Raw genomic sequence first — 72089 nt, 5'->3', positions numbered from 1 at the left:
AAATTAATTACTCATATATACAACCAACAGGATTCTCTCTATATATGTTTGATACTTATTAAATGTGATTATATGGCAATACTAAATATAAAATAATGTTTCTTGGTAATAAACTATATAAAATAAATAACATGATGAATCTGTATTTGTATTAGTGTTAGCATGATAAAAAACAAAAGTGTAAGTATCTTTATCTTCAGTTTCCCTTACTACATGGTTTAGATTGGGATAATGTTTAGTAATACCAAAGCTTGTAACACAATATTGATATTACACTTTATAAGGGCTTTTTGTAATCATGCTTTAAAACTATTCTTACCTTTTGGGAGCCAAAGATACACATGAGTCTAAAATAAAATGTTTAAAATAGTTTATTAAAAATGAACTTTCAAAGCATTCACATTTTCTGTTCGTTTATTTTATCCTATACTGTCATTGACAAAGGATTTTTCCAACACAAAAACCCTAAGAAACATCTACCTAGGCCACCACATGTGTGCTCAGATACTTTCTTAATTTGCCATTTTTTTACTTTTTACTAATTCTTTTAATTATTGAAAAATATCATTTGTACCTGAGATGATGTTTTTAAATGGTAACAGTTTTAAATTCAATGGTTGTTCATGCTATTTTCTTTATATAAAGGGGAAAAAAGTTATTTTTAATGGCAATTGTGTATACATTTGGTGTTGGTGGAGTTGGTGGAAGCATAATTATATAAAAATAAAGAGTACCTGGTTGGGGTTTTAGAAAAGTTGTAATTTCATCTTTAGTTTCCCACTTACAATTTATAACTTCAACGACTTCAGTGGAAATTACAGCTTGAAGCCCACATAGTGCACTTTATTTTCTATTCTTAAAACTTGAGGGGGTAAGGGAGAGCTAAATTCATGGCAAGAAACCTACGGTTGTTAGAATGATGCTGGGAAATAAAATTTCTAGGTACACAGTTTAATAAAAGAACCTAATAAGATCCCTCCAATTGTTCTTTGCCTATTCAACTCTTTTTTTTCCTCTCTTTTTAAGTTTCTTTTTATCCATTTCCATCAATTTCAAGTTGAAATCAGAGTCTATTCGATATTTCAGGTATTGTGCATTAGAATAAAGAGTGAACTACAATGCATATTCTAATTTTTTAAAACAATAAATTGGACACCCTAAAACTTGTGCTGATTTTACAGGTTCTTGGAGCATATTTTTGAGTAAATTTAAAGAACAGTTACTTGTAAGGGGAAATAATGCTGGCTCTGTTTATACTAATATATGCAGTTGATACTGTTTTTTTGTTTGTATTATTGAAGACAGCCAAATTAACCCTGAGAAGTTCAAAACTCATGGTTCATATCTGTATCTATTAAAGGAATCAATGGAAGAACCACACTTAATCAAGCCCTCAATATTTTCACTAGGATCAGAAAATTCGTTGAAAAGAGAAGATGAAAGTTCCTACTCCTGTTATGCTCAACTTATGCTTCTCTCCTCTTGTCTCACACTCCCTTGGCTTTATCCTTGTCCTTCAGGGTTGGAGAAGAGAGGGTGAAGGGTCCTAAATAGCTGAGAAGTCTTTATTTTCAAAATGTAGTTGTACTCTTCAGAGAATATGCTCTGGATGCACAGAACCTCAAGTGCTGCATTTAGCCATATCCTGAGAATCATGTGTCCCTCTAATGATGGTTACACTGGGGATCTTCTACAGCTCCCTTCCCTGAAGAGAGTTAGGCCTCTTCTAAATTGCCACTCATGACCATCCTTCTTAGAAGCTGCTGCATTTAAATGTGCACTTCTGGCATCTGTATGCTGCAGACTTCTAGCCTCTGACACCAAGATCTTTACCTCTTCTAGAAGACAGAGCAAGCCTGGGTTACCTCCACCTGCCAAGATGAATCCCAAGAGATTTGTAGGGTGTCTATTTTTTCAGTGGAAGTACATCATGTTCCTCTTATACCACTTTTTGTTTGCTATTTGTTGTGTTCCAAATGTTTATATCCCTCTCTCCAAATTCAGACATTGAAAGCTGCACACACAAGGTGATATTAGGAGACAGGTCCTTTCAGAGATGATTAATCTGTAAGGAGGAAGCACACATAACAGAGACCAGTGCCCTTAAAAAAGAGGTCTGAGAGAGATGCTTCACTCCTTCTATCACCAGGCTGTTCAGTGTCATAAGATACTTACTAAGTCTTCTGATGCCTTGATCTTGGACTTCTCAAACTTTGAAACTGTGAAAAATAAGTTTCTGATTGTTCTAAGTCGTTCATTCTATGGTATTTTATTATAGCAGACTAAATGACTAATTCACCATACATGCAGGATGGTCCTGTCACCTGTCATCTCTACTTTGAAATTCTAGGGGAATTATGTTTTTTATGGTGCATCATTTTAGTTCCTGAGACAGTCTCTGAGAAATTTATGAGCAATAACACCTTGGAAAGTTTGACTGTTCTGTGAGGAGTGAGGAAACAACACTGAATACTGGAGTAGTCAACAGTCGAGAAGAATTGCTGAGGTAACACGGGAGCTGACCCAGGAGAACGTCCTCCATCTAAATATGGTGATGTATTCCAAAAATGTCATATGTGTGACTGACAGCTCCCTGCACTTCCCATAGATAAAGGAGATTTTCTTTCCTGAAGGAATACTGTCATGAAACTCCATGTGTGGCCCCCCAGGAAAGCAAAGGAGATCTTTAACATGGAGACCAATTTCACAAGATATTGTCTATCCAAATATTTCTCTTATTTTCTTTCATAAAAATTTTATTATTGCATTAAAATTTTATATAATAGTGGCATTCATTATATCATATTCATATATGTACATAACATAGTTTATCAACCTCATTTGCCAACACATTCCCTTTCCTTTCCCCTCTCCATCCCACTGATTCACTTGCTCTACTCTATTGATTTCCATTCTATTATCATTTTCTTACTATTTTGATTAGTATACTATCAAACTCCTAATTTTCCTCCTATGTAGCCAGAAGAATTTCTGATGGACTTAGATGGGGTGGAAGGTTTTGGAGTCAATGCTTAGTAAGGTCATCATGCATTATATCAAACTCTTCATAGAAACATGTGAGTATTTTTAGGTACCATTTCAACACTGAAGACTCAACCAAAATCCTGAAATAAAGGAAAAACTACTACTAAAGACAATTCTTAATTAATTCTGAGAAGTCTTTGACCTCTCCAGGAAATAGGATTTTTCAAACTTTGTGATTAGCAGTTCAGTTCATATTAAAGACCTCAAAGAGTAGCCTTTATTTAGCCAATCTATCATGTGGCCTTTCCTTTACTAAGTTCTTCAAAACTTTTTTCTTCCAGAAAGGGTCAGATTTCCAGTGCTGGCTCATGCTAACAAAGCTCAAAGGAATATAATGCTATAACTTAAAGCCACATTGGGTTAAGGAGATAATGTGAGAAATACTCACTTCACTTACTACCATCTACATTCACCGGTTTGCAATGACAGTAGTAGAGATGTATGAAAGTCTTTCCTAAATGTGAGGTTACACTTAGAAACCATACATATATTCATATGCACATATATGTACACACACATACACACATATATAGTGTGTGTCTGTATAAACAAACTCGGTAAATGTTCTTGTGGTTTTCAAGAGCATTGTTCTTCTAGGCATGGACCTGATCCTTGCCATGGTCTCTGCCTTGAGATCTGCAGCTCACTCTCAGAGCTTCTGTGCTGAATGGGGCCACCTGGTATTTAGAACAAACTCCCGGAGCCTTCCATGTACCTTTATAAAACCTGCCCTTTTTGACCTCCCCTGCAGCTTCAGTTCCAGATGTGAATTAGGACCCGTAACTTAGGAACACTGATGAAAACCGGACAGTTTAGAAAGAGGTGGAGGTCATCTTCCTGTTGCTCTCAGGGTTTTCATCTACCTACCAAGGTCATGGAGAGGTCTCTGGCAATATCACTCCATGGGTCTTGAGCAGCAGTTGCAAAAGGCAATTGAGCTGACCCAGAAAGGCTAGAAAGAGTTGCCACAAGAGTAGCTTCCCCATCTAGACTTCCATCTCTGCTTCAAAGCAGGGGTGTCAATGGGGTGGGGGCTGGAAGCCTCCTACTGCCACCGCTTCTATGGTGCTGCAGAAGTGGCCTTCTGAAGAGCCAGCTCTATTGTGCTCTCATAGTCCTTTCTTGGGATTGAGATTAGAATCCACTGTCCTTCCAATTATTTTATAGCCACCCAACTACAGTATTCCCTAACTACTTTTTAATGAAAATAACTACAGTGGTCTGGGGTTTTTGTTGTTGTTATTGTTTTGTTTTGTTTTGTTCCTTCTTCACTGCTTCTTAATGGCTCATCCTGAGATTTCTTTGGCACAAATACTTAGTCTCTTTAGAAAAATCCCAATGGGTTTGTTGTTCCTAGAATATCACCATATAAATAAGGAAATCAATATAAAGCATTATTATCCATCATTCAAAACCAAACTACCAGAACTTTTTCTCTTGTTTATTTGTATAAACCCCAGAATAGCAAAATTCATTTATGATAAAATTGAATAGTCAATGACCAGTTTGGGGGAAGTCATACTATCACTAGAGATTCACTCAATGCCATATCATCAAAACAAGAACAAGACAGACAAATTATTTAAAAATTTAGCAGCAAGGGTTAAGATTCCCTTATGCATCGCTTTTTGAAGAAAAAAGCAGCAGCAAATCTCCTTTTTATAAAAAAAAAAATTTCCCCTAACTTTAATTTCCTAGGGCTGCTGATTATGATATGAAGCAGACTTATTACCAGACACAAGGGAAATAGCCGATAATTGTACTCTGAATTAGCAAAATTTACCAAAGGAATGCAATGTTTTCTTTTTTATACAGTAAGACATGTAAGCACTCAAAACAAACATTATATTACTTCCCTTGACATTTAATTTTACTACTATTGGAAACTGTTGTGTTTTTATACTGATATTAATTAAAAATGAGGTTTAGGAGTGCCCCCTGGGCCCTTCTAATTTAAAGAAAGAGGACCTGAACAGCTTTCCAAGGCAGAAAACAAAACTGTCCTCGGGTCGGCGAGACAAGGTAGGTGTCATTTGAGGGTCACAAAACTCTGTTTCCTAAGTACTGCTGCTATTTCTTTCTTCTTATGACTCTTATTGTGATTTTTTTTTATTTTGGTTCACCTTATGTTTGCATTATTTTTATTTGTTTGACTGTCTAAAGGTGTATATTGATCTTTTACCCTATAACAATTTTGAAATTGTTTATTTGTTCTTGTGTTTTTTTTTATTCCTTAGAATTACCTGCATACAGGATCATCTCATCTGTGAACAAAAAGCATTTTTATTTAATTCTTTGCAAATTGGATGCCTTTACTTCTTTTCTAACTCCATTTCATTAGTTAGAATACTAAGTGAAACAGTGAATAGAATTAGTAACGGTGGTGGCCAGGGCTGTGGCTCAGTGGTGGAGCACACGCCTAGCACCTGTGAGGCACTGGGTTAGATCCTTAGCACCACATACAAAAGAAATAAGTAAATAAAATAAGGTTTAAAAAGTGCCTTAAAAAAAGAATTAGCCAGGTGAACATACTTGTCTTGATTCTGATCATCGGGGAAATACTTGGTTTTCACCATAGTTGTGATGTAACCCTACGTTTATGTAGATGCCTTTTATCGGGTTGAGAAAATTTCCCTCTATTCCTAGTTTGGTGAGGATTGCCATTATTTTAATGAATTAGCGTTGGATTAAACATGTAGTTTTGTCTTTTGTTTTATGTGTACTATGTTAACTGAGTTTTGCTTATTGAACCAAACTTGCATTACTTGGATAAAACTCCTTTGCATGTAAAGTATTTTTTTTATATATGTTGCAGGATGCAGATTGCTAATTGTTGTTGAGGATTCTTGTACAGACAGTCACATACTAAATTAATAATAAGACTTTGTTGAATAAAGGAAGGTAAAAGAAAAAGTGAACGCTACCTTAAGGTTTTAAATTACAGAACTGGGAAGTGATAGAGTGCACAGTACAGTGGAGAGCTCATGGTCTGGTGATTGCAGGTTCTAGCATTACCCTATCTGATGAAAGCCCACACACAAACCAATTTTACACTTTAAAACATTAGAAAAACAACATTTCACTGTCTCCAACATAGTCACTGACAACAGACCAAGCCATTGTGAAACATAAAATAATTATTTTCCTATTCTCCAAGGAAGCAATATTTTAATTGTGTAAGAACTCCTTTGTGAGTTTAATCATCTCACTTTATTCTATTTACATATTTTACTAGCATCAATCAAGACTTTCTCTCTATTGGAATCTCTCTTCCCAAGCTGGATTAAACCCAAAACAGAAAAACAAACCTTGCAAATAAGAGCTGTTAATTTTCCCATTCGACATACTCTTTGAAACTTTATTTGGCAATTTATTCCGGGGGGAGTTGAAAGTGAGAGGTGGAGTAGGCCCTGGGGAAGGCTGGAGAAGGACTACAGACGTGGTATAGGGATGAGGCTTTATCCCACACAACACTGATCCCTTAGAAAGGAAAAATGTTGCACACAAGTAAAGAAACCTGCAAGACACCAACGTAGTGAGATTAAGCATCACCAGAGGAAGAACAGGTCAACACTGTATCCCAGTGTAGGTACAGAGAAGCACATAACATATTTAGAGTTCTTTCTGTCAACTGTGAATAGTCCAGGAAATATGAGATTCTGGATGGGTGCAGATTGAGGGGCAGCTTGTAGAATGGAAGACCTTTTTTGTAAATTGTCAAAGTATAGAAAGATAGGGAAAAACGATGGAACCATTCAATTTAAGGAGATATCATGATAAGTGAATAAGTGCTATGTGTTGTTAGAATTTGGATCCTGAATCAATAAAAGGGAAATATTATTTTATTAATGTTGGCAAAATGTAAAGGGGCTCTGTATATCAGATGGTAATGTGGAGTGTTTTATCAGTGTTGATTTCCTGAATTGGGTGACTGTGTTTATGTTCTTATTATGGATAAATGACACAGGGAAGGTAGAGGCAAGGAGCATGTTTTGAAATCTAATATCTGTATTTATATTTATACTGAGAAAGAAAAAAGAAATAGAGACAAAAAAGGAGATAGTGACAGAGATAGAGGATGATGATATTGATAAATGGATCAATGGATTAATTGTAGTAAATGGTTGACACTGGAAAATCTGAATTCATGAAAATATTTTGTGCTGCTTTTTCTTCTGTCTGATAAGTTTGACATTATTTTAAAAGTGAAAAATAAACTAATAGGTTCAGGATATACAGAACATTTGCTACATGACAGTAAAGTAGTAAAGAGAGGAGTTTTAGGTGGAGACAGCCATGTGGTAAATGTGTTTCCTTATTGGGAACTTTTCTTTCACTCATCCAAGGACATCTTCTTCACTTTGTCCACACTTCACTTTGTTGGAAGGGATGACTTTGTTTTGCTGACTTTTTTCCTCCCTGATAATTTTTTTGTTTTTAAGTGTAAAGTAGGTCAGGGATGCTACAGAGGGAAACCTGGGGCCCCATGAGGCATGTATAATGCTTGCCTAGTTGAAATGTCCTCTGTACACAAATTAGCCTACTACTATTTTTTGCTATTTTAACAACATTAATGTGTATGTCTCTTCAAATACAAATACCTTACCTGAACAAAAAGGAAACATGTATAGCTAACAGCCTCTTAGGCTAATGACACCTAATTTTGATAGATTCCCATCTACCAAAAATTTGAAAAGCTGTCTCATTAAATCCAGATGAATGTATGAATATGTGTGTAAAGGTAAATGTAGATGACTAGAGATAATTTCACATATATATTTATCATCTGTAAGTACATATGTATTTTTCATATAAATTTTATATACATATATACACACATGAACATATACCCATACATATCTTCTTAGAATTTTAACAATAACAACAATTCTGGAACGTGACCGTAATGTAGGAATGGCATAGGCCACCTTCCTTGATGATTGAAGTGCCGTAGTGTGCAAAGTATTTTCTGTTTCTGTCTTCTGGGACATACTTCAACCATGCCATGCAGTGCTAAAGTTACCTCCACAAGATGCCCACAGCAGTCTGCACTTGCTCATCTGGGCTCTGTCAATCACTCGAAAGTAGAGATGAACTACAATAAAATATTTCTTCTGTAGTACTACAGGAAAGGCACATTTTGATTGAGAGGGGAAAGCTAATACTTAGAAAATGATCTATTCATTCAGTGGTTTATTAGAAAAATGGCAGACAGGCTGCCAGGGTGTTTTGGGACTCTGGGGTCAAGGTGAATATGGAAGATGAGCAGACAAAGAAGAAGAAGAAGAGAAGGAGGAGGAGGAGGAGGAATGGAAATATGGAAATAATGGGTAGTTCACTCTTCAGTTAGCATGTAAACGTGTTAAAGGTCCTTCTGGTTTTTATTTTCCAACTAGATGTATGGAAATTCTTATTGAAATCACCAGATGATTCCTATGACACATGACTGAGCTTTAATGAGTTTATGAAGCAAAAATTAATAGCTGGACTTGGCAACAAAAAAGAGAGATAGATACCAACACATGCATAATGTATATGTCTCTTTATATATACACATACAACATTTATATGTAATGTGATGATATATGACCTGATATATAAATATATTTATATGGCATATATATGTATATATGAACACTATATATTTAATATGATGGTATATTACTTTCATAATCACATACTCATATCAGGTTATATGGAAAAAGGACTCTCACATATATAATTATATATTGAAGGACCTCTATCACTTGTCTTTGAGTTCCTGAAAAGGGAAATTATTTCACTGAAGTATGATCTAACCTGTTAAGGTTTTATCACTCTAATACTTGCCTTAAAAAGAAAAAAAAATCATGCTGTGAGAGGGAGGGATCATGGGACAGAGATTTGATTCAAGAGTATTCCTTGGGGGAGATCCAATGAGAAAATAAGGACCTTAGTAACAAAGTCACAGAAGGTAAAGAAATAATTCTTTCAGAACCAGTGGTCTTGGAAGAGAATCCCAAGCCTCAAGCAACAGCACAGACTCACTGCCCCCTTGATACCAGGTTGCTATTAACTTCAGCAGGGGACATAGCTGATACTCTAGCTGCTTTTGTGCCTTTCTAATATGATAACCATGCCCTACATTTGTTGTGACTTGAAAAGCACAGTGTAAGAATTTTGGTGCCAGCTTAGGTAGCAAGGAAGGACAGCAAATGCTTCCCATAAGGAGAAAGTGTCCTGCCTCTGAAAGTGACCACTCTGCATTCCAGAAGCAGATATTTGGCTCTCCTGCATTGAAATACTATGTATTATCTATTAAAAAAGCAATTCAGACAATAGTCCTTTTTTAGAAATCAAGAAGCAGACAACACTTTTAACCTTAAACTGAGTTCTGAAGGAAGTTAATATCTTTCTGAGAAAATATAAAGAACTCCTTAGTCTATTTCCAATATACAGAAATCATGTTGAATATATGACCAATAAGGTCATGGGCTGAAATATGACTTTTCCATTTGCTCATTCATTTTCCTCTTCATAAATTTACAGAAAATATGACCTAATCTATTGTCATGATCGTTATAATACCATGCAAATGAAAGAGAGACATTTCAAGTGGAAATGATCCTCAGCAGAAATAATGAGACAGTGCAATCATCAGGTTATATGTCCCTGGATAAATAACATTTATGAAGCAAATGTTATGTGGCTTCCACAGGTAGAAAAATGAATTATGCTCACGTGGCTTCAACCCTACCTGTCTCTGTGACCTTTGCTGTATGACTTTGAAAATCTTTGTGTTAGTAGTGCAGTGTATGTTCCTACCATATGAATATGAGGTTTTATCATCAGACTTATTTGGACCTGTGAACTCTGGGTCCAAGTAACAATGTATCACTTTGAGCCTGTACTAAGCACATGATAGCTCATGCTTCCACTTTCACCAAAAGAAGACTGTGACCTGGGAAACTTGTTCTCAGGAAAATAGGAGATAAAAGAAGCAGAACTAACCTGGACGCCACTGCTGGGAGCCAAGTTCAGTCAAAACCAGACTTGACTGATCAAACCCCCAATGGCTCACGGAGCCACAGACTGAAGCAGGGTCACTTCACCTAATGTGCAAGCACAAGGATAAATACTTGTTTTAAACCGCTGTGGTTCGAGTTGGCTTGTTACGCAGCATTATTGTGGATTCTGCTGACTGATCCATCTAGCTGTCATCCTCAACTTATTGGTATGGGAAGTGATGTGGCCTGCTTACTTTGATATTGTCAAGAAACTTTATCCTTATAGAAAACTAAAATGTTATTAAAAAAAAAAAACTTTCTCAGTAGACTGAAAGACATAGAGCTCTAACTTGTTTTCTGACACAGCTTCAACTAAGAATATGCATCTACTCACTTGAAAATCAGCATATGTCCCCAGTTGTGACATATGATCCACTTCACCAATAGGTTAACAGAGTCCACAAATGTTCCTCCTATGGCTTTTTGAACCACCCTAACATAGACGTTGAAGGAGAAAGGTCAGAATGACTTAAAGTTCTTTTTCATACATGCATTTATCTCCCAGGTGAAATTGCAAATCAGTTGTTATTTTTTTGCCATCATAGATAATTAGAAAAGGATTTCAGCTAGGTCACTATAAACAAATAGCACAGGTGAAACAGAGATTTAGGGACATGAACAGAGTGGTGTTTCTTCCAAGAATTTTTGGTAGGTAACTATTAATTTCTCATGTATTATGGCTGAAATAAAATATGACTTATGTCATCTTATATTTCAAATCAGACATTTGTCAACTGATATTACATTGCATTTCACCATTTCCCATAAAGGTAAAATTCTCACTTTCCCTTTGAAATTCTAACTTTATTTGTGTCAATCCAATGTATTGATCTTCCCACATTGCTTCTACTCAGAAGGTTCTTGATTGCTTTTTTTGTCATATAATTTTTGACTGTGTTTTTATGTGTAAACACACAAATTAATAAATAAGTACCAGCACCCTGAGGTCCCCACAATATTTGACCCCACTGTATGACTTGATCTACTATCTCTCCCATTCTTTTAAATTTTTCTCATTACTTAAGTGATTCTGAAAAAAAAAAAATCAGGTGCCAGCATTTAAACAAAATCACTTTCTATAAAATGTATTTTATACAGGATCCTTTAAAAATGACCATGTCTCTTTTTTATGAGAAGCAGAGAAAACTTCATGTCCCACTTTCTACCTAGATATATTCTGTAATTTAAAAACTGGAATGTCAATCTTCTAGGCATGATTTAAATTAAATCCAATACAACAGTATGTGTACTCCTTTGTAGAACATGCAGAGCATCTTGAGTTTAGATTACACTAGACTACACTGTCTTCATACTGAAAAATGTTATCAAGTCAGGCTCAAGTATTTGTAGGGGGGGAAGTGGATTGACTTAGAAATGTCTTAGAACATTGACTTAGAAGTATCATGAGGAAAGATACTGGAATGAGACAGACCTCATTGCCCTATGTACATGTATGTCTACACGAATGGTATGAATCGACATTGTGTGAACTATAGAAATGAAGAGTTGTACCCCATTTGTGTAGAATGAATCAAAATGCAGTTTGTAAAAATAAAAATGAATAAAATTAGGATATAAAAAAGAAGAATCATGAGGAAAAGAAAGTTTTGAAATATACCCAATAATTCAATACCCCATATTGGTTTTAAAAGTCCTGGTTAATAGGAAAGAGTTTCAGTGATTTTTTAGGACATAAGTAATGATTAATGGGTTATTTCTCTTAAGTAGATAGGATATTTAAATAGAAACAGGCAGAGGAACCATATAAAAGTTGCTTCATAAAATAGTATTAGTTTAAATTAATTAGATATTTCCTCCAAAGTCCTTTCTAATCAGATACCCTCTTTCCTTTTTCAGCTTTATTGAAATATAATTCTGACATTTAGATAAATGGAATTATATATTTTGTGGCCTTTTGTGTCTGACTTTCTTCATTTAGCATGATTTTTAGGTTCTTTCATGTTACTAGTATAAATCAAAGTAGTTCATTTTTATTACCAAATACAAATCCAGAACATTGATGAATTGCATTTTGTATAACAATTCACCAGTTGTTGGCCTTTTGGGTTGTTTCAAAGTTTTACTATTATAAACAATGATCATATAGTAACTCTACTTTTAAATATTTGTGAAACTGTTTTCTGAAGCATTTTCACTATTTCACATTTTTACCATCAGTTTATGAGAGTACCAAATTCTCCAGATCTTCGCCAATACTTGCTGTGTTCTACCATCTTGATCATAGCCATCCTAGTGAGTGTGAAATGCTCTCATTGTGGTTCTTACCTGCACTTTCCTTATGACAAATGGTGCTGAGTATGTTCATATACCCATTCATATTTGTATGCCTTTTATAAATGCCTATCACAATCTTTTGCCAATTTCAAAATCAAGTTGTCATTTTGTTTCTTTATCGAGTTGTCCTTGTGTTACCAAATTGAAGAGTAGTTTATATAATCTAGATACAAATTGTTATCAGATATATGATTTACAAATATTTTCTACCACTGTCTTGGGTGTCCTTTCTCTTTGTTGATGGCATTGTTTTTAATTGAGTCTAATTTATCTTTTATTTATTTATTTTTTTGTCACTGGTACTTTTCTGCTTTAGCTTTATTCAAGAATGCATTACCTAATCCAAGCTCATGAAGATTTATTCCTAAGTTTTCACCTCTTAGTTTAGCTCTTATTTTTAGGTTTTAGGGTTGTTTTGAGATTATTTTGTTTATAAGGTATGGTAGCTGTCCTTCTTGGTGCCTCTGTGTATGAATACCCAACTGTTCCAGCATCCCTGGGAAAGCACTACTTCTTTCTTCTTTGGAATATTTTCTGACGTACTTTTTGGAAAAAAAATGACCATAATGTAGGCTATTGTATCTATTCTGTCAATTTTATTCCCTGGATCTATGTATTCAAACTTTTACAGATACCACATAGTACTGATTACTAAAATTTGTAGTAAGATTTGAAACAAAGTAGTATTAATCCTACAATTTTGTTTTTCTTTCCCAAGCTATTTATTTTGTTCCTGAATTTTACAAGTCCGTATGATTTTAAGATTAAATTAGCTTCTTCAGCAAAATAGAGCTGACTTCAGCTATATATTATATTGTATCTGTAAATCAATTTGGGGAAAAATGCTATTGTAACAATATAATCTTCATTAATCAAAAAACAACACTTCTTTCCTTTTATGTAGATCTTCCTCATTTTTCTCAGTTATGATTATTGTTAATATTATAGACACATGTTATAGATATTATAGATGTATTTATTTTATTAATTTATTCCTAAGTATTGTATGATTTTTATGAAATTTTAAATGTAATTATTTGTGTATATTTATTTTCAGACTTTTACTGCTAGTTATCAAAAATGCAACAGATATTTTTACATTAATCTTGCATCTTGCAACCTTACTGAATTTTTCAATCACCTCTAATACTTTTCTCTGCAGGAGTCTATATAAAGATAGTGCCATTTTGTGAATAGATACTATTTACTTCTCTCTTTCCACTTTGGAACTTTTTCATTTCATGTTTTCACCTTATCCTAGCTACAACTTGAAGTACAATATTGATTAGAATTGGCAAGAGTGGACATTCTCCTCTTGGTCCTGATTTTTATGAGGCAAACTTTCAGTCATTTATTAATAAGTAGGAAGTTAACTGAAAGTTGTATCAGGTTGAGGAAGTTCTCATCTAATTCTAGCTTGCTGAGTATTATGGTTTGGATCTGGAATGTTCCCCAAACAAATACTTATGTGCTAAAAACTTTGTCCCCAAGGCAGCAATGTTCAGAAGTAGAGCTTTTGGAACCAATTGCAATAACCTCATCCATGGATTAATTCATTAATGAATTTATAATACGAATGGGCTAGTGGGAAGTGGTGAAAACTATAGAGGTGGAGACTGGTTGGAGAGAGTGGGTCCTTGGGATGTGTCCTTGATGACTATATCCTTTCCCAGGTTCTCCTTTCCATTTGCTTCCACACTACCATAAGCTGAGAAGCTTTCCTCTGCCACACCTTTCAACCATGATGTTTCACCTCATGTTAGGCCTGAAGTAATGGAGCTAGTCAACCATGGACTGAACCTCTGAAACTGTGAGCCAAAATGAATCTTCCTCTCTGGTATTGTGGTCCCATCACACTGACAAAAACCTGACTAAAACACTAAGGTTGTTGCTTTTTTTTTTTTTTATCTCTCTTTCTTCTTTATTTCCTTTATTTATTTATTTTTTGTTATAAATCATGACAGGGTGTTAGGGTTTGTCAGATGCTTTTGCTGAAATAAACATGTATGCTTTCTTTCTCCTCTTTTTATTAATATTTATTTTTATATTTCTCATGTCCCTGAAATAAATTCTATATAGTCGTGGTAAATATGGTACTGGATCTGTTTTCCTAGCATTTTGCTGAGGATTTTTGTATTCATCTTCATAAGGTGGTAGTCTAGTTTTCTTTCTTGTGATGTCTTCATCTGAGTGTCAGAATAATATTGGCCTTGTATAACACACTAGGAAGTGGGTCTTCCTCTTTTGTTTTTAGAAATGTTTATGAAGGATTGGTTCTAATTTTTTAGCTATTTGGTAGGATTTGACAGTGAAATCTCCTGGCCCTCTCTTTCTCCTTACAGGAAGTTTTACTACTATTCAATAAAATATATTTCTTTCATAAATATTAAATTCCAATCAGATCAATGTCAGTGCTATTCAGATTTTCTATTTCTTCTTTAGTCAGTTTCAGATAGTTTTCTCTGTGGATTATCTGATTTGTTGGCATCAAATGTTCAGTATATTGCCTTATAATTCTGATAGGTCTATTATTATCTTCTTCATTTTACTTCTGATTTTATAATTTCAGTTGTTGGTTGCCTTTTTTGTCAGTCTATGTACTGATTTTTTAATTTGGGAATCTTTAAAAAACAACTTTTGATTTCATTGATTTTCTCTATTTTTTAGTATCAATTTTGCTTAACTCTGTCCTACATTTTAATATTTCCTTCCATCTGCTTGCTTTGGTTTTTGCTTACTTTTTTTCCCCACATTTTATTGAGAAATTAATCTATTTTAATGTATCTGTTTACAGCTAAAATTATTGTTCTGAGTATTGATTTTCCTGAAATCTATAAATTTGGGTATATCGTGTTTAAATTTGCTTTCTCATCTACTTATTTTCAAATTATTCTTGTGCATATCCAAATTGTCCTTTCAGTACTGGTTTCTAATTTGATGTCACTGGTAAAACATAGATTTAAATCATTTAAATCTTATTAAGGCTTGTTTAATGGTCTAATGTTTTTTATCTTGAAAAACATTCCTTGAATACTGTAAAGAATGTGTATCTTGCTGGTTTTAAGTAGTGTTCTGTAGTTATCTGTTAATTCTTGTTAGCTTATAGCATTGCTCAGGTCTTTCACTTAATTTTCCCATACAATACAAAAAGTGAGCTTTGAAGTCTGCAATTATTATTATTGAACAGTCATTTATACTTTCAAGTTTGTTGTTTTTGCTTCATGTGTTTTGGGTTGCTTTTAGGTGAATGTGTGTTTATGATTTTTATGTCTTCTTAATGGATTGATTCTTTTTAATTTGATGATGTTCATATTTTCTTTATTCAAACAGTTTCGCTTAGTTCTTGGAACCTGTGTGTAAGTAACTGTTTTGATGACTTTGCTGAGTTCTTCCTCTCATCCTTTCAAAGACTTTTCCTATTGCCTGTTTTATGTTGCTTTTACTCTTGTTCCTTTTCCCCTTTGTATGATCATATTTTCCTGGTTCTTCCAATGTCTCATAATTTTTGTTAAATTTGGAGACTGATCTCCAGCCCCCACCAGAGGGTGTTGTTGCTATTTGCTTGGTCATTTGTTTATCTGTCTAGTGACTTAGATGAATTCATTCTGTGAAATCATTTCCCCCAAAAGTGTGTGACCTCTAATGTCCTGGTGACATTTTCCACTCTTGTTTTTTGTCTTTTAAGTTAGCTACCTAGTTGTTGTACTGTGTTAGTACAGTTCACTTAAAGGTCAATTATCATGCTTAATCCCCTGTGGTCAGATAGATATTTACCGGTTGCTTTGGATATATGTGGGATTTGGAGGCTACTCTCATGCTTCAAGGCCTTGACCTGTTGGTTTGTGCTCACATTTTATTACTTGGGACTTTTGGTCTGGTTTCTCTCCAGGGTCTGCACTCTGAGGCATCACAGTCTTCTAGGATACTGGAAGGTGTGCAAGGTTATTTTTGAACCTTGTCTTCAAGAACATACTTTTGTTGTTGTTGTTGCTGCTGGGGGTATTTGAACCAAGGGCCTCATGCATGCCAGGCAAGCACTTTACCACAGAGCCACATCCTCAGACCCAGGACATACTTTTGAGTCAGAGAAATTTATTGTTTAGCTAGGGTTTGAGGAGAATTTCCTTTAAGCTCCTTTTGCCAATGAGGCTTCTTGCAAGGTCACTGTGCAATTGGTTAACACCATGGAATCTGCCCACTTCCTGCTATGATTGCTCCTGAGTGGGTGCAGCCAGGACAAGTGCTTAGCCATCCGGCCTCAAGTGATGATTCTTTTCATGGTTCACTGCTGTAAACTTTTCTGCCATTTTTCTGGTATCATGAAGTTACTCTTTTCATTCTTCTTTTCCAAGATCTCCATTTTTCTTTATCAGTGCCTTTAAGCATAACTTTCTCCACACATTGTTTGAATAAAGTCAGTCCCTTCAAGCAGAGTTCTGGAGGTCTTTACTTCTCAGGAGGGTGTTTCACCCTGGGTTACTACTTGCAACTGGGGACTGGAAACTGCTTTTCCTGAAGTGAAACCTTTGTTCCATGAGGGACACTGGAGGGGACCCTCTATCTCACCACATGGAACCTATATCTCACAGTCAGTTGGGGTGTTGGTTTTCAGAGTCTCAGTGTTATTGGTCTACTGCTCCTGGAACAAAGTTTCCACCGTGTCCTTGGAGTACGATGAAGGTGGAGGAGATGAAGTACAATAGCCTGATGCTCCTGGTGTGAAATTGTAAGTCTTTGAGTTAGGAGAATAAAGACACCCCACACTGTTCTCTTCTTGGTTATAGGTGTCCTAGGTAGAACTTCTAAATACAAAGTCGGTCTAGGAAGCAGTTATTTTGTTGCAATTATTAAGATTTAGTAGAGTCTTTGAGTCTTTTGAATGAATATTTCTTCATTTAGTCAATTTGAACTCTCAATGATGGTTTTATAAAACAAACAACCAATCAAAGAAACGTTGCTACTTAAATTTTTATTATTGTGAAGCAAAAATAAAGTCTCATATTTCTTCATTCCACCACAGATTTTTATTTCGTGTTCTGCCAATTTCCTTTTTCAGAAACCTCACATCCTGGATTTGCTTTTTTTTTTTTTTTCTTTTCTTTTTTTTAATAAAAGCAAACCAACCAAAAAACAGTGTTGATAAAGAGACTAATGGTCTGACCAATTCAGGTTTCTCCATTGCTGTCCCAAATGTACCTGCTCACACACACTGTTAGTCAGAATACCATCATTATGATAAATTGCTTGAGGTAACTTTAAAGGAATAAAGATTAATTTTGGCTCATGATTTCAGAAGTTCAGTTCACAGTCATTTGACTCCACTGATTTGGGGCCTGTGATGAAGCAGAACTTCATGGTGGGAAGAGTGTAGCAGAGAGCAAATCTGCTCATTTCATGTTAGTCAATAAGCAGTGTGAAAGAGAAGAGAAGAGGGGAAGGAAAGAGAAGAGAAGAGGGGAAGGAAAGAGAAGAGAAGAGAAGAGAAAAGAAGAGAAGAGAAGGGATGTGAGGGGAGGGAAGAGAAAGAAGAGAGGGAAGGGATGGAAAGGGGTGAGACTAGAGATAGGATATAGCCATCAAGGGAATGCCCCCAGAGACCTACCTCCTCCAACTAGGCCCCCACATCCTAAAGGTTTCACTGCCTCCCAATAGTATCATCAGTTGAGGAACAAACTCCTAACACATGAGCTTTGGTAAGATACTTAAGACACAATCCATAATGGACACCAACCACCATTTTGCTGTAGTTGGCCATGCACGCACTCTCTCCATAGCCCATCCTGGACAAGTGAATGTCTCCTCACACAGGACATCCTAAGCTGTTGTCTGAGCCCATCACTTGGGATGCACTGGAGTGTCCCCCCTTCTACTGGGCTTTACTGCTCTCTGCATTAACCAGCAGACCATCACTATGTGGTTGCATGGATCCCACCATGCTGCTAAGGACCCTCTACTTTGGGAAGAGCAGTGGAAGCAAGTACATTGAAGATTCCAATGGTGAGCTCTTTGTTCAAGTCTCCACTCTCCCCAAATGGTCTCACCTGAAAAAAAAAAAAAAAAAAACAAGTGCAGCTATTCAAAGACTTCAAGTTCCTCCCTCCATCTGCTTTCTCCCCTACTTAAGCTGCCACTACACTCTGAATTGCTCACTTAAAATAAACCTTTCACATATTGCCTTTTTCTTCTGTCTGTCAGCTATTTAGAAATCTAATGGCATTTTTTTTTCTCCTTGGAGAACATCATTACTCACACTCCCCACAAATCCCTCCAGGTGTAGCTGCATTTGGCTATACTCATTTCAGCAGCCTCTTCAGGGTATATTCATATCTCTGTAAGTGGCTGAGCATATTTTCTATATTTACTCTCCTTAATTTTTGTATTGTAATTTAAAAATCTTTCTTTCCTTAAGACTTAACACTCCAGGAGTATGATTACATCTATGCATTCTTGGGTCTATCGCATATTTAGCAGTATTATAATATATGCTAAGTTGATTGTTTAATATTAGTAGACTAGGTAGGACACACTGGAAAAAAATGGAAAATCAGGTTGTGCTATTTCTCAAAGGTAGTTATGCTTTTAATCTCTGAAAACATCATTATGTAAAAGAAAAAGGGTATACTATTGGTAAACCTCTAGTCTCTGCATAGCTTATTTCAAACTCAAATGAACAATAATTTATGGAAGACTCATACCAATATTGCATCAACTTGTCTGACTTTGGGAAGATTAGTTAATATCTTTAGCCTATATTACTACATGTACAAATTTAAAACAAAAATCAGACACAATATTGTAAAGGCTCCTGCTTTCTTTACTGGAGAAAGTTGCCCATTGTTAATGGTCAAAATTGAATTGATGATGTCAGAATCTGGTTTAATTGTTGGTGGAAAGGTCATCACCACTGAGTTCCATCCCTAAAGCAAAGGATCCTTAAGAACAGGCCATATTTGGAAACTATGAATATAGCTTGCTAACAAGTTGCTATCCCATTTCTTATAGCAAATGGGATCTTACTTAGGATATCAAGCATTCCTTTTTTTCCTATTATGTAAACTCATTCTGTGGTTGAAAATTAAAAATAGTTCAGAACAAGAATATTCTATACTATTCATATTTTTTATACTTTTAATACATAACAATTTTATTATCTTATTCCAACTACCCACTATTTCCATCACACCATTTTTTCAAAATATTCAAGACTTATATTACCCATCTGGAAATCAGGAGGAGAGGAGTAGAGGTGGTGGTCAAAAAGTCTGAAGCCAAAAACAACAAGGAAAGTAATAAGGAATCTCAATTTGTCAAGTCAGTGTGACCGTTTGCCAAACAATGTCTTAAATGATTTAAATAGTCCAGTGAGTATCATAGACCAGTTCTTAAGTTATGTTAACCTACATGAACACAATTTATGTGGATTTTCACATACTCATTTACAAACTCACTAAAGAGGACTAAAGAGTATCTGTATCTATTCATTCTTTACAAGCAAGTTATAGAATTCTCTTCCTGACTGGGTAGCCACACCAAGCCAAAACCTATCTACTGTATAGATATCCCTATAAGGTTATGCAAAAAACATTCTCATAACACTCAATAAACAGTCTCATGTGTTCTCCATAAAATTTCATTATATGTGCCTTGCTGAGAAAAAGCAGAGGAGCTCTGTGAAGGTCTTTCAGACCCAAGTCATTGGCTCACAATTCAGTCGGAGGATGAGAGGGGGATTAATGAGCTCGATGATGTTATTTGCCCAGAAGACCCACAGTGTTCTATGCCATTTTGAGCAACAAGGTGAAGACCAGAAATCACAACTGGTAGTCACTTTCAAGCAAGGCAAGAGTGAACTGTGAATGGTTCATTACTCACACTCATGGGGAATTGTTATAATGCATAAGTTGCTTCACTAGGAGTCAATCTTATAGAGCTGAAAGACACATTAGTTAAAGAATGTTTTATTTGGATTCATCCTGGAATTACTAACAAACAGTGAGAATTACCATTTAGCTTGGGAAAGAAACCTCTGTTTGATTATGGAAGGGTTATGGCTATAGAGGTTGAATTACCAGAGACTGAGATTTTCTAGAACACTTTGGCACACTAAATAGGGATAGGTAGAAGTGGAGAGAAGAGATGCTTGGATGTCTTTGACATGGAATAATACCACCTCAGCTATTTCTTGTTTTTATTTATATTATTGTTAATGACCTGGTCTATCCTCATTCATCAAATATTTTTGTACAATTATCTATTTGTTATTCTCCTTGCTAGGAATTAGGGATGATTTTGATATTAAGAACCTCTATAATTTGGAGGGTCTATTATAGGCAAAGAGCTTTTATTCAGTACTTAGAAGTATGATTTATTATCAATCCTATGAAGAAAAACTTGATGGCATTTTCTTTTACAGAGAAGGCAATTTAGACAGATTTAACTGATGTGTTTTTCATCATGCAGCTAATATATGATGGCAAACTGATATTATGTCTCCAGAAATATATGCATTATACATATTTTATGTATGATAATATATACTACATATCATAACAATGCATAGATCATGATACTGTATATTATATATTCATACATAATTACATATTCAATTTTGTATATATAATCATGATGTAAGAACCATCTTAAATATATAATATATAAGATATTACATCTGTGATTGATGCAAAAATATACAAAGAAATATAACATTGGAATATACAAAAATATGAATTTGTATTTCAGTGCATGTATGTACATGTCTGAGTATGTGTTTGTATGTACAAATGAATATATACACATAGAGTTCATTCATGGAGACAAATAATCACATTTGGAAGCATAAAGTTGGGATAACTGTGAAGACACAGTAAAAATAAGAAGAGAAAATTTCAGATAGAACCAGGTGGTAAGGAAAATAAACTAAGAGTAACAAGATAGTAGAGGACCAGAAGTGCCTCAAGCCAGGAGAGCCAGTGGTACCTCAAATATGTTATTGAGTTTTCCAGGCTCCTAGAAGTATATAATGGCCCTGAAAATTTTCTCAAGTCTATCAAACACTCAATAAAGAAGGTTGGATTACATTTTCTTCTCCAACTTAGAATGAAGAAACTCGTTATATGTGTCATGAGCATCCAGTCTTCAGTATCTCCAAGGACATAAGTGATTGATCCAACTCTTTTGTGAGTATCATTGTAGGGAATATGAAAGTAATGTTCTTGTTTATATCTTAAGGTAATTATATTTACACAAAGAATATGACAAATGCCATAAAGAGTTCAGATAATGTCGATTAGGAGTCCAGAATGCAGCATGAATTACAATAGTATCTGAATCACACGCCCACAGCCTACAAGATGTTAAACCACAGGGAAGGCAGTGTAAAAGACAGGAAGACTGGAGAGTTGAAGTTCAAATAGGAAAATAACAGTCACAGCAGTGGAAATAGACATATAGTCCCTAGGACATAAGACAGTCTCAGAGAAGCTACCCCAGTTGGACATACAGAGACTCTAGATATAACCAGCAAAGCAGAACCCATTGGGAGTGCTCTAATTAGTAATAATTTATGGTGATATTAAACATAATCTTTGCTATTCTCTCTGGAGTTACAGTGAATAGATAAAATCTCTTTTCAAATATTTATAAAATGGTATCAGAAGGTGCTCCAACAGTGAAATCAATGAAATGTCATTTCAATTTCTTTCCTCTTCTCTGCTTCCTTCTCATTCTACCCTATAGATGGAGTCTCCCTCTCCACCAAGCATTCACACACTCCACATCCTCCTGATTTCCACACTCAACTTCTTTTCATAACACCAAAGGGTTTAGCACTATTGATTACACTCACAACAAAACTCAGGTGCAATCAAAGAAGAATTTTAAGCAATAATAATTCAAAACCCCGTATTTTTCAAACTCTATAAGTCACAAGAGGCATTTCATAGCAGGAAACTTCAAATTTCTTGCAAACACTTCTATGAGTTTAACTCCCTCAAACTCCACCAAAGTCAAGAATCAGGACAGAATAGGAATTTACATTTTAGAAGTTTACATTCATCCAAAAGATTTTGTTAGGGTAAGTTAAGTATTGAAACTGCCTAAAAATATTGAAATCTTAAAAATAAATATACAATCTTCATTTAGGCCATTGTCCAATATAGTGGGTCAGATTCCACTGGGTACTCAGGGATCCAGAAATTTTCATCTTGCCTCTCACAGTCCAGCACTTTACAATTATTCATGAGTTCTCTGGTATCCAAACTGGAAACAATTATTCTGAGAAGTATTCTTCATTTGCAAACGCATTTCATTGCCAGGAACTCAGTCAACATCCTCAAATTATCCAAAAAAGAGAGATCAGAATTCAATTTGGCCATGCATAAGAGAGAAACTAGCTTGGAATCTGAGCCCCAGAGACTTATTTAGTGGTGTATTTGGATAAGGTTGGGCAGACATACATAGGCGGAATCAAATAAAAGTTACCTATTGAAGCTCATAGTTCAAAACCAGCAATTCCTGGATGACAGTATAGTTGTACTGTATGTGTTGTGGATTTTGATAGCAGTAAAATGAAAGAACTGAGACTTGTCACTCGTCACTTACTTTTGGATGACTTCCCCAGCAACTCTGCCTGTGCCTGTTCTGGCACACAGTATGAGCTCACAGGACATTTCATAAATTAGTTTGCATAGAGTATAGAGGTAGCAAATATTAAAACCAAGACCTGTGTGAGCTAGCTGTGACAAATTAATGTTATTTGAAAATTATATTTTTCTGTCACCTTAATATCTAATTATTATATAGGCCATCAATGTGAAGATGCTTATTATCTGCGGCACAAATTTATATTTTCTAAGGTTTATTTGATTGCAACAATAGATTATAAAAGTGTGCTTAGTCTTTCTAGTTTGTTTCTCTGTAGACTATTCTCAAAGAGAGAAGTAAACAAAACAAGTCAACAGAGATTTCATTAAGTCAAGTTTACGGAACAGAACATACCTTTGGGCTGGTTGCTTTGTAACTACAAGTCACAGAGCAATACTGTATGAGAAGGAGGAAGGAAATGACCAAATTGAAGGGTTTGCATTTGCTAAGATTAGCCTCTGTAGCCTTCTCTCAGACTTTCCATATACATTGATCAATGCTTGATATCAGTATAGTACTATTGAATTTTCCAAAATTTAGTTTCAATAGAATAAAAAATAGTTTGAAAAAAGAGTCCGTCTTATAGTGAAATATCCTGGAATGTTACCAACTTCACATCTGTCTATTTCAAAATACATAATATTTTTCATGTTGGTTCAGTCACATAGTTTGAATACTGATCTGTTTTGATTTTCAAGGAAGTTATCAGAATACTATCATGGTGAAGGGTAAAGAGAATTAAGAAATTTGCTAAGGAGAAGAAAATTAATTTATCAGATGGTATACATTTAGAGAATATTATATTTTGAATATCTGCAAAATATTTTTTATCACAATGTGACATATAACTGAAAAACACTCACTTTTCCATATATTTGAATAGATACCTATATTCAACATATCGAACCATATAAAATTGAAGCTATTTAACTGTTTTTATCTGTAAAAATGGTTAGTTCGTATTGTTCATACACACATAGAGAAATACACACTATTTTACTCTCTCTCATCATATATGTTTTTCTGAAATGACTCAAAGAAATGGATTCATTCTACTCATAGTAGCTGTAAAGAAATACAGACTATTAAAATTATATTAATTTTATGCTTACAGGACTTTTGTGAAGAAGACATTTCCACTGAACTCGTGTCAGAACCAAGTCAACAAGCTATTTCTGACAAGGTATGGGGTTTTTAATTTTTTAAAAATTTTTATGCTTTACATGTTATTTCTAAGTGACTCAGAAATACCACTAATGGTGCAATAAATTTATCCAAAAATCTCCATAATAACCACTACTTGTTTAAAGATTTGTGACAGATTTTCAAGATAAAAATCCTTTTGAGTTATTAAGTAATGCCACAATCTTTCAGAGTAAATTCAGGGACCTTTTAGTCACACCTACCAATTAGACTGTAAGGCAGGGAAAGTGGCAAACTAAGTCTCAGCAATCAGAGGAAATATTTTTCAGACTTGAATATGCTGATGAATGACTTTTGAGGGAAACGCTTTTTGAGAAGCGCTTCTTTGACAAAATGTCACACAGAATTTCTGTGGCTACCAGAAGACCTCAACTTTAAAACAAGAGAGGTTTGCAATACCTTCCTCATTCTCCAGATTTCTCTTTTGTGTTAAAATGTCCTTTCAAATTTAATTTGCACTCAGCAGTTCACGATCATGAGGGCAGTCATCACTGAGGGATAATTTGTGCAAACCTAGCACATGAATCACTAAACAGACTCTCAGGGAGAGAGATGGTGGACGCGTCCCCCTCAGGACTGATAATGTCATCATCGTTGTACTCAATTTGTTGTTCCACCTAATGAGATACAAAGTGAAAAACACACTTCTCCAAAGGAACAATAGACAAATCCACATAGTCTCAGAAATTGTAAAGTCTGAATGTTTCTTTTTTTAAAAAAATCTTATTTTCACGGTTGAATTCTTTTACCCAAACTTTCCCTCACTGTATTTATTCGCAAAATGTGGGATTTAGAAGTCTATGAATGCTGTGAACCATTATGCTGTTACAATCACTGAGGAGACTATTGTACTTTTCAGTCACTGAGCATAGATTTTTTTTCTCTCCTGTATCTTCTGATCAAACATAAATACTTTTAAACTTGGATTTTGTAGTGTAACATCTAAGTAGCGTCTTACAAATATGAGCTTTCAGTAGTGTAGATGAACTAGTTTGAACTTCATGCTCCAGAACTTTAAACATCCTCATGTAAATACTTCACTCTCCTACCCCTTCCTCACTTTATCGTGTTCTTCAGGCAACGTGTCATTGCTGATTCCAGAACTCTGTATACTTCATGAATGCTTCTAGGTAACAAGAGATGGTTGGAGAAACATTCCATTACAAAATTATATCTATAATTCTCGGGGGAATATTAAGATATATTAAATCACTAAACAAATATTCCCTGATCAAATAGCTCTCCATTAACTGAGAGTTAGTTTACATTTTCTCTTACCTCCTCCTGTCAAATCTTCAACAACTTATTTCATAATATAGAAAAATAGAAGTAACACCATACTGTTTTTGTTACTACAGTTCTGTAGCATAATTTGAGGTCCAGTATTGTGATGCTTCCACCTTCGTTCTTCTAAGGATTTTTTTGACCATTCTAGGTCTCTTCTTTTTCTAAATTAATTGCGAATTTTGCAAAGAATGTCATTAGAATTTTAATGGGGATTGTGTTCAGTCTGTATAGTGCTTTTGGTAGTATGGCCATTTTGACAATATTAATTCTGCCTATCTAACAACAACGTGAAGACCAGTGGAAAAGAAGAGAAGACACAGAGACAAACTCACATAAACAGAGTTATCAATATGAGACAAAGGTGCCAAAGAAATACATTGGAGAAAAGATAACCCTTTTAACAAATGATGCCAGGAAAACTAGAAATTCACATGGAGAAGAATGAAATTTGACCACTATCTATCATCAGGCACAAAGTTCAACTCAAAGTGGATCAAAGACCTAGGTATGAGATCAGAACAAAGGTTAGAAGAAAATGTAAGCCTAACATTCCAGAATGTCAGTACTGGAACTGACTTCCTTATCAAGATGCCTAAAGCATACGAAATAAAATAAAAAATAAATGAGTGCAATGGTGTCAAATTAAAGTTTCTGCACAGCAAAGAAGAGTTTACAGAATGGAAGGAAATCTTTGCCATCAGCTTCTTAGATAAGGGCATAAATATCCAGAATATACAAACAACTCAACCATAACACCAAAAAATCCAATCAGTAAAACTAAGGACAAAGAAACTAAACAGACACTTCTCAAAAGAAGAAATATAAGTGATAGAGAAATATAAGAAAAAATATTCAATATCTCTAGCAGTTAGGGAAACACAAATCAAAACTGCTGAGATTTTATTTCACTCCAATCAGAATGGCAATTATCAAGAATACAGTTAATAAATGTTGGCAAGGATGTGGGGTAAAAGGTGCCTTCATACACTGTTGGTGGGACTGTCAATTGATACAATCACTCTTGAAAGCAGCATGGAGATTCTTCAGAAACCTTGGAATGATATCACTCTTTGACCTAGCTATCTCTCACTCTTCAGTATGCATCCAAAAGATTTAAATCAGCAAACTATAGTGATTCAGTCACAACAATGTTTACAGCACCTTAATTCAAAATAGCTAAACTATGGAATCAAGGTAGGTACCCTTCTGCATATAAATAGATTTAAAAAGTGTGTGTGTGTGTGTGTGTGTGTATGTGTGTGTGTGTGTGTGTGTGTGTGTGTGTGTATGTGTGTGTGTGTATGCCCATGCATAATGGAGTTTTACACAGTTTTAAAGAAGAATAAAATTGTGGCATTTGCCAGTAAGTGACTGGAAGTGAAGGTTGTCATACTAAGTGAAATAAAACAGTGCCCAAAAGTAAGTCAAAGCTGAAATGTATTCCCTGATATGCAGAAGCTAATCCAAAATAAGGGGGTGGTGGAGGTTGGTAATAAAAAAAAAGAGAGAGAAAGGAAAATACAGGGAGAAAGAGTTTCATCAAAATAGAGGAAGGAAGAATGGCAAAAGGGAAAAATGTGGAATGAATCAGACTTAACTTTTGTATATATGTATATGAATACAGCACAGTGAACCCCATTGACAAGTATATCCATAACACATTAATTTAACAACAGCAACAAAACTATAAATGAATTACAGAAACATTAGTAATAGAGGGGGAAAGTACTGGTGACTGAATTAAAGAAAATTATATTCCACCTATTTGTGATAATGTCAAAATGTATACTAATGTTATATATAGCTAGAAATAATTTGAAAAAAATAGATGCAGCAGAAAAGAATGAATCCGACCCCTATTCTTAAATCTACTGGCCTGTTTATGTGCAATTTTTTTATTATTTCCCAGTGCCATAGAAACTATTCATCTTTCTGCTTAAAAAAATCTGCATTTGGGAATAACAACTGTTTTTTTCTTGCTTTTTTTAAGGAATTGACTAATAAAATGGTCTCTTTCCTGTAATGCATCATAAGTTTACTCTTACTAAAGGATGATTTTTCTCCAACCAATATAGTTTTATTTTATTTAAAAATTTGTGAACATGTAATTATAGTTATTGATGGGGTTTCGTGTGATATTTCCATACATGCCCAAATTGTGGACCCATCAAATCCAATTTCTCTTTTTCCACCTCCCCCACACCCTTTCCCAATCTCTACTAATCACTATTCTACTTTCAAGTCAAATTCTTTTAGCTTCCACATGTGAGAAAGAACATATGGTACTTGTCTTTCTGTGTCTGGCTTGTTTCAATATGCATTTAAAGTGCCCTATTGTCTCTGTGTCTTTTTGAATGCTCCCCTCCCCTCTTCAGTTACTGAAAGCGCTGTCCAGCAGCACTGTTTATACATTTCTTCTTCCATTTGTTTTTTATTCACACCACTGTGATCTCCTTACTAAAATTCATTATGTCAAGAAAGATTCATCCTCCACACTACCACATGACTAAATCCAATGGTCAATTCCTCTTAGATTTCTCTTCAATTGCCCCAAATATTCCTTTCAGGATCTCTAATTGATATGATCAAATAATATGAAATTGATAATGGAGTTTTAATTTAAAAATAATTCTTAAAATTGTTCTTTTATTAAATTTACCCAACAATGTTTCTCATTTTAATATCAGAGCAGTGAGAACTTTCTTGGCAGCAGAAGAGAAATTCGTTGTGTTACTTGATCCTTAATGAGGACAGGATTCAAATTCCCACCATGAGTGGGTCTTTCACTTTAGTAGAAATGCACATTAAGCCATGATATTTTCTGTCTATTTAGAAGTAGTTGAAAAGCTATACCCCATTTGTGTACAATGAGTCAAACTGCAGTCTGAAAAAATAAAATTTAACAAAATGAAAATTTGAGGATAACTAAGGGGTGGGGAGGAAGAGGGCTTCTATTAGTATTGTGAAAAACATTTTCCCAGAAAGTGTTATTTTTATTTCAGTCCTGGGAAATTCTGCTACACTTGTACATAATTTTTTAGTTCAAATATTTTAAATTGGCTAGAAATAGTTCTTTTAATATGAATGATTAGATTTAGGACGAACTAAGCAAAGTAATAAGAAAGATTTATGAATCACAGAACTTATTTGTAATTTTAGAGTCTCTCAAGTTCCAAACAATGCAAAGAATGTTGTTATATAATAAGTTGCTTCCAAGCAATGCAAATAAAGCTATTATGTGGTAAGTTTTTGCTTAAACATTAAATGAATAAGAATCAGGATTCAACATTACAGATATAAATTTTAATTTCCAGGCAGTTATTTAAAATTATTCTGTGTGCTGTTATAAGTTTTCTTAAGTGGACTCTCACTTTGAATATATTGGGTTTTCTCATTTAGAATTGGAAGGATTTTGGTTATTTCTTCATGTGTTAATTTTGAAACAACCAATAATCTAATAAGCATCCATAGTATTACTATGCAAAATTAAAATGATACTGATCATTTGAAAGCAAACACTTATTTATACCCAATTTTTAAGTATTTTTTCCTTCAATCAAATTAATCTCATATTTTCATTATATTTAGTATGTAAAATGTATTTAGAAATTTATGTAAAATATATCTCACCATATATTTGTTGTCATATAACTAAGTTTTTCAATGAAAAATTGTTCTTTTGATTTTGGTCATATTATTTCATTTAATACCTTTGTAGCACTGCATTACATAAAATTTTAGATTTATTTTTCTAATTGATACTTAGTTTTTCCTAGTGTTTTACTGTCTCTGTAGTCCCTTAACCTAGGAATTCATAAATTGTATTTCAAAGAGGTTATGATAAACATGAAAAAGACTTCAAACATTCAAAATAGAAAAAGATTGCAGTAGAATGATAGAGGATGACCAAGAGGGCAAATATGAACCAAAAGAACTAGAGTACAGCATTCTTAAATTCTGTCTCACAAAATTCGAAGGAAAAATGCATCATACAAGGAAAAAAAGTAAATGTTAAAAGAAACAAGAGAACAGGAAGACATATCCATTTTCAGTATATACACAATTGAATCATAACTTTTCACAGTGTTTCATGCAGAAAGGAATATGCAAGTCATATGAATTAGGTGATGAATCAGTTGACCATCATAAATTGATGACATGAAAAAGTATTAATAAACTGAAACTATCATATACACAAAATACAGAATACATCTCTTCAAGCACATGGACTATTAAGAAAACTAGAAGATATTTATGTTAGCAAAGTAACCCTCAAAGGACACCAAGGAATCAATGTTATGGAGATAAAATGTGTTGACTATATTTCAATGAAGTTTGGACTCAGAAGTAAAAAGTTTAACTAACCTTTTTCTATTTAAAGAGACTGTAATGTGCATTTTGAGTAAAACATGGTTTTACATGAATTAAAAAGGTGAATTAAGAAATATTTAGATGCTAAATTGGCAAAAAAAAAAACTTCATAATTTGTGAGAAACAGTTGTCAGGACTTAGAAGAATTTAAATTTTTCATGCATTTATTAATAAACACAAAAGGATAAAAATAACCAAATATATCCTCTTAAAACAAAAGAAAAAATTATCTTAAAATTAAATCAATAATCTTAAACAATGAGCACTATAATTAACCAGTCACTGCTCCAAGACCTTTTTACTATCAGTTCATTGACTACTCAGAAATCTATTTAGGAGAGATATTGTTGTTATTAACCACTTTTGCATATGAGAAAACAGAGGAAGACAGGAAGTCACATATTTGGTGGTGGTCATGCCACAATTTGAACTCAGGCAGACTGCCTTGGGCTGTGCTCTTAACCATGGTAAACTTTCTCAATAAATAAATAATACAAGAAAAACCAAACCTCCTAGAATAAATGAAGAATCAAAACGTATTTTTGTGTTTTCATAACTTGATGAGTGTTATTCACCAAACATAAGATATAAAACAAGGTAGATAAGTTAGATCTATTTCTTTTAAGATTAGGAGCAAAATATGGATCACTGATATCACCAATTAATGTTTTCTTGGAACTCTCCCCTATGTTAATACTGCAACCCAAGGACTAAACAAAAGGGAGATGCTAATATTAGAAAGGTATCTATAAATTCTCAGTAAGAACAGTATAACTCTGCACTTAGGCAAAGCACCAAACTCGATAAAGTACTCTGTTGATGAAAATCAAACAACATTTCCATGGTCAAATAACTAACTGACTTAACAAAGAATGCATAGCATATATTTGGAGAATGAAAATAAATAACATGAATAATTACACAAAAATGACCATACATATGTCTGTAGAATGTAGCAAATAAATGATGTGAAGGTGCCAATACACCTGCTTTGCATGTTTGACTTTAGTTCAGTGTCCATAATACTTAACTAATTAAAATAAATTTATTTTAATCTTATAAAAAATAACATAGACTCATGAATAAGAAAGATACTTAGCAAAATTTACCAAACACACCCTGCTAAAATAAAACAAAGAAAGTACTTCTCCAGGAATTGAAAAGTAGATAAAAAGTAATAATAAAAAAGTTAAAAAAAAAAAACACCACTAAAGATTTCCTAGGTCATGTGTGGTGGAAAATTTACATTTGATTAGGTGGCATTACAAAAAAAAACTGGAGTAAGTACAAATTTTGGGGAAATTAATGGTATTGGGAAAATTGGTCTACAATGCTAAAAAAAAAGTCAAACAAATAACTATGCTGTTATATATTATCATGCACTTGTTTGTATTAAACTTAAATGTGACTGTTATAAATGCAAAGTTAAAGAAAAAAATAAGTATGCATATTGCTGTTACATGGATAGTAGAAAAAATTTTATTAAAATCCAGTAAAAGCATAAATTGTAAGGAAACAAGAAGCGTATTTGTTTTTTTCACATTAAGGTTAATGTAAAACTTGATGTTACAAAGACACAGTCTCCATTTTATAATAAATTTTTATACACAGCATTCTATTCTATGCTTATAATGATGGATAATGCTACCTAAATCACATATGATTTTTAAATCACTATGTATCTCTCTAATATAAGATGAAATAAAATAATTAAATTATAATACACTACTTAGTATTTGAAATACATGTGCTTAGATAAGAAGAACTTTAGCATCTGTGTATAGTATCACCTTGACTTCAATGTCAAGAGTTGTTAACTTAGGCAGCAATACTTCGTTGAATACTAAAATACCACAGAGTTCATTGTGTCAGTGATTTGATTTTCAGAAAGGGTCAATATCTCTTGGGAAGTTGTCCAAAAAGATCTTTTTATATTTGTTTGTATTATGGATCCATTTCCATAATAATTAATCTATACTGACTACAATTCAAAAATGTCCCTATAGTATATTTAATATTGAATTTAGTTTTAGAATTAAATAATTATAAGCTTTCTCTAACCAAATGATTATCTGGTGAGAAATTGAAAGTTCTATAGAAAATTTAGTTTTGCTGGTTCCAACACATGACAAAATAAATCCCCAAATCACTGAGATAACAAGAAACATCTTCACATATTTGCAAAACTTCAAAGGAATAAATTCCTTTCTTTGAGAATTGCCACCTTAGACCCAGTTAACAAACAAATGCTAGATTGGAAAAAGCCATCTCCTATGTTGAAACTCATATAAATTTTATTTCTAAGCTAGATGAACTATTGTTGAAAATGAAAAAGAAAAAGAAACTAGTATTTTTAAACAAGGCAAATGATACATACAGACACTTCTCAGAAGGAGAAAACTGGATTGGAGAATGAGAAATGTCAAACTCATTAGTAATCAAAAATGCAAATTAATGTCAATAATGAAAGCCCACTCTGCATATCTGATTGGCATAGATGAGAAGTTAGATTAGTTAATTAGCCAGGAAGGCATCATAAACAGGAACCACTAAGCCCTGCTGGTGAGGATAGCCTGCTTCATGCTTTCTGGAGAGTTACCCATCAGTCATTAGCCAAATTATGAATTTCAAATACTCACCAGGTAATCACTTGGCTAGAGAATGATTCAAAATTATTCATGAAAATGTTTGATGTAGTTTTATTAATGGTATCAAGTAGATAAGGCAACTTAAATGATCAAAAGAAGACAGGGAGAATGAACAACTAGTAACAAAAAACACACAAGGAAGAAAAGAAACAGGAGAGAGATGGAAAGATAAGAAGCAGTAGAGAAAGACTTAGGATAGGATAAAAGAAAAAATATATATATCAAGATCCAAAAGTTTCCTGCTGGATGACTTTGGATTTTTCTAGGATATAAGAGACAATGGTTTTTACTAAAAGGGAGGAAGAACAGTGATAATAGATTTGAGGTAAGTTGATATGATATAAATCACCATTGTCAGTGTAACCAGTGGCAAGAGTTTTACTCAGAAAAATATCAAAAGATTGTAGGGAAACAATTTTTCCAAACACTGTGCTTTCTGTCTTCTGTCCAGTTGCCAAATACTATCTTCAAGCCTTGAGAAGATTTAGGACTATCAACTAAGAACTGACATGTGACATATTTCAAAATCCAAAAGCGGCAAGGGGACAATAAGAGACTGTCCAGACTGTCCTGGAATGTAGATATAGGAAAGTTTCAGAAAGGAGATGATGTTGGACTTCAATAGTTCATTAGACATATAAGAAGAAAGGACAACAAAGACAAAAAAAAAAGAAAGACCAAAAGGAAGATTAGAAGATGGATAAAGGACATAAAATATTCTGCAAATCTGTTTAATACAGTCAGATCACAAAATACTGGATTTAGGAGCAATAGGTAATAGAAGAAAGGAAAGGGACAATGTTTTCCCAAACAGATTCATGTCTATAATGATAAATATAAGAGTGTGGGAGTGTGCATGGCTATTTGTACAGAAATATGTATATGAGCCTCTCTTTCTGTGTCTTTGTGACACTTTCTCTTTTTCAAAATAAATAATATTGTCTTGAACTTTGTTTTAGTACACCTAAAAAATGCAATCGCTCAGATGCAAATTACAAACCTAATGGGAAAAAAGACAAAGATCCGTTATGGAATTAGAGAATAGAATAGGGAAATGTTGCCCAGAAAGATGGCTTCTTGGTTGCTGAGCTTCAGTGTTTACAAAGAGCCTCTGCTTCGCAATCCTTTCTGCTCATGAAATGTGCTGAATCCCTATTAAAAATGCATGTATATTGATGCATTTTATTTTCCACTGCCACTTATATGACCTCATTCATTGTAATTTATAAATTTCACAAAGGAATAATATGCCAAAATGCATAAAGTGAACTAAATCGTGTCTTTATCCAAACTGCAATTTCTTTTACCAATTAAATAATTTTATTGGATGAAATACATGGAATAATTTATGAGCCAATAAAATTATAAGAATACAAAATGTGATCAGCATAATTATGTAACTTCTTTGGAATACAGTGTCTAATATTTTCTAATCCACTGAGAATTACCAGATTTTATTTTCAGTTATAAACATTAATGTTTTAAATTTGCCAGTATGTTATATAAATGCTATTTAAGACTTGGCTGACTTAAAAGGCATCCCACCAAAATTTCTTTTCTTGGAAGTTGTTAATGCAGACCACCAAACTGTAGAAAAACAAATGCTTCTGACAGCGAGGTAGGAATAAACCTTCCCAAGAGTCTGTTCCACTTTAGGACAAAGATGGTCATAGAACTGGACTTACCTCTAATTATATGAAACAGGCTGGGAGGACAGCCTCTTTGATCTATCAAGTTAAGCGTCAGAAGAAAGCAAAACTTTTCTCTTAAATACTATGAGTAAAATCTCTTAAGTGCTTTTTGCTTAATCTCACATGTCAAAGGGACTTTGGCAATTTTTTTACCTAGGAATGTGCATTGCCCACAAAATTGGCCATGGGATAAAGGGGAGAGCATAGGCCAAATATCCACACAGCCATTTCTACCCTCAGGTCTGCCTCTGCCGTGCAAGCAGGTCAAGACTTTACTTCTAGTTAAGAAGTAGAGGAGATTTCACCCTAATTTAGGTAGAGCTACTTTTTATATATTTTATGTTGTTAGACTTGCTGGTAAAATTTTCCTTTGGAAAAAAAAAATGTATGTCCACCCCTAAAATCATTAGAAAAATCTGAGTGGAAAATAGTGTCCATGAGGAGTATACTGCTCTAAAATTACCATTAGAACTTCTGAAAACTAAAGAGTACCTGATTCTGGATCTGAATGACTCTATCACCCTCATATACCTTACAATGGAGCAGATGGAGGTGACTGATTCCTGTGAGCAGACCTATCTGCTGTGGAAGTCCAGATAGCAGAAGACAATGCAGAGACATGTTCATAGAGTTGGTTGGCAGAGGAAAGTTTTCATGCAAAGTTTTGGGAAATCTAGGCAGGCCCTGGAAGGCAGAAACCAGGACAACTCCCTACAAAGATCCAGATAACTAGGAAAGTTTTCAGATTCCAAAAGTCAGTGTGTCCCAGTTACCAAGTCAAATGCCCTGTCTAGTAAAGGATGCTGCATGGAGAGAAGGCCCCATGTTAAAAAAAAAAAAAAAAAAAAAAAAAGGAAACAAAAAAACTGGATGAATTAGAAATATAGCAAACCAAAAACATACTTAAAAAACAGAGTTTTAAACTTTTATTGCAAGTCTGGTTTATTGTAACACAAAAAAGAAAATTGAAAGTTCCTACTGTTGGGTTACAGCTCCAAACTGAGTTCTGTGTGGAAAGAGGATGGGGATATTGGTGGACAGGTAGTGGTTTCTGCTCTAACTACCCTGTGGCTTAATTTGGGGCATCAACTTGACTGGGTTAAGGGATGCCCAGATAACTGACAAAACATTGTTTCTGGGTGTGTCTGTGAGATGAGCATTTGAATGGGCAGGGTGAAGAAGTATTGATCTGACAAGGTGACCAATTCCTTGATGTGTGCATCTATAAAATAGGAGTTTCTCAAAAAACCCACATTTATTTTCTTCTCCCTTCCTCCCTCCCTCCCTCCCTCCCTTCCCCCCTTCCTTCCTTCTTTCCTTGCTTGCTTCCTTTCTTTCTTTTCTTTTCTTGTGGTGCAGGTGATTGAACCTGAAACTCATGCATGACAGGTAAGTGCTCTACCTCTGAGTTACATCCTCAGCTACACACTTCCTATCTAATAATTGTCATATGTAAAAAACAAAACAAAACACTAGAAGCTAAAACAAAATGGCAGCTGCTCAGTCTGCCAGAAACAGAGCATACATCAATATTAGTTAAGCCCAGCTTCGTTTTCCACTACAGAAAAAAATAGAAACATAAACACCCATTTAAGAAACTAATGTGTATGTATGTAGTAGGGGGTTTTTCCCTATCTCCAAAGAAATTACACATATACAAATGCTTAAACACAGATGCACATTTACAAATCATACTTTAGTGTTCTATGAAATCATAACTTTGTGTTCTTGACAGAGTGATGGAAAAATTTCAGGATAAGCAATTCATTTATCTGACAAATCCCTTGCCATTGCTATCTGCTGTGAATGGAAACATCATTTATACCATGTGTCATTCCACATCAGGACCACTGATTTTATATATGCATTTATGAAGCTAACCTACACATTTCCCTGAACTACTTGGTAAACCAGGGTCCCTTGAGTGCAAAGCACTGCAATATGACTACTACTTGTGGAAATTTATGAACCTGATTCTGTCTTGATCTCCAATTCAAATTTTCTAGGGGGACCAGGTGACTGAAAATGCATGCTTTGCCATGCCCATAAACACTCCCTCTCAAAATATCATCAAAATTGTCTTTCCTCCAAAGACTGTTACCTAAATTTAATTGCCTATACCAAATCCTTTCCAAATCAACAAATTGAATACATCAGCACAGATAATTATTTTTTGTAACTATTCTTAATTAATAATGTTAGATTGGGAGGGGAGATGAGACACCAAGTTATCAGTGTCAATTAACAGAAAAAGGTGAACTAATATAGAAACTAATTAGAAACATTCAGCTGATTCCCACAAAAAGGGAAGAATAATTTTATTATAAAGATTGCTTAAGGGAATGCATTTAAAGTTGCCTTCTGTCTTTTCAGTTTTTGCACACTGAACTGAGACTCTTCATTCTCAATATGTTTATCAGGAAAACAAAATGTTTGACCAACATTTAAATGAAGCTCAGGATGAACACATGCTAAGCAGGTCATCAATATTGCATCAGGAAAACACGTTTACACGCACCACACATGCACATATATTGTACATATTTACTTAGGATTGCTTTCCTGTTGCTTTATCTATGTGTGAATGGGTGAGAAGGCCGTCTTCCTTCAGGACCTGTGACAAGTTCTTTTTTTCAAATTATCTTATACTCATTAGTTCTTGCCCTGGAGATGTGGTAGACACTCTTATTTTGTAGACTCTTATTTTGTAGACCGGACACATTTATTTTTGTCTTCTTTTAAATCCTGATTTCTTTGAATTAACAAATTCCAGCCAATAATATAAGTTGCATTGTGTACATAAATCAAAGAAAGATTTTGTTTGGTTTGTATTTTTCAAAATGATTAATGAACATTATATAAATTAGATCCAAATTGATACATATATAAATGACTGCTTGTATTACTTACTGTTATGTTATTTCATGGTAAGTTTACATTACCATATGATTATTTAAAATTATTTTTCTCAAGCGACTTAGACTAATTGAAGGCAATACTACACATTCAGATCCACTTTCAGTCACAACATCTAATGTAATGCCAGAGCAGAGGCACAAAAATGTGTATTAAGTGAAGTATTATTAATTATGTGGTATCAAAAAGGCATGAGAACGGTATATAAATAAAAACTAGTTAGGAAAAATAGTAAAATATGAAGCCTTAAGAATTAATTCCTAAGAAGGAAAATGAAATCATTGAGATTTCTGATTTCAGGGACCATGCCCAAGACCTTTGTCACTTATTCAAATGTATCAAATCTAATAATAAATGTGCTTCAATGCAGATAAGCTCTTCTCCAACCAGTCAGTGTAGGAGCACAAAAACCTACTGCACTGTAGGAACCAAAGAGATATTTGCAAAGGAATAAAAATGTACTCTGTTGATTTTTATTTAATGTATCATAAATCATAAAAATAGAAAGAGAGAGATATACAATAACATTTCCCAAAATGCATTGTGCTAAATATTATTTTCTTGAACTACGTCTGGAAAAAAAAATAAAAAGGACCTCCAGAGGATCAAGTCGAGGGTGTTGTATATTTTGAATTCTCTCTCAGTGTCAATAGTGACATATATAATAAGAATTGAAATGTTTTGAAACTGTTTACAGTGGTGTAAGCCTGTAATCCCAATTACCTGTGAGGCTCATGCTAGAGGATCACAAGTTTGAGTCCAGCCTCAGCAATTTAGTGAGGCAGTAAGCAACTTAGTGAGACGCTGTCTCAAAATAAATTAAATAAATAAAAGAACTGAGGATGTAGCTTGGTGGTAAAGCATCTCTCGGTTCAATCCCTAGTATCAAAAAAAAAAAAAAAAAAAAAAAAAAAAAGAAAAAGTAGAATTGAAACCTTTTTATTTTTTTTTAATTTTTTTTAATTTTTTTATTTTTTTACGTTTACATAGGGTAATGATGTTTATTTTTTTTCCCTTCCCCCCCACCCCTCCCACCCTTTTCCCTTTATACAGTCCTTCTTTCCTTCATTCTTACCGCTCTCCTTAGCCTAACTCTAAACCTAACCCTAAACCTAATGCTAACCCCTCCCACCCCCATTATATGTCCTCATCCGCTTATCAGCGAGATCATTCGTCCTTTAGTTTTTTGAGATTGGCTTATCTCACTTAGCATGATATTCTCCAATTTCGACCATTTGCCTACAAATGCCATAATTTTATCATTCTTCATTGCGGAGTAATATTCCATTGTATAAATATGCCACAGTTTCTTTATCCATTCATCAACTGAAGGGCATCTAGGTTGGTTCCACAATCTGGCTATGGTGAATTGAGCAGCAATGAACATTGATGTGGCTGCAATTAGAATGGCGATTATCAAGAATACAAGCAACAATAGGTGTTGGCGAGGATGTGGTGAAAAAGGAACACTCATACATTGCTGGTGGGGTTGCAAATTAGTGCAGCCACTCTGGAAAGCAGTGTGGAGATTCCTCAGAAAGCTTGGAATAGAAACACCATTTGACCCAGCTATCCCACTCCTTGGCCTATACCCTAAGGAATTGAAACCTTTTGAGAGTTTACTGTATGCTGGGCACTCTTTTAAACACTTCATGTGTAACATGTCTTTTTTTTTACATTAATGCTATGAGTTCACATTATATCAGTAAACAAACTGAGATACTGTGAAGTGGAATATTCTGTCTCAAATTTCTACACTTTAATAAATGCCAGAGCTGGATTTAAGCAGGTTCATATCAGGGAAGAGGCCTTTAACATTTTCTTTGCTGCTGTTTAGGCATTAGGCAGTAAGAGACTGGAAATTATGGTGTGCTTTATTCAAATTATTTCTAGCTTTTTGATAATAGAGTCCCATGTACCCTTTCCTTTACAAAGGTGGCTTCTTTAACATTTTCAGTAGCAGGAAATGTACCTATTTTAAGTAATGGCAAACCTGACTAGGATCCTTTGTGAGATAAGTAAAAGGAATCAGTTTATATTAGAATAACTTTCTGAATAATATCTGTTATGTGAACTAAGACTTGCTTTATGGCGTAGTATAGGATTGACTTTGGGAATGCCTCCAAAATATAGAGAAAAAATGTGTACTTCTAAATTTTGCATGCAGAATCTGAGATGCAGAATTCATTGCATGTTAATGAAAATAAAAACATTAATGTGGTTATTCACATTTTTTCTACTTTTGCTAATACTTTTCCTTAACATGTCTTAATTGAAGTATTTTGATTTTTTATACTTTCAGAATAATATATCAAATATTTTTATAGTTCAGTGAACTTTCGGTTTACATAATTGAAACAAAATTCTCAAGTACAGACATGTTTAACATTTCCATAACTTTCTGGTATTAAATCAGAATTAAGCCTTGTACCACTATTTTATCATTCTATTTACTAGTTAATTGTATCAAAAAGTGATGTTTTTCCAGATATTAGCATAGTTTCCCAAGCTTTATTTTTGTTGTTATCATCTGAAAAATCTTTCCTCATTTCAGGATTTATATTTTTATTCTATCTCCCATGAAAAGTCATTTAACTATATTATTGTTTTGCTTTATTTGAGAAATTGAAAAGTTTTGCCAATTCAGACTCACAGTGGTAGTGAAAACATTTCGACTTTCAGCTATCAACTGAGTTTTTATTTCATTTTTTGGTTTCTTTTTTATTTATTTCTTTTAACTCCACTTTAAAAAAATTTAGATGGACTTAGGGTAGTTCTTCATGTGCTTATTATTCTATATCCATCCTCTACTTCTCCTTCTACTTTTATGATTTTAAATGATCTTTCAAATTATAATCATTTTAAGTGTAATTTTATCAAGTATATTGAAATTAAGACAAAAGCAATGAATTATTCATAGACTAACACTATGAAAAATGTACTTTAGCTCTGATACTTTTCCTTCCAACTTCTATAACATTGTTGCCTACTTTCTAGTTTTTAAAATTTCACTCAATATGAATATTCCATTAAAATTTTTTGTCTGAATATGTGGTCTTATTTTGTCAGCATCATTTTTTGATCTTCCACTGTTTCTGTTTGAAGTTGTATTTGAAAATTTTTTCTGGTATAAAGTCCCTGAAGTAGATCTCTTCTGTGACTCTTACAATTTCACTGCATGCACAGTTTTACAAGAACTATTAACTTGTTTATCTCATTGTAAGGGTTATTCCATGTCACGAATTTCAATTGCTGGCATTCTAATATATTTTTGAAGTCAATCTTATCATTCTCTCTAGAAGTCCACAGTTTCTTCCATTTTACTTTGGTGCTGTTTCTTAATGCAGATTTATTTATTTTTTTATTTATATATATTTATTATTTTTACAGACTGCATTTTGATTCATTGTACATGAATGGAATACAACTTTTCATTTCTGTGGTTGTACACAACGTAGATTCATACCATTTGTGTAGTTGTACATGTACATAGGGTAATGATGTCTGTCTCATTCTACCATTTTTCATATCCCCACCCTCTCCACTTCCGCATTTCCCTCTATGTAATCTAAAATTCCTCCATTCTTCTCTTACCCCCAACTTCCCACCTCCATTGTACGTCATCATCCAATTATCAGGGAAAATATTCAGCCTTTGGTTTTTTGGGATTGGTTTATTTCACTTAGCATGATATTCTTCAATTCAATCCATTTATTTGCAAATGCCATAATTTTATTCTTCTTTATGGCTGAATAATATTCCATTGTGTATATGTACCACAGTTTCTTTATCCATTCATCTCTCAAAAGGTGTCTAGGTTAGTTTCACAATATAGCTATTGTGAATTGAGCTGCTATAAACATTTATGTGGTTTCATTACTGTAGCCACAGTAATGCTGATTATCTGTCCTTTAGGTATAAACCAAGGAGTGGAATAACTGGGTCAAAAAGGTGGGTCCATTCCAAGTTTTCTGAGGACTCTCCATACTGTTTTCCAGAGTGACTGCACCAACAATGTACAAATGTGCATTTTCCCCACATCCACGCTAACACCTATTATTGCTTGTGTTCTTGATAACAGCCATTCTAATTGGAGTAAGATGAAATCTTAGGGTGGTTTTTACTTGCATTTCTCTAATTACTAGAGATGTTGAGCACTTTTTCATATATTTTTGTTAATTGCCTGTATATCATTTTCAGTAAAATGTCCAGTTCCTAGACCCATTTATTGCCTGGGTTCTTTGTATTTTTGATGTAGAATTTTGTAAGTTCTTTATGAATTTTGGAGATACATGCTTTATCTGAAGTGCATGTGCGAAAGATTTTCTTTCACTCTGTAGGCTCTCTTTTCACATTATTGATTGTATCCTTATGCTGAGAAAAAGTTTTTGGTTTAACTCTCCCATTTATTGATCCCTGCTTTCATTTGTCAAAAAGTGCACACTACTAAAGGTGCTATACAGATTCAATGCAATTCCAATTAAAATCCTAGAAAGAGAAGAGCAGACCAATACCAAAAGTAGTAGAAGACAGGAAATAGTTAAAATCAGAATCAAAATCAACGAAATTGAAACACAAGAAACAATTGAAAAAAATAACAAAATAAATAGTTGGTTCTTTGAAAAAATAAAATTGATAAACCCTTAGCCACACTAACAAAGAGAAAGAGGGAGAAAACTCAAATTACTAAAATTTGGAATGAACAAGGAAACATCACAACAGACACGAGTGAAATACAAAACATAATTAGAAGCTATTTTGAAAATCTATACTCCAAAAAAACAGAAAACCTCGAAGACATCAACAAATTTCTAGAGACATATGAATTACCTAAACTGAACGAGGAGGACATACACAACTTAAATAAACCAATTTCAAGCAATGAAATAGAAGAGGTCATCAAAAGTCTACCAACAAAGAAAAGTCCGGGACCAGATGGGTTCTCAGCCGAGTTCTACAAAACCCTTAAAGAAGAGCTCATTCCAATACTCCTCAAAGTATTCCATGAAATAGAAGAGGAGAGAACACTCCCAAACTCATTCTATGAAGCCAATATCACCCTGATACCTAAACCAGACAGAGACACATCGAGGAAAGAAAATTTCAGACCAATATCCTTTAATGAACATCGACACAAAAATTCTCAACAAAATTTTAGCAGATCGCATACAAATATATATTAAAAAGATAGTGCACCATGATCAAGTGGGTTTTATCCCAGGGATGCAAGGTTGGTTCAACATTCGGAAATCAATAAATGTCATTCACCATATCAACAGACTTAAAGTTAAGAATCACATGATTATTTCAATAGATGCAGAAAAAGCATTTGATAAAATACAGCATCCCTTCATGCTCAAAACACTAGAAAAAAATTGGGGTGGTGGGAACATTCCTTAACATTATAAGGGCCATCTATGCTAAGCCCATGGCCAATATCATTCTAAATGATAAAAAACTGAAAGCGTTCCCCCTAAAAACTGGAACAAGGCCGGGATGCCCTCTTTCACCGCTTCTATTCAACATCGTCCTTGAGACTCTAGCCAGAGCAATTAGACAAACCAAAGAAATTAAAGGGATACGAATTGGAAAAGAAGAACTCAAACTATCCCTGTTCGCTGATGACATGATTATATATTTAGAGGAACCTGGAAATTCCACCAGAAAACTTTTAGAACTCATAAGTGAATTCAGTAAAGTAGCAGGTTACAAGATCAATGCTCATAAATCCAATGCATTTTTATACATAAGTGATGAATCTTCAGAAAGAGAAATTAGGAAAACTACCCCATTCACAATAGCATCGAAAAAAATAAAATACTTGGGAATCAATCTCATAAAAGAGGTGAAAGACCTCTACAATGAGAACTACAGGACACTAAAGAAAGAAATTAAAGAAAACCTTAGAAGATGGAAAGATCTCCCATGTTCCTGGATAGGCAGAATTAATATCGTCAAAATGGCCATACTACCTAAAGTGCTATACAGATTCAATGCAATTCCAATTAAAATCCCAATGATGTACCTTGCAGAAATAGGGCAAGCAATTATGAAATTCATCTGGAAGAATAAAAAACCTAGAATAGCTAAAGCAATCCTCAGTAGCAAGAGCAAAGCAGGGGGTATTGCAATACCAGATATTCAACTCTACTACAAAGCAATAGTAACAAAAACGGCATGGTATTGGTACCAAAATAGACAGGTAGATCAATGGTACAGAATAGAGGACATGGACACAAACCCAAATAAATACAATTTTCTCATACTAGACAAAGGTTCCAAAAATATGCAATGGAGAAAAGATAGCCTCTTCAACAAATGGTGCTGGGAAAACTGGAAAACCATATGCAACAGAATGAAATTAAACCCCTATCTCTCACCCTACACAAAACTCAACTCAAAATGGATCAAGGACCTCGGAATCAGACCAGAGACCCTGCATCTTATAGAAGAAAAAGTAGGTCCAAATCTTCAACTTGTTGGCTTAGGATCAGACTTCCTCAACAGGACTCCCATAGCACAAGAAATAAAAGCAAGAATCAACAACTGGGATAGATTCAAGCTAAAAAGTTTTCTCTCAGCAAAGGAAACTATCAGCAATGTGAAGAGAGAGCCTACAGAGTGGGAGAATATCTTTGCCAACCATACTTCAGATAGAGCGCTAATTTCCAGAATCTATAAAGAACTCAAAAAACTCCACACCACGAATACAAATAATCCAATCAACAAATGGGCTAAGGAAATAAACAGACACTTCACAGAAGAAGATGTACAAGCAATCAACAGATATATGAAAAAATGTTCAACATCCCTAGTAATAAGGGAAATGCAAATCAAAACTACCCTAAGATTTCATCTCACCCCAATTAGAATGGCGATTATCAAGAACACAAGGAACAATAGGTGTTGGCGAGGAGGTGGTGAAAAAGGAACACTCATACATTGCTGGTGGGGTTGCAAATTAGTGCAGCCACTCTGGAAAGCAGTGTGGAGATTCCTCAGAAAGCTTGGAATGGAAACACCATTTGACCCAGCTATCCCACTCCTTGGCCTATACCCAAAGGACTTAAAATCAGCATACTACAGAGATACAGCCACATCAATGTTCATTGCTGCTCAATTCACCATAGCCAGATTGTGGAACCAACCTAGATGTCCTTCAATTGATGAATGGATAAAGAAACTGTGGCATATATATACAATGGAATATTACTCTGCAATGAAGAATGATAAAATTATGGCATTTGCAGGCAAATGGATGAAATTGGAGAATATCATGCTAAGTGAGATAAGCCAATCTCAAAAAACTAAAGGAGGAATGATCTTGCTGATAAGGGGATGAGGACATATAATGGGGGGTGGGAGGGGTTAGCATTAGGTTTAGGGTTAGGTTTAGGGTTAGGGATAAGGTGTGTGGTAAGAATGAAGGAAAGAAGGACTGTATAGAGGGAAAAGAGGGGTGGGAGGTGTGGGGGGGAAGGGGAAAAAATAATGAATCAAACATCATTGCCCTATGTAAACGTATGATTACACAAATGGTATGCCTTGACTCTATGTACAAATAGAGAAACAACATGTATCCCATTTGTATACAATAATAATAATAAAAAATACATCCCAATGATGTACCTCATAGAAATAGAACAAGCAATCATGAGATTCATCTGGAAGAATAAGAGACCCAGAAGAGCTAAAGCAATCCTGAGCAGGAAGAGTGAAACAGGAGGTATCACAATACCGTACTTTATACTACAGATCAATAGTAACAAAAATGGCATGGTATTGGTACCAAAATAGACAGGTAGACCAATGATACAGAGAAGAAGATACAGAGACAAACCCACATAAATACAGTTACTTCATATTAGACAAAGGAGTCAAAAACATACAATGGAGAAAAGATAAACTGTTCAACAAATGGTGCTGAGAAAACTGGAAATCCATAAGTAGTGAAATGAAACTAAACCCCTATCTCTCACCCTGCACAAAACTCAACTCAAAATGGATCAAGGACTTAGGAATTAGACCAGAGACCCTCAACCAAATAGAAGAAAAAGAAGGCTCGAATCTTCATCATGTTGTCTTAGAACCAGACTTCCTTAACAAGACTCCTAAGGTGCAGATTTATTTGTAAACCCTGGTTGGGATATTTTATACTTCTTGGGTAAGCAGGTTTATGTTCATATAAATTATTGAAAGTTTACAACCATTATTTCTGTAAGTATTTCTTCCTTTACAGCACTTCTTTTTCTCTCCTCCTAGGTCCTATCAGATGTACTTCCTCATCTCTTTTTAACATCTCTTACTTCTCTTTCATTCTTTCCACTTGATACACATTCACCACTATAAAATATATGTCCACAAACTGTTCCATTGTTGGTAGTTTAATCTGCATTTGCAAATGTTCTGGTGCTTAATCCATAATTTTTAAAATTATATTTTCATTTCTATAATTTCCCTATTTTAATGATTTTCATTTCATTGCTCTGACTTTTCTTCTATTTGTTTTTGCACTATTTTTTTCTCAGTTTTTATGTAACTACTATCAACATTTTAACTGGGATCACAAAAATTTGATACATGAACCAATTAAACATTTTTTTTTCTTTCTTATCCTGAGTTTAATGTATTGGGGATTTCAATCTTGTCTCTGTGATATTTGTTTTATGTGCATGTGTTCTTAACATTTTGTGAGAATCATACGGATCTTTCTTAACCAACTTTTATACCAAAGTGTATTTACTACTGAGTTTGATGGAGAGTAACTCCATCCAAGATCTTCCTGACTTCTCTTAAAAGTTTCGCTTTAAAACTAGATTTTCAGACTCAGTTTCCCACCTAATTTCTATATTTAATACCAATATTCTTCACTACTATGGTGCTGTAGGTGTTGCTTGTCCCAGCTATGTGGAAGCTCCCAATTCTCCAACTCTGCTGCTTCAATCCAGACTACTGATTTTAAATTATCTAAATTTCTGAGATCCACACAGAGATTTTGGCATTCAAATGTCAGATTCTGAATACCCCAGGTCAATCAACCATATCACTAACGGTGGATAAGATCTTGTAATTAGTTTAAGGAGGAGGACCATCAGAGTTCCTACTCACTAAAATATGAAGAACATTAATATTTCTTATAAAGATGATTGCAAATTAAAAAAAAAAAAAAAAACAAAAAAAAAACACATGGCCAATAAGCAAGGAAAGCAAAAACAACTGTAGGATTTAGTTCCAGAAGAAGTAAATCTAATTCAAACAGAACTCACTGGTCAGGTTAAACTAGCTTAGTCTGGAATAAATAATTCATGGCCCATCTCAGGAACTTCACCCAACAGAAGCAGGCTTTCTTTCATAATATGCATCCAGCTCAAGTTCATGGGGAATGTGGTTCCTCAAAACATATATTAAGGGTTCAAACTTGATGGAGATCCTTTCATATTGAAAATGTGATTAATTTCTTCAAATTGTCAGGGAAGATATTAATGGAGTTCTCCTACTATTTCTCTATACCTTGCCCCAAAGTAACATAGGTCATTTTTCCTAGTTTATACTAATCAGAATGATTTGTATTTCCTTGCCTAAATCCAAGGTAATTGGAAATCATAGTCTTTAGCATGCCTCCCCAAATTAGAATAACCAGTTAATTTGATGTGACTATAATCAAAATGTTTTTTCATAATGCTGGGGATCAAACCCAGGACCTTTCACATGCTGGGTAAACATTCTACAACTGAGCTACACATGTAGCCCCTAGTCAATATCTTCATGGTAAATTTTCAGTTAATAAAATAACTTAAAAATGATTTTGTGTTGGACAATATGTGAGAATAACAGAAAATTTGGAATAAAAAAGTAATTATGGAGAGCCTATTCTTAATGAAATTTAGATTTAAAAAAATAAATTAATAAATCATCATTATAATGTAATATGCCAGAAAATGCATAGGGCAATGAAAAATAATTTTATTAAAAATTGACTCAATTTTATAAAATAACTAGATGAAAAAACTAGCAATAAGGAAGGCAAAAATAGATTAATAAGTTAGCCAAATAATCATTTAGAAAAAAAGTAAGAGTAAACCCTTATGTTTTAGTTGGTAAACATAATAACATAAATTGATGACATAATCTTAGGTGAGTTAAAATTATCCTTAAAGGAAAAAATATCAAGTTGACTTCTAGATAGGGGAGATCATCTAATATACTTAGTACCAAGATACATCAAATAAAGGAAAAAAATTTAGCACCAAAGTTTTCAAAAGTATGTACATATAACCTTATGCAACTTAAAATGCAAATATCAATGAAAAGATGAATTCAATAATTAAAACACAGATAATTACAACCTGTCAAATAAAGCATCTATTGATTGATCAAAGCTTTACAATTCACAATAACTATATTGTTATTGTATATTGAAACAACTATGAATAGCACTAATACAAATGGCTAATATTATTAGATACTATTAAAATTAATTATAGGAAATTTAATGATATTAATGAATCGATGACTTATGTTGGAAAAAATGTTAAAACTCGTCAAAATATTTAAAACTTTCTATTTTGAGTTTTTAGATTATAAAAGCTCAGAAACAGCAATATTCAACAATAGTACATGCTATGTGAACATGGATAATGAAATTAGACTTTATCTACATGAACCTTAAAATGTCCGTTCCTAGTTAATGAGAAGTTCTACTTCTGTGAATCTCATCAAAGAGCATAATTTAAAATATAGAAAGTCTGAAATACAAAAGTATTTATTTTTTCCATAATTATAACTTCAAAGCTTGGAAATAATATTAAAATATTAAAGTAGGTGAGTTACTGAATCCTAGTATCTCATCCAAGCGATATTATATGGTCATTAAAATTGTAAGAATTTCTAAATTGCAGAATTAAAAAAATTCAACTCTGGAAAAAAAAATAAGAAGTATTGTCACACTGTGATCATGATTTGAAAAGTATGAAGCAGCTACCAGAAATACATAAAATGGAAAGTGGTTCAATGAAGTTAATATTTTTTCCTTTATAAATTTTAATATTTCTGTATTTCGCAATTTGCCTTTGTGTCTGTTGATGAGAAGACAATATTTTCTTAATTATTAAGTTGAGAATTAAGTATAATAAAAGATATAATTTTTGTAGCTTGAGAAAAAGATGTCATTCACTTCCTTTTTCACAATTCTGTCGTCTAGTCTGAGAATATATTGACTTTTTTGATAATTTCTTGATTCTATAAATATCGTTTGCCATAAATTGAATGCAGTGTTGTATCTTTGTTTTATTTATTTTTATTTTATATTTTTTATTTGTTGTCAGAGTTTAAGAGGTTATTTTTTCTGGCACAGATTTAACCATTAACTCTCTACGACATGATTGCCAGGACTGTGTTTTAGATGATATCAATACCAGTAACAAAATGGTTTCTTTAGAAGCTGGAATCCAGATAGGATACTCTGAGAATTTGAACAGTACATTGAGTGGTGAGAAAGTAGCTGTAGACAAAGTTTGGGGAGTATATTGAAACATCATGTAAGGTGCATGTTGGTAAAAGTCCTCCAACAATTCTCCCACCCGGGGTCTGAGGAAGCCTTCTATACTGGTCTTGCCATGTAGGTAGCGTAAGTAACTGACAGGTTCCCACTGCAATATGATGCAACCCATCTGATTATTGGAAAGTCCTAAAAATCTAAAGCTTATCCCTTTGTCTCTAATGCATCCCCCAGAACCACTCTTCCACTCTGAATAAACTTTTAATTTCTTAAAAATGAATAGATAGATGAGAGATAGATTTGAGCACCATCTTCCAAGGCATCTCCCATTGCATCTTAAATTTCTGGGACTCAACATGACCCTTAAATTTTCCTAATTCTATTCTGTTTTTCTTTCCATTTCTGTTAGCTTCTTCACCCTCTTTTTGTCTTCTGAAATCTATGACTGCCATCCCCTTTCTGAGGATTCACTCTTCATACAGCCCCAACATCTGTCCCTTAACAACCCAAAGCACTACTCACACAAGATTTGTGCAAATACTTCATTTGATGAGATATGGAGATAATCGAATTAGCATTTCAACAAGGAGCAGGAAACTATTTAAAATTGAATGTGGTCTACTTCTGTCCTAAAATTCTCTGGCTTCCCCACTGTGACAAATTTGTCATTGTCAAATTTTTCTCTAATCTCATAAACATATTTTTATGTGGGAACCATTCTCATCTTCCACAGGTCCAGAACTTTTTACCATCTCTCTTCTTTCCTCAGGGCCTCTGACCTCCCAAAATTATTTCCTGCGATCTGTCAGCAGAAAACAACAATGTAGGAATGTCTTTTGCAAAATTGTTAGCAGGCAGGTCATTTCCTCAAATACTTTCTGTCTCCATGAGGAATCTACTCTTCTTTCTATTGCAAATGCCTCTTGTAACAGTTGTTTTCCTGATGGTTAGATTTACAATGAAACATACTGTGTTACCTTTTAACTTTCTCTGTAATTCAAACTGTACATTCTGCAAAAATGGGGATTATGTTTGATACCTCTTCTGTTTAAGACCTATGTGGTTATTTAATACAATTTCTCCCCCATCCCTAGTCCTTAATTTTCTTTCTTTCATACTGAATACTCCCTAAATGTAGAAGAATCATATATTTTTATTCCATCCACCCTTTTTGTATTTTCCTTAATGCTCCACGGTTAAAGTTTGATTAAAACACAATTATTAGAAATAATAATAATAAAAGCAATAATCAGATAAAATCTGACTGATATGAATAATAGTGGGAACAAGTGTATAACCAAGGGATGTCTAGCATTTAATTCAAATGAAACCAGAGTAAATGGCAGCTCTTTCATGTGGTTGTATGAGCACAATGTGAAGGACTGTCAGATTTTACAAATAAAAATAGAGGATACCCAGTTAGTTTGGAGTTTCCCATAAACGACCAATGAATGAGTCTTTAAAATATGTCTCATATCTCTGTTTTATCTGCCAAACTTAGAAATCAGATGTTATGGTTTGGATCTGAAGTGTCCCTCAAAACCTCACATGTGAAACAATGCAGGAAGGTTCAGAGGAGAAATGATGGCATTGAAAGAGTCTTAATCCAATCCATGAATTAATCCCTAATCATGTTAATTGAAGTAGTAGGCGTGACTGGAGGAGACTGGAATTGGAATGTGACTTTGGGGTATATATTTTGTATATGGAGAGTGAAGACTCTCTCTACTTTCCGATCACCATGATGTGAGCTGCTTCCCTCCACTGCCCTCTCCCACCATGATGTCCAGGCTCACTTTGAGCTCTGGAATGGAGCTGGCCTCCCATGGACTAAGACCTCTGAAACCAAATAAACCTTTTCTCTTCTACAATTGTGCTAGTTGAATTCTTTTAGTCATAGCAGCAAAATAACTGACTAAAACATGAGACAATTACAGTCTTTCCAGGGAAGTAAATAGGTAAGCCCAGGTGAGCCACTACAGGTTGAGAAGATTATGGGTTTGTGTGATAAAGAACATTTCCACTGGTCATTTCTCACAGTAGAGGGATCAAAGTGTCATGGAATTGTGGAGGTGTTAGAAAGCCTAATTAATTCTTGCCTCAATTTGATTTGAAATAAAATCAAGAAACCAAATCAGGATCAATACAGGAGCTTGGAGAATATAGCTGATATCATTGCCAAAATGAATCTTACCTAAAATTATCTGAGTTTTCAAAGTGAAGTAAGGTTTGTCTAGCATTGTCTATTTGTAAGAGAAAAAATAAAAACAAAACAATGAAAATCCCTGAACTCAAGTTAATTTGGTTTAAATAAACAAAAAGGAAAGAATTGAAAATCATAAAGATAGACTTTGTTTGTGGCTAGATACTATAATTCATTTCACATGGTCTCCTGGGTCAGTTTTCCTTATTTAAAACCCTATTAAGGGAAGTTTTTAGTTTAGTTTAGTTTTGTTTTGTTTTCTTTCTTTCTTCTTCTTCTTCTTCTTTTTTTTTTTTGCCTGGCATGTGGTTGAAAAAATGACCAGCAGAATCTTCATGTTTGTATTCTTTTCTTTCAGTAGGTTCAGTAGAAAAAAGGGTTCTTCTTCTGAAATGTTCCATGAAAATTCTAATATCAATCTTATGGAAATTATATGGACCCATTACTTGGTCATACCTAAACTAGTTACTTTGGGTAATGGGGGAAATAAGCTGATTAGTTCTTTCTAGTCCTGGAACAAGTCTGGACATGGCCACAACAGAGTTTAGGTACATGGTGAAGGAGGCAGGGTCTCCAAATACAAAGCAGATGAAGAGGTCACAGATTGATTTGGGGAAGACGAAAACAGCAAATGTTCACTATTAGAAGCAAAACTAAAACTTGTAGGCTGGATAGTGTTAGGATGAGTGACATAAGAAAAACCTGTTCTGTTGCTGTGTATCACATACGGAACAATACCTAGAAGCACCCCTAATTCTCCTCATTTGCATTAAGCACAAGTGAGAAATAATTTACAAAGGTTCATAGAACCACTGAAAAGTTTATCCCATTATAGAACTTTAAAGAAGGAATGACTAAAATGTCCAAATAGTGTCTCTTGAGAAACAAAGGAAACGGTGTTCATGCTGTAACAAGGAACTGGTTCTGGCTTGTGGGTTGGGGGACTCCCCTATCACTGTGTTCACTCACTGAAACTTTGAAAGAGTTCTAAGTGAAGGTGAACATATATCAGTATTGCTTTCTTCAGCTCTATCTTATCCTAGGTAGAGCAAAAGAGAAATTAGACTCTGAGCTTAAGCAAGAGACTCAGCAACCTTGGAAGGTGGCCCTTGGAACAAGAATGTCCAAGGGCTTCCATGGGAAGCATGGAGTTATGTCTGGGTTGGGGAAGAATTTAAATGCAGCCAGAAGCAGCTTAAACACGGAGCACAGGGAGGGATCAAGTGACAGAAACTGCAGGCATGAAGTGATTCGTTTTATATTAAAAAACAGATGTTTAATTACTTGACATTTCCATTTGTTTGCTTAATTTGAGTCTCTCATAAGACTTTTTAAGTGAATGACAGAGGCTAAAAGTCCATTCCATTAAGATCTTCATGTAGGACTAGGATTAAGACCAGAGTTATCCATGTGGTCAATTCACCAATTTATAAGTAGAGTGACTTTGGGTGTTTTGAGGGGGGACATTACTGAAGGCCAAATTTTAACCATGAATCATATTTAAAGGAGTCGAGGTACATATCAGATAGTATTCCCACTCTAAACAATACAATGTCTATTGCAGCTTAAAAATGTTGACAAAATTTTCCTTTTATTCTGTAAACAAAAAGACTATTCCTTGGAGTATTTAAGCTTTTTAATCTATCTTGTTTCAAAATAACTAATTAATGGAAATTGCCATAAAAACAAAACAAATAAAAAAGAACAAGCCTGGACTAAAATGAGTTAGAAAAAAATGAGATGTGTAATAAAAGAAAAACAAGTCATGATATACAGCTTTCCAATTTCAACCCATAATCCTGGGCAGGTTACCATTTTCCTGAGTCTCTATTGTGTTATCTGCATATTTAGGAAAATAATTTTATTTTTATGATGATGATGGTAATGTATGAAAAAATAATTGTAAGCTGAATTGCATTGATGATCCTCAAAACTCAGCAGGATTTCAATCTTCAGTGTATTTGTACATGAAAATTCAACTTTTTTTCTTTATTTACTCTGAGAATTGATGTAAGTCATCTTAGAGCAAAAAGACATTTTTTTCCAACCTAAATAGAAAATCAATTCTTCTCCTCAGAGATGGGTATTGTTTGATCATGTTCCTGAACTGAACCATCTCTGAATTCAAGGATAGGAGAGACAAAATGTTATATTGCTAATTTGTGATCCAGTTTTAACAGGAAATTTGGATGGTACATTGTTGGACAGTAATGGAGTTCTTCCAATTTTGAGAAGGCAAGAACAGAATCTTGGGTCTGGAGGCATAATGATGTATACATTAAGTGCAAGAAGTTGAGGAAGGAGGAGGAATGTCAGAGAACTGAAGTGTTATGGGAAGATTTAGCTTGGACAATTTGGGATATGAAGATAGATGTCCAGGAGAAGCCAGTGAAAATCTGATCAAGAGGAAATCTCCAGCAAGGGTAAATGGTGACCTTCCTAGGAAGTGTGCTGGCTTGGAGCCCTCATTAGTTGCATGTGCTGACGTACATAAAATGAGCATTAACAGCACCTGTACTAAGAACCTGTATCAATCAACCATTCAGTCTTTACTTGGGTAGGAACTTCCTGTTGCTGGAACCATCACCTTGCTGTTCATTCAGTAAGTGGGAAGTAGGTGGTGTAAGCTATAACTTATGTCATATTAATAATTTCCAGCAGCCCCGTGAAGATGATGACCTGCAGTGCTTCAGAATGACTGTGGAGCCACCAAATGCCTTGCTTTGAGGTCAAGCTCAATTTAGTGAAGGGATGCATACCTCTATATGACAACAATATCAATTATAATTATCATTAGTTACTGAAGATGAGGTTAGACTTGTCACCAGAACATCTGAATTAAAGATACTAACTATGGACAAGATTAAAATGTAGCCAATGAGCCTCCTGACAAAAGGAAAAATAGTGACTCATAAATACTCTTCCTGTATCCATGTAGTAGCAACTCCATAAGGACACATCTTTTTCCCTAGTGCTGTTCTTGTATACATCTCTATACTAGAGTATGCATTGAGTTACGAAGTAAAGGATTCCTGAGGGAACGGATTCATAAAAGATGTAGAATATTCTTCATATGACATTTGAAAAATCTTCATTCCTGATAAAAAATCAGAGTGTCATCAGAAAAGTGTAGCTTTAGGGAAGTGCTTCTAACAGGAATTAAAAAAAAATCCATTGGGTTATTGACATATGCAATCTTTTCAGAAAGCATATTTTGTGAAAGTCATAATCTTTATTTTTATGGACAAATGGTTTTTATATGTATACATATATATATACATGTATATATATGTTTATGTATATATGTATATATACACACACCATCTACATATAAATGGGAGCATATATACATATATACATATATACGGCATGCACATATGAAAGTATATATCTAGATAAATAGACATGGATATTGAGTGCTTAGAAAAGGAGTAAACTCCTCTGCTCTCCTTTTGTTCCCTGGTACACATTTTGTCAGTGTACCAGGTGTCCCTCCAGCCCCAAATATATTGAATGCCAACAAAAACAAAAATGCCTTTTCACAGCTGAGGCTTTAAGCAAGCAACAGCCAGTTAGAGGTACTTTGGGGAATTTTAAAGGCAGATTTGTTCTCTGGGAAAAACTGGATACTGACATTTGAAATAAAGTGACATTTCTTCAGATTTGTGGCATCAAATAAGTAGGCTTTGGGTTGAGTCTGGGATCCCACAGCTTTCATCACATGCATATGGTAGAGAAACTGGAACGCCAGAAAAGTCAGTTAAAAAAAGAAGCCAGACAAACAGGGAATACTCCTGCACCTAAGAGGAGTTTCATTTTCTCTCCCCTCTCCACTACAGAGTTGCATTCCAGCTGCTATTACAGAGAGAAAAGCACCACTCATGGAAATCAAATAAAAAATGTGAGGCCAAACATCTCCAGTGCCCAGTCCTTCTGCACTTGCAGGAAATTGATCCTGATTACATGCATCTGATCTTAATGGACAGTCCCTGCTCCAAGCCCCAAGAATGATAGCCAAAATTTGAGAGGAAAAAGCAACTAAAGGTCCCAGCCAAAATGCCAAAATGCCCTGAGGATGAAAATGTTTCCCCAAGTTAAATCTGCAGATGATTTTAACCTTGTGTTTATGTGCAAAATGGTCAATAATCTTAATGTGTAATCCCATTTTTGCTTCCAGAAAGCAATGGTATTCTAACCAAGGCAATCTATCTTTAGAAATTCATCATTCTTTTAAATTCCATTTGACTGATCATACAAAGGACAATCAAAAATTTCATTGACTACTCAAAACCAATAACAGTATCCATGAAATTATTATTATGAATCCATGTTACTTAAACTCATTAGCTGATCTCAAAGAATCTGAGACACCTTGAAAAAAAGAAATATTTCTCTAAAGTTATATTTAACAAATTAAGTGATTGACACTCTCCTAAAAATATGGATACTTCCAGAATTTTGATATTATTTTTCATTATGAATTCTTCACCCTAGAAACTGGAATGGATTTCTTGCTGTTCTTTTCTAATGTCTGTGCTACAATGTCCATGTAATAATTACTTCAGTATCCCTCCTTCTACATGGTCTGGGTAGAGCGACATAAGTTTTATTAACCCAAGTTACTATTTGAGTAATGTTGTCTGGGAACACTGTAAAAATAAAATGAAATAAAAATCCCATTGAGAAGAAAATTACTCTTTTCCTAAGTAAGATAAATAGAAGTAATGACTATAAAAATAAAAAAAACTGTTTCTGGTTATAACCTAGGTAAAAAGAGAAAAAAATGACTGAAAGTTGTTCATTTTTTACTACTTATTAGAGTTCTAGGAAATAGAAATCTGGACTTCTTCTTTCATTTCCAGAGAAGTGGTCTGTGAACCTGAAAAAGAAAATTAATAAAAGGATCTTACAATATAGTAGGTCACTTGTGTTCTGCTGCCACCTGAGACCCAAAAAGGATATGACCACTGAGAAATGCCCTCTTCTCCCCAATCTCCAAGTGAGAAATGCATCAGGATTTTCTAAGTCAATATTATCTGGCATTTACTATTAAATTGCAAGCTGTATATACTTCATTCTTATTGTCTCCAAATGTTCCTTAAATGTTCTGTTTAGGTATGGTATTCCCCCAAAAACTGACATGCAAGACAACGTGAGAAGGTTTGAAGGAGAAATGATTGGGTTATAGCCTTAATCTAAACAGTAAATTAATCCTGTTGGGATTAACTGAGTGGTGATGGAAGTGGTAGGGTGTGGCTGGAGGAGGTATGAATTGGGGTGTGGCTGTGGGGTATATACTTGTATCTGGCAAGTGGAGACCTCTTTCTCTCTCTGCTTCCTGATCGGCAGGTGAGCTGCTTCCCTCCGCCAAGCTCTTCTGCCATGATGTGCAGCCTCACCTTGAGCCCTGAGGAATGTAGCCAGCTGTCTATGGACTGAACCTCTGAAACCCTGAGCCACCAAATAAACTGTTCCTCCTCGACAGTTGTTCTGTTTGGCTCCTTTAGGTCACAGCAGCAAAAAAGCTGACTAAAACACTGAAGTACCATAAAGTATGGGATTGTGATACTGAACTTTGTTGGGTAAGAGAAGCAGACAAAAACATTTTTAGTAGAAAAGTTGGGGGAGGCTGAGAAGGGCTAAATTAGCTACTATCATATATATATATGAAATTATTTTGATCTAGCTAAATATTATACACTGCTCCCCAAATGGAGCAAGTAGTGTAGTGTGACTACTACAGCAAGTAGTCACGACATACAAGTTCAGACTGGAGGTTAAATGTGCAGGCAATAACCTAGTGAACTAATTTTCAGATTGAGACTCTCCCCTAAACCATTAAGAGTCCTTCAGATAATATTCAATGGTAATATCTAACTGCCTTCCTTATTCTTTCTAAAATATAACACATAACCTGTTCTATCTCTCAAATCACTGGTTCAAATTTAGGCCATGCTTCTTAAAACCATGCTTTGAGAAAGATGTTATTTTCTGATTACATCTTAGTGGAAAATAACACAAATTTCACCACCAATTAATCATGTAATTCCTTAAATGGGGAGTTTTTTGACCTTGGAAACAGTACATTCAGCATTACTAAGTTTTCCATTAGGGGAGACAGTCCCATGTTGCAGAATTAAAATCATTGGAGATTATGTTAACAGAGTTATGTGTTTTATTGATATATAGATATTTTACATATTTGACTTGCATTTTTTTGATTTTTGTCACTGTGACCAAAATATCTGACAAAAATAACTTAGTGGAAAAGTTCATTATGGCTCATGGTTTTAGATATTTAGTTCATGGTCTACTGACTCCAGTAGACACAAGATGAGGAAGAACATCGTGGTGGAAGAATGTGATCAAGGAAAGCTGCTCAGCTTAGGGCAGCCAGAAAGCAAAGAGAGGAGAAGAGAGAGAGAGAGGAGAGAGAGAGATAGGCAGAGAGAAGTCAAGGAGAAAATACAGTTTCCAAGGACACTCCCCTAGTGATCGATTTTCTCCATCCCTGCCTCAAACTGCCTATGGTTATCACCTAGTTTTACATTTACATTATTAGTTTATCAAATGGACTAATCCACTCATTAGGATACAGCTATCATACTATAATTGTTCCATCTCTGAACATTCCTGCATTGACATATAATCTTTTTGGGAAATATTTCATATTTAAATCATAACACTCTGCCCTAGGTTCCCCAAAGTCCATGTTCTTCTCTCAGTGCAAAATGCATTTAATCTATCTTCAAAAGTCTCCAAAGTCTTAACATTTTCAACATTGCCTAAAAGTCCAAGTTCAGAATATTATCTGAAGTTCCAGGAAAACTCTTGGCTGTGAGTTCCTGTAAAAGTCAAAAGCAAATTACATGTATCCAGCAGAAACTGGCACAAAGTAAGCATTGCCATTCCAAAAGGGAGTAATACAGGCATAAAAAGAAAATAAGAAACCAATACAAAACAAAAACCCAGCTGGGCTAATATTAGATCATATAACTCCATGTCTAACATCTGAGGCACAAGGATGTGAGTTGTGCTCTCCAAAGGGCTTGGGCAACCCCAATTCTATGACCTTGCAGTTGCAGCTCATGTGGCCCTTCTCATAGTCTGTCTCCATCTGAAACATGAAGCTTTCCTCAGCAGAAGTTCCTCACTCCTGGACACTCTTAATTCTGGAAGTCTCCATACCAGCTTCAGATCTATTCTCCAGCTTCATTCATGTCCCTCTCATGGGCTCCTCACAAGCATTTCAGCATTACAATATTTTGCCTGACCTCTAGAGCCTTCCTTTCAAATCTTGGCAAAAAAACTCCATGACCTCTTAATTCAAGCATCCCGCATTACTGAAGAATTAGCACCTTGTGGGTGAAATCCAGGTCATCTTCCAGCCCCTTTGGACTCCATGGACACAGTTTCCCTGAGTGTCTGAGCAACTGAACATGGTGAAAGAATTCTTGCAGAAACAACTCCCTAGGCATTCCTGTGCAAGCAGGGTACCCCCATGGTTACTTCTTAAATGAGTTTTCCCTTTTATCCATATGAGCCTGCCATGAGTGTGGGCTTCCTGATTACTGAGAATCCCCCAAATCATCTTTCTTATTATCTTTATGTAAAGTACTTTACCTCTCTTTAGTTGTGTTAATCTTTTTTTTTTTTAAACAGGTCTGCCATATCTTTTATTGTTATTATTGCTATGCACATCAACAACATGCTTAGCTCCATTCATTACAGAAAGATGTGAATTCTTTTTAAAATTTTATTTTCATTCATTCTACACAAATGGAATGTTATTTTTCATTTCTCTGGTTGTACACAAAGTAGAATCATACTTTTTGCATAATTATACATGTATGTAGGGTAATGTTGTTTGTCTCATTCCATTAGATTTCCTTCCCCTGCCCCCTCCTCACCCCTCATTTCCCTGTACACAAGTCAAGGATCCTCCATTCTTCCTTTATCTCCTTCTCCCCTCCCCACATTATGTATCATCATCCACTTATAAGAGAGAACATTCAGCCTTTTGTGTTTGGGGATTGACTTATTTCACTTAGCATGATATTTTCCAACTCCATCCATTTACCTGAAAATGCCATAAATTTATTTCTTTATGACTGAGTAATGTTCCATTGTGTATAGATACCACAGTTTCTTTATCCATATATCTATTGATGGAGATTGCTCAGAAAACTAGGAATAGAACCACCATTTGATCCAACTATACCACTCTTTGGTCTATATCCAAAGGACTTAAAATCAGAATACTGCAGTGACAGAGCCACACCAGTGTTTATAGCAGTTTAATTCACAATAGCTAGTGGTGGTAATCTTGTTTGCAACCACATCTTCATTAAACCTGATTTTACTTGTGTTTCTTCTCCTGCCAAACTTCAAGTTCTTCAAGTCTTTTCTCTCTACATTATGCTACTCATTTTCATAGTAAACTCAGCTAAAAATTATCATTACTATCCATGCCACCTATTGAATGCTGTACTCTCTTGAAAAATCCTCCACCAGATGAATTAGTTCATCACCTTTAAATTTGACCTAATAGAAAGTCTAAAGACATGAACAAGAGGAAGACAAATCCTTTGCCAGAATGTAACATGAATGGCTTTGAGTCCCATTTCCAGAAGAATATCCCTTCACCTCTAGAATATCATGAGCACAGTTCTTATTGCCTAAATTAAGTCATTTTGGAATTCTGATCTTCTTAGCTCCCACCAGAATTGCCCACTAAGGTCTTTTTACAACCTTGTAAGGTTTCTCCAGACTGCATCTCCAAACTTTTCCACACTCATCCAACAAATCAGTTCCAAATGCTTCTGAATCACATTGTCACAACAAGAACTTTAATTCTCCATGCCAATTTCTGTGTTAGTCAGTTTTTTGACACTGTGACCAAAATACCCAAAAAGAAAAACTTAGAAAAGGAAAAGTTTAGTTTGGAATCACACTTTCAGAGACTCAGTTCATAGTCTACCACTTCATTGCTCTGGGCCTGAAGTGAGGGAGAAAATCATGGTAGAAGGGTGTGGAAGCCAAAAGTGGCTCAGATCATGACAACCAGGAAGGAGAGAGAGAGAGGGAGAGTAAGAGAGAGAGAAGAGGAGGGGAAAGGAGAGGAGAGGAGAGATAATGACAAGATATAATCCCAAAGCCATGACCCCCGTGAACTACTTGGCCCAGCCATGACCCATCTACTTGTAGCTATTTCACAGACTCCATTCAAATTACTAATCTATTAAGTGATTTAACTCACTGATCCACTGATTAGGTTACATCTCTCATAATCTAATCATTTCACTTCTGAGCATTCCTATATTGCCACATGAGCATTTTGGGGACCAGGTCACATCCAAAACATAATATGACACTTCATTAGTATTCAATTTGGAAGCATTATTACCTATGATTTTTCCATTGAGTTATCTACTATAATTCACAAAAATGTGCAGATATTGTAATGACATCAATAAAAATTATCTCTTTCAGAAGACAAAAAAAAATACAACTATGATTTAGAAAATATGCAGAAGGTAGACTGATGAATTCACTATATTTTAATCTTTCAAATAGAACACTACAATTAAAAAAAACACTAGGACATATGGAAAAAAGAAGCACAATATTATATGTTATTTTATACAATAATTCTTTGAATTTAATTTTTTTTAAATTAGGCATAATATTAAGAACTACCAATGTCAGATCCTATTTATACAGAGTCATTATGTCTGTCAATTCTACAGGAGACTTTCCTGAAACCATTTTGATTCATTTTTATACAAATAGATATTTAAAATATTCTTTTCAACATATCATCATATACTTCCTTTCAAAAGTTAGCATTTATTTTTGCAAAGCACTTTTACTGGTAATTGCTCAGTTCAGAGTAATTCTGTTAACAGTCCCAAATCCCAAAGGCAAGTACTTCTGGATGTCCTATTTATGCAACAGTTACAGACACCTTAAAATAAGCTCCCACTTCCACTTCTACTGGTTGAAGCTTGCTTACCTTGAACATCCTATTTACCCACGTGAGGAGGAATCATTTATAGTAACCCAATTTCCAAGACTCACCAAAGAATACTGCACCTAGATTAAGAAAACAGGCATTCAACAGAAAAAAGAAGTAAAAAAAAATGTTTACAAAGAAACCAGCCACTAAAGGAAGATTCAGAGGGAAGCGGTGTGGAATACACCTGAGATCTTTTATGTATTTAAAGTGAATGTTAAAGTGGCTCTATTCCCATCTCTTCTCCTTCAAAGGCTAATCCACTTTACAGCTGTGGTGAACATGTGGATGTTAACTGAAGCAGGTCAAAGGGACAATAGAGGTATGGAGGTTTTGTTGTCTCATTTACAGAGTCTGGAAAATCTGAACAGCATGCAAGTGTGCCCTCTTAACCAAGTGTCTGTTAGATCTTCCTGCTAATTTAGGAGTTCATCCTGAAACCACATAACAAAATTTATACTCAAGGCAAACACAACATCTGTGAGCCCTGGAATAATCTCTGTTGTTTCTAGGATTTGCACAGATATTATCTCTGCCTGGAATACACTTCTCCCCACTGCTTCACTTCTTTTTAACTGACTGGCTCTATTTATTGCTGACCATGGAACAGGTTTATTATACACTAAGACACAAAGGAAAAAATGAAGTGTTAATTTTAGATATCAATCACTAACCGTATGAAGCCTAGTCTATCATAGTGGCTTCTAGTCTAGGAAATTAGACTACACTAGAAATATTGTGTATTTCTATGATATATTATTTGTTACGTAGACTAATAATCTCATTCAGAGGGTCCTCACTATAGTGTGAATACCAGGCAAGAATTATTATGAACCAGTTTTGAGCCTGGCTGTCTCAATGAGTTAAGCAATCAGGTTCCCATGATAGGTGTGAGGAGGAAATTGTTCAAAATAAAGTAGAGCAACTGTATACTTACTCAGTTCTCTTATGTGGAACATACTGACTAATTTTTTTTTTAATTTTAATAATACAATACTTCTTGATTTTTGGTTTAATATAGAATATTTGCTCAATAGGTTATTGTTATCATTGATTTGATGTTATGTACAGATGGTATATATGTCTGTGTTCATATATGTATCTACATATTATAATGCTTAGATGATTTTTCCATAGAATAGAGACTACCACATTTTATAATTCATCAACTACATTTTTGCTTTCTATTTTAAAATAAATTTAAAGGAAAATAAATTCATAATTCATATAAATTTGCATATGTATATAAGTATATACTCTTACATGCTATTCACAAAGGAAGCATTACCTTCTGTTTTATATTATGTCATCCATATAAGAGAGGCTACCATGATACTGGAAACAAACAAAAATTAAATGGGTAGGGAAAATATCAGTTTAATGGTTAGCTTTACATTTAGCAGTAAAAATAGAAAGATGTCTCTTTACTTTTAGCAGGAACTGAGTTATTGAAAAAAAATTAAAAACCCAAATTGTGATCACAAAAAAATGCCTGTGCCTTAGTCCAATTGTTGCATTTTAGAGAAACTTATTTTTAAATATCTTCGTGTGTGGCAATGAAGTCTTTGCTGCCCTAGTCCTGGGACTTGTCCTGTCTCAATACACAATTTTGATTTCTCTATGATAAATCTGAAGCTCTGTGGAGTCAACTATAGCCCCTGCTTTGTGGTTTGTGACTTCTTCCTTCTGAAATCCAACAACAAACTGACCAGATAAAAATAATATCATCAAACTACAAGCTAGAGACATTTCATTAGGTAAGTTAAACTCGTGAAAACCATAACTTTGTAATGTCATAAAATTTCATTGAAAATATTTTAGGGCTATTGTTAAATATTTATCACACAAACATATTATTTTAAAAAACCAAACAACTATATAAGATCATAATAAACAAAAAATGCAAATAACTCTCTTTAAAATTCATTATTTCTGCAATTTTCTAAGAGAAGTTCTAAACATTCCTCAGAAGTCAGGAATAAACTGCATGGATATTAACTTTTAAACTCTAAGAGCTTATCACCTGGATTGCAATGAATGGTGCATTTCATTGAGCACAATTCAAAATAAATATATTTATCCATAAAAGTTATGTTTATACCCTGTAGATTAGCAATTAGAAGAAACCAATTGCCATTTAAACTAAATAAAAAGTTAGAAGTCACTGTAGTGATAGAAACAAAATTAGTATCATACATTTTTTATATTTTTCAATGAAATATGTTATCTTTCTTCTCATATGCTAAAAGAAAAAATATCTATTACTTTTATGTTTTTATATGTTAAGATGAAATAATAGAAATAATACTAAGTTATAAAGTTAAATGCAAGTGTAAATAATATCCTGGTGCATATTAAACAACAAATAAATATTTGTGAAAAATTTAACCATATATACATGTGCTAACCATATGTACATGTATGTATTGTATGTGTGTGTAAATATATTCGAAATCTGAAGTCATCTATCTAGAAGTTAACACCCGGAATTTGCTTTCCAGCTTTAAAATAATTGAAGAGTAGAATATTTAATTAGATCCCATATTAACTGTTTAGAAAATATTTAGTGACTTAAACTTTAGAAAGTATCTTAAATTGTTGTTTATTGATAAATAGAACTTTTTTTTTCCTTTTACAACATGGAGAATTGTGGGGAGATTAGCCAGAATATGGGTTGAGTGCAAATTGAATATCAAGTCTATAATTATCTTACTGAATCTGAAGATAATACAGACTTGACTATATTTCCCAGACTCCTTTGCAATTGGGTGTGCCCTTGTATCTGAATCTGGCCTATGAAATATTAGCAGCCAGTTCATCTTGTGCTGCCTCTCAGATTCACCCACTAACATGCCTCACAGTCCTTCCTAGATGCCCTTTCAATCCTCACTTGCTTAGTTCTCTTAGAAATGATGTGTTAAGACAAAACCAGAAGTGAGATCTGGTCTTGAAGTCATGACTATGAAGAGTGGCATCCACCCACCCAGAGCTTTATTTTAAATTGCAATTGGGTGAGGTGAGAAATAAGCATATTGTGTTAAGCCTTTAAAATGTAAAGTTTTATCTTCTGGCACAGTGAGCAACTTCCTAACCAAATGGCTAATGGTGGTTTCTTCTTTCTTTTCCTTTTTTTTTTTTTTTTTTTTAAGGCCTAAAGTAAGTTAGTGGAAATCCAGGATAATGCTTTAGGATTTTCTGTACGTTTTTGTTTTGTCTAATTTAAATTAGGTTTAAGTTAAGCTTATAAATCTGTGAGGTTTCATAAAGATATTGGTTGGAATGAAATGCAGTGGGGATATGACCTCTCTGTATATGCTAACATGCATATCAATACAAATATTTTGAAAATTGATAGAAGTCTTGTGTTTACAAAATATTCTTTTATTTAACTGATATCTAAACTAATATTCAAGTGGGAGATTCACAGTGCTTTAACATTCTCAAAATATGTATGCTTTTTAATTGTTTGTGTTTCTGTAATATATGCTGAGAGGCTTGAACATTTCTATGGAAATAATGATTAAGATATGTGATCCCATATATATGGCATCCTGCCAAGTGATGAAGTTATCAGAAAGGAAATTGGCTAAAATACCTCAGAAATATTAGATAATTTCTGCTTTAAGAATGTTGTCATTTTACTGCAACTAACTCAGAAATGTGTATAACTACTTACATGGATTATATGTTTATAAAAACATATACTTATTTATTCACATACACACAAAACAAAAAGAGTTAAAGGAATAGAACTGAGGTGAGATTTCTTGCACCTACAATAATTAGGTGTATTTTTAGTTATGCTTTGCTGTAGACTAGACTGTTGTTTTTAAAAAAAACCTTCAATATTCCCCATGATTTCCTTATTTTCAATCTTCTCTTTTGTTTAGATACTAGGTTAACTATCTTGGATCTTTTGGACAGTAGGTTCATTCCTTTTTCTATCAGAATAATGAGATATTAAGAGGAAGATCCTGGGGAAGAATTCATGTCTCTTGATGAAAGGGGAACTCATGTGGAAAAAATGTCTGATGTGGATCATGCCTTTCTTCCTTGAAGTTTAAAGAACATACTACTTGGAGCTACCACAGGTAACTAACATCCATGACAGGAAGTTCAAGAGAATGGCATAAATGTCATCCAGTGCACCCATTGCTCATGCTCCTGCTACTTTTGAGCAACCTAGTCTGACTCTTAGTTGAAAATACCTGTTGTCTTTCCCTATACACTTTCTCAGGCCACCAGAGCCTGCTTTGCCACCCACTTAGTAAATTTGCTCAGAAAATAAGGTCTCCACCTCTACTCTGAAAACCAGAAGTCTCAACCAATGGTAGAAGGCAGGTTTTCTACCCACTCCCTCTAGTGGAGTAACAGCATAAACTGGTGCATGGAGCTCCCCTGCACCACTACGCTCCAGACAGCTACAGTGCTAACACTCCTTGGGAAATTCCCACTCTGGTCTCACTGACTCACTCCTTTACTCAGATCTCCTAATAGCAACCCCCAAACAAACCAACTTACTCTAATTCTTGCCATGGGGTTTGTTTCATGGAAAATCCAAAGTAATATAACTTTTGTGATTAAACCAGTCAGTTACTGGTAAAAGACATACATCTTCACTGATTTTCTTTATAGACTTATAATTACTATAGAGAAGGTTAGTCTAGCAATTGATATTAAATAAGACACAGTATGTTAGAGTTTCTTTTACTGATATCCTTAATAATATGATTTGATTTATAATTTATAAATGTGTTCCTAGTTTATAATTAAATATTTAAGAATTTGTTTATCAATGTAACCAAAGGTTTTGTCTAAAATGGCATTTGGTTAGGGATCCCTTATGAAAACTTCTGAGTTGGCCACAATATAAAAGCAATAAATCATAGAACTGACAATTAACCTACTTATTGACTCTTGGAAAAATATAGTTGTATTACAAGAAAAACATACCAAGGAATTTTTTTAAATAAAATGAAAAATGGATTCCCCAGGGATGGCATAACATATTACCATAAATTGGCAGCTGAATTCAGTAGAAATTTATTTTTAAATTCATAATTATTGTGTTAGGACAGTTAGCTTTTCTGGAGGCTCTGAGGAAGACTTTTTTCCGTATATGTCTCTTATCTGCCTCTTATCTGCTTGTGGTTGCCAGAAATCTAGTAGTTCTGTAATCTATTTCTCTACCTTCTTGTTCATATGGTCTTCCTCTCTGTGTCTCAGTGTCTCAACTATCTCATTCTCATTTCTTTCTGAAGGATGCCAGTCATTGAGGTACTATTCTAAATCAGGTTAATTTCATCTTGAAATCTGCAAAGGCTTTCTCCAAACAATGTCATATGCAGAGGTCCTGGGGGTTAGAACTTGAACTTAAATTTTGGGGTAGACAATCTAACCCATTATAATGGATAAGATCAAAAAGCAATACTTGAAATTAAAAACACAATAGAATTTAAAGCTTCATCTGGGGCATAAACAGCTGAATAGATGGAATGGGAGATTAATGAATGTATGATAAATAGAAGAAACTCTCTTATAGGGGAGGAAAGAGAGTTCCCATGTGATAAAGAAATAATGGAAGAACATCTTTTTAATTATCAGAGGATATGAGGAAGAGCACAGAAAACAATTATAACAGAAACACTATTCATGGACATAATAGAAAAAGAATTGTGATCATTGAAAGAGACATTTAACTGCAGCCCCACTTAAATGTGTCAATATTTATGAAAAATCTATCTTGAAAAATTCACCTTTTCATTATAAGCAAAACCAAACTGATCTATAGATCTCTACCAACCTACCCAAAATATAACAATGATACAATAACATTCAAAGCCACCTTCAGATTATTTTTTGTATTAAATGCTAAGAAACAAGTTAGTGATTTGAGGGATAAATTCTATGATCAAATATTTTCCATGCCAGGCAAGTTGCATACCTACTATAAAGAAATTAAAGGAATCTCATGATAATGATAATGATTAAATAATGTCATACCTGGAAGTTAACTGCTAATTAGCTACACTTCTTTCAACTCTCAAACCAACTTCTTGAATTAGGTAGTATTATTATTCTCATTTTTTTTAAGAGGAAAGACATGAGGTTTAAGGAGTTCAGAAAATTGTGCTTTTAATGAATGTTCTAGATTCCCTCTGTGGGCAAGACCACAGGTATCATCTCCATATGTCACCCCTTTGACAATATTCCTTAAATTGTGCATTAAGAACAAATATAAATTAACCAAAACAAAAGTTCAAGAAATGCTGTTGAAGATTAAAGCCATTTATGAAGTACACTGTTGTTAATTGTCTAATTATAAATGCCAGTTTATGAATTTGAAAAGGAAGAAATAATATGAAAAAACTACAAGATTTAAATAATTACATAAGAAGCTAGTACTATATGGTGGAAAGGATGATGAGAAAAGAAAACATTAAATTTTATATATACTAAAGAAGCTAAAATATGTTTATTTTTAGTTATAATAAAAAGAAAATAAAAGTTGAAGAATATGTATGCAAAACAGAAACTGCTACTGGACTAAAGAAAAACCCACAGTTCTTTTAGTCAGTGAAGAAAAAATAATATAAGTGAACGAAGTCCACTCTGTTTGGGAATTTAGTCCTGTTGAAAGTTTTATTTACAGTAAAACTACTTTTCTCACTAAACCACAAAACATTATAAGGATACACAACTTATACACTCTCTTATTTCCAGAAAATGTAGGAATTAAAAAGTTAAATTCCCAAAGATTTAGAAATTCAAGGTAAAATTTAAAAAATATAATTTAAAATGTATTTGATCTCCCCATACAAATAGTATTCTACAGAGCAAATAAAATAGAGAAATCAAAGAAAAAGTAAAGGTTAACCAGCAAAAACTTAGAATACTTATCAAAATTGCATAAGATACAGGAAAAATTGTTAAGTACATGTTTCTGCTAATACTGTAATTAGGATACAAAATAAAGACTAACTACATGTAGATTGTCAGAAAAATTACTTACCCTCCAAAAGAGAAACACATCCAACTCAAAGTAATTCAAATAAATATGAATAAAGATAAGGTGGCCTTAGCAATAATTTGAGATTAGAACTTTAAAAATAAAACATGAGAAGACAATATTTTTCCATCAGATGAGTAATAATTAAGAGTAAGATCCAAAATGAGGTCATCTAGATACTTTGCATTTCTGTAGAATAAATTGAGAATGCTTTTTCATGAAGCAACATGATAAGGTATAGAAAAAAAAAAGATTTGTAAATTGACTTTAAAAATTGATTCTATTGTAAATCTAGGGATTGGTCATATGGGAATAATCAGAAACAGAGTTGAAGATTAGTTGCTGAGATATTCATTGCCACACTTTTTATAATATTAAACTGTGGGAAATATGCAATATACCAGTTATAAATTGCTGAGCATTCAAAATAGTTTCCTTTTTATCTACACTTCATGCTTGCAATATCATTTTTTAAAATTTGTTTATTTTGATTCTTTGTACACAAATGAGCTACAGCTGTTGTTTTTCTGGTTGTACACGGAGTAGTGTCACACCATTTGTGTAATCATACATGTATATAAGGTAATGATTATGATTTTAATCAGAAGAAAATATGTTGCCTTTATCCTCTGTTCAAAATTGGTAGAGTGAGATAACGCTAGTATATGACATTCACCTTAATAATACACAAGTTATTGTCCATACCACTTGACAGAGTATTTGAATTAATCATCATAATAAGGTAAGATAATGTTAATACACTCATTAGAAAAACAAAACGTAGGTCAGAATGTTGAAGTCTCAGAACCTCTTTTAATCAAAATCTGTATAATTCCACATTTCCAGGCAGTTTCTCCCTACTCCAAGCTTGAAAGTTTGAGGAAATCACTTGTCCTGTACTATCTTATCCTTTCCCCAACCTATTAGAATTGTTGTTGTTGCTCATAACCAAAGAAAATCTCCTATGTATATAACCTCTCTTTATTCCTCTAGATGACATCAGTTGATGGCAGTGAACACATATTTAAGCAAAAATAGAGGGAACTTGTAGGCTGACCAAAGGGTTTGACAGTAGTCAAGGAAAGTCATCTACTCTATAATTACCAAAATAAATAAGTAAATAAAAACTTGTATCTAATAGCAGTGATTCCTGAATGAGAAAAGGTAATCTATTCCTGGGTATTTCCTAAAACATTTTCTTCCATTAGAGTTCCAGATTTCATCACACAACCTCTTAAATAATACATTGAATTTCACCAAATTAAATACATGTGGGAATTTAGTGTGATGCATACATGTATTTTTACCACCATCAGATGAACCTTATCCTCCTCCACTGCAGAAAATAATATTGACAGTGAAAGGACATGTTGACTAGTCAATTGAATTTATATCATCAAGAGTAGCTTTATAGAATATGAGCCATGGATCACGGATCATTTTCTCTACTGTTTATGGGTCTATATTAGCTGTCAGAAAAGATCCTGGAATATACAAAGTATTTAATATTGGCTGAATAAATGATTGACAGAAAATGACAAAAAAATTGTGGATTAAAGTACATGAGAAAAATAATTGTCCCTTCATGTTTTCATCAAATATTCATTGATTTGGTAATGTATGTGAGATAATGGAAAATTCCTTAGCTGGGGATATCCATTGAGAATAACACTCCTTTAAGGAACTAAAAAGTTTAGTGCATATTTTGATTAATATTGATAAAGCAAGGTAAGAGACATCATTCAAGAAATGAATAAATGTCCCAGAAAGTTTCTCAACAAATGAAAATATCTAGGAAACTACACTTCAAAGTCAAACCTCAGTATTTTAAAGACAATATTTTTGAGGAGATAATTCACAGAGATCAATATTTTAAGTGCTCTATGTAAATGAACTGAGATTTTTACTCTTTGATTCTCACAGAAATTTTTCTGAGTAACTTCTTAATGAAGACTTTTTTTTCCACTAAGTAGCATTTATTAATTACAGGAGAAATTTATGGTACTAGCACTTTTAATATTTTTATGTAGTAAAAATCAATTTTTCCAAGTTATAAAATATTTTGCTCTAATGCTATATGATACTGCAGTAAAGATAGTTATAATTTCATGTTTAGGACACTTTAGTCTATTGAAATATTCTGTTCTTAATAAGTCATCTCATTGCAAGACAAAGAGAGGGGCAATTCTCCTTGTCTTATAAATATCTACCCTCCAATGGGTGCCTAGGGTCGTCCTGGATGAACAGGGAAGGCTTTGTCTCCTTTTCATCTTTGACAATGAAGAAAAGTGACAGGAAAAGTGATGGAAATCACATTTAAACCAAATGGTCACATATTGGAATCTTCTTAATGGAAAGTTTCCTGGAATAAAAAGTCTAATTGAAATAATAAGCTATTGGGCCTGGAAAGGGAAGAAGAATGTGTGACACTTTGGAGATCCCAGTGAGCCAAATAAAAACCAGCTCAATCAAAAAAAAGACTTTTTCAGTAAGGGCTTGTGCAGAGCTCCTGTTTGTGCCTTTAGGGGATGGTTACCACCAGACCTACAGGGGGGACATGTGTGTCATCTTAACCTGAAGGCCACTTTCCTAATACCACTGGAAAGACACAGGCTGGGAACACATGTAGGGAACCGATTGCCACCACAGTAACCATCAAAATGGCACAGACAATAAATGAGCCTGTCACTTCTACCTGCTTAACCATCTGCTGTTCTTTTATTACCCGTGACACATTCTTTAGTGGGACCCTTGCAAAGTTGTAGACACAGGAAAACTTACTAGCTTCGTATTTCCTGAAGAATACCCTTAAACTGTCGACTTTAAAAAGTGGTACAAGTTGATGGCTTTGGCAAGTGACTTTTAAACAGAATATCAGCAATGATGAGGTTCTAATTCGATGTGGTGTCATATCGTTTGTCTAACTCAAACTTGACCTTTCAGTCATGAATACCATCCTCATGACTGGCCTGCAGATTGAGGGTGATGCTGCATGTCATTGTTAGCATCTTCCTCTGTCAACTTTGACTAGCAAGTCACTAGGATGTGACCCGAGAGTTGGCGTTTTTCTACTGGTCATTTCCATTCCTGATACAATGGCTTTTTATAGAATGCATCCTATCACACATACAAACTTTCCTTTTAGGAAAATTTACAAAATAATATGAATAGCTTCAATCATTCGCTGTCATTTTTTAGATTTGGAAGAATTAATATTAAATACGAGCAAACTCAGCACAACAAAGTGAAACGTGATGGATACAGAATGAATGAGGCAAGCAATTTAAATATAATCCTGGAGGCCATAAGTGACCCTGTGGTAATAGTCAATGCAATTACATTAGGCAGAAATGTATGTGTTTATAGACCTTGAAATAATAGTAAATCTTGGCTCTGACAAAGGAAAGTTCAATAGGTTATTTATATGTGATGAATCTTGCTCAAGAAAAAGAGACCTTTCAAAGAATTTCTTACATGAATTGTAGAAATTAATTTGATACTTTAAATTCTGTGACCAGAGGAACCAGATAAAGACATGGCACTATCCTGGCCCTTTTATTTACAGTCAATGCAGTAAACGAAGAAAAATATTATGAGATTCTTAGTGGTGTAATAGTCACAAACTTATTTGGAAGAAGTGAAATTGTAAATATCTGCTTTTGAGTCCTAAAGTGACATAAAGGTCAGCACGTCTTGCTGGCTCTTTCTGTACTGATCAAGAGTAGCAAACAATCCACACATACTCATCTGTGTGTTTCTTTAAAACACACTGAGCACCTGGGCTGGGGACATAACTCAGTGGCAGAGCACTTGTCTTGCAGGCATAGATTCTATCCCCAGCACTGCAAAAATAAGTAAATGAAACATAAACTTACTGAACATCTACTATGTGTCATTCACGGTTCCAGCACTCGGGATATAGCACGAACAAAATAAAAGAATCTCTGTTGTCATGTCTTTGATCTCATGTAGGTGACATTCCAGAATGAGGAGGCAAACTTAAAAAAAAAAAAAAAAAACAACAACAACAAGCAGAATGTGGAGTCCATTAGTAATGAGTTCTATAGAGAAAAAAAAAATGTAAGCAGATAAAGATAGTACAATGTTGGAGAGTGATGGTTTAGGTAGGATCTTCAGGACAGTCCTGGTGGATAAGGTAACTTTTAGGCAATGACCCAATGAAAGCAATGGCATGACACAAATCCATGGCTCTCTGGGTTAT

This window comes from Sciurus carolinensis, chromosome 2 (assembly GCF_902686445.1).
Source record: "Sciurus carolinensis chromosome 2, mSciCar1.2, whole genome shotgun sequence".
Lineage (NCBI taxonomy): Eukaryota > Metazoa > Chordata > Mammalia > Rodentia > Sciuridae > Sciurus > Sciurus carolinensis.
Note: the sequence above shows the minus strand (reverse complement) of the source record.